At 46.6% G+C, this 65,302-nt stretch overlaps 2 protein-coding genes across 2 annotated transcripts in view; both read left to right on the top strand.

The window, feature by feature from the left end:
• LOC139372849 (rhodopsin kinase GRK1-like) overlaps positions 1 to 12,457 on the top strand; it is a 14,036-nt gene extending 1,579 nt beyond the window's left edge. Inside the window, exons 2-7 of the mRNA XM_071112684.1 lie at positions 2,415 to 2,542; positions 3,112 to 3,269; positions 3,489 to 3,572; positions 5,610 to 5,734; positions 6,853 to 7,054; positions 12,051 to 12,457. Coding sequence (XP_070968785.1) covers positions 2,415 to 2,542; positions 3,112 to 3,269; positions 3,489 to 3,572; positions 5,610 to 5,734; positions 6,853 to 7,054; positions 12,051 to 12,343 — 990 coding nt within the window. The 3' untranslated portion in view covers positions 12,344 to 12,457. The remainder of the gene's footprint in view (positions 1 to 2,414; positions 2,543 to 3,111; positions 3,270 to 3,488; positions 3,573 to 5,609; positions 5,735 to 6,852; positions 7,055 to 12,050) is intronic.
• Positions 12,458 to 19,752: 7,295 nt separating this feature from the next.
• LOC139372886 (transmembrane protein 255B-like) lies at positions 19,753 to 56,693 on the top strand. The gene is made up of 9 exons (XM_071112742.1): positions 19,753 to 20,238; positions 20,944 to 21,086; positions 22,466 to 22,528; positions 30,731 to 30,820; positions 36,104 to 36,184; positions 52,004 to 52,089; positions 52,289 to 52,448; positions 53,798 to 53,944; positions 56,445 to 56,693. The coding sequence occupies exons 1-9, from the start codon at positions 20,175 to 20,177 to the stop codon at positions 56,691 to 56,693; spliced, it is 1,083 nt and encodes a 360-aa protein (XP_070968843.1). The 5' UTR covers positions 19,753 to 20,174.
• Positions 56,694 to 65,302: the final 8,609 nt, after the last annotated feature.

The following is a 65,302-nucleotide window of genomic DNA, read 5'->3' as shown; positions in this document are numbered from 1 at the left end:
CTTACGTTAGTACGTAGGAGAACACACACACACACACACAGGCGTTAGTACGTAGGAGAACACACACACACAGGCGTTAGTACGTAGGAGAACACACACACATACAGGCGTTAGTACGTAGGAGAACACACACACACAGGCGTTAGTACGTAGGAGAACACACACACACACAGGCGTTAGTACGTAGGAGAACACACACACACACACAGGCGTTAGTACATAGGAGAACACACACACACACACAGGCGTTAGTACATAGGAGAACACACACACACACAGGCGTTAGTACGTAGGAGAACACACACACAGGCGTTAGTACATTGGAGAACACACACACACTGGCGTTAGTACATAGGAGAACACACACACACACAGGCGTTAGTACGTAGGAGAACACACACACAGGCGTTAGTACATAGGAGAACACACACACACACAGGCGTTAGTACGTAGGAGACACACACACACACACACAGGCGTTAGTACATAGCCTTCAGCCTTGACCTTCAGCAGAGTGTCACAGCCCTTCAGATTATCACAGGGATTTCACACTACATAAGAACCTCATTCAGGACTATTACCCAACAACACACCTTCCACATGTCTTCCTCACAAATAGCACCCTGTACATCCCTATGGGCCAAGGTCAAAAGGAGGGCCCTTCATAGGGAATAGGGTGCCATTATATAGGGAATAGGGTGCCATTATATAGGGAATAGGGTGTCATTATATAGGGAATAGGGTGCCATTATATAGGGAATAGGGTGCCATTATAGGGAATAGGGTGCCATTATATAGGGAATAGGGCGTCATTATAGGGAATAGGGTGCCATTATATAGGGAATAGGGTGCCATTATAGGGAATAGGGTGCCATTATATAGGGAATAGGGCGTCATCATAGGGAATAGGGTGCCATTATATAGGGAATAGGGTGCCATTATAGGGAATAGGGTGCCATTATAGGGAATAGGGTGCCATGTAGGATCATCCCTGTAGATTTGTTCTATGCCGCAAATAGACTAGACAGAGGAGTGGTCTGGGCTGTGGTGAAACTGTGTGTGTGTGTACGTACGTACGTGTGTGTCTGTGTGTATGTGTGTGTGTGAGAGTGTGTGTGTGTGTGTGTGTGTGTGCACGTGTGTGTGTGAGAGTGTGTGTGCACGTGTGTGTGTGTACGCGCGCGCGTGTACGCGCATGTGTGTGTGTATGCGTGTGTGTGCACGTGTGTGTGTGTGTTTGTGTGTACGTGTGTGTGTGAGAGTGTGTGAGTGTGTGTGAGAGAGTGTGTGTGAGAGTGTGTATGTGTGTGTGAGAGTGTGTGTACGTGTGTGAGTGTGTGTGTGTGTGTGAGTGTGTGTGTGTGTGAGTGTGTGAGTGTGTAGTATAGTGCAGTACTCTCCAGTAAGATGAATGTAAGTGTTGGACTGTAGTCCGTTCTGGGCAGTGAGGGGTAAGGGTCTGTCTGGAGTGGAACTGAACGAACAGGGGACATTGAGATATATTGGGCAGGGTCGTGGCAATGGTTAGAGTCGCCATGAAATACAAGTGGTATTTCATTAAAATACCCCAGGGGTCCAGCTATTCCTCTAGACCACAGTGGCAGCTGGTTTACACACTGATGTCTTCCAGGAAAACAAGGTGTGTGAACTCTGGACTGTCAAATCACTCGTGGATACGAAGTGACATTAATCCCTCCACGAAGTGCCAATGCAGGGAGCAGAGGAGCTGTGCAGTGTGTCTGTCCTCCATGATATAATCAGTGATAAGCCCCATAGCTGCAGCATTAGAATGATGATTGAGCTCCTTATTCAATAAGTGCCAACTCTGCCATGTTTATAAATGGAGCAGATCCCTCCCTGCTCGGGGTATTGGGCGTGTGTGGGCGTGTTATCACACGTGCTTACGTATAAGTGTGTGGTTGTCTTGTGTGATGTGAATGAACTGATGGACCTTGCAGCCTGTCCTGTGCTGACCTTAGACACATGTTTTGGCACAAATGGCACCCTATTCCCTATATAATGACACCCTATTCCCTATATAATGGCACCCTATTCCCTATAATGGCACCCTATTCCCTATATAATGACACCCTATTCCCTATATAATGACACCCTATTCCCTATATAATGGCACCCTATTCCCTATAATGGCACCCTATTCCCTATAATGGCACCCTATTCCCTATAATGGCACCCTATTCCCTATAATGGCACCCTATTCCCTATAATGGCACCCTATTCCCTATATAATGGCACCCTATTCCCTATAATGACACCATCTTCCCTATATAATGGCACCCTATTCCCTATATAGTGCAATACATTTGACCAGAGCATTATGAGCTCTTATGAGCCCTGGTCAAATGTAGTGCACTATATAAGGAATAGGGTGCTTTTCCCCTCCGGTCCACTAGGGTGCGATGGTGGAGAAGAGAATTCTGGCACGTGTCCACAGCAGGTTCATCGTGTCACTGGCCTACGCCTTCCAGACCAAGACTGAGCTCTGTCTGGTCATGACCATCATGAATGGAGGAGACTTGAGGTAAGATAGCTTGCACCTATTGGGTGGGTGTGGGGAGGGAGGGAGGATACCTGAGGTAAGATAGCTTGCTCCTATTGGGTGGGTGTAGGGAGGGAGGAGACCTGAGGAAAGATAGCTTGCACCTATTGGGTGGGTGTGGGGAGGGAGGAGACCTGAGGTAAGATAGCTTGCTCCTATTGGGTGGGTGTGGGGATGGAGGATACCTGAGGTAAGATAGTTTGCTCCTATTGGGTGGGTGTGAGGAGGGAGGAGACCTGAGGTAAGATAGTTTGCTCCTATTGGGTGGGTGTGGGGAGGGAGGAGACCTGAGGTAAGATAGTTTGCTCCTATTGGGTGGGTGTGGGGATGGAGGAGACCTGAGGCAAGATAGTTTGCTCCTATTGGGTGGGTGTGGGGAGGGAGGAGACCTGAGGTAAGATAGTTTGCTCCTATTGGGTGGGTGTGGGGAGGGAGGAGACCTGAGGTAAGATAGCTTGCTCCTATTGGGTGGGTGTAGGGATGGAGGGTTCTATTTCTGTCTGACTATCTACAATTGTTTATTGTAAAGCATCACTCTAATCTACGGTCAGGTATCATATCTACAATGTGGATGAGAACAACCCAGGGTTTGATGAGCAGAGGGCCTGTTTCTACACAGCTCAGATCATCCAGGGTATGGAGCACCTGCACCAGAAGAGAATCATCTACAGAGACCTCAAACCTGAGAACGTGTTGTTGGATAATGAAGGTAAACACACACGCACGCACGCACGCACGCACGCACACGCACACACACACAGTACATAGTTTCCTACAATACACTTTCACAACTTAAGTCAATTTACTCTAAACACTAACACAGGACATGGGTCGACACTGACGTACTCTGGGCTGCTAACAATATCTCTGACGTTTGTTGGAGGTGTGTGTGACATTGTCGTCCTGATGTTTGCTCTCTCTGTCTCAGGTAACGTGCGTATCTCTGACCTTGGTCTGGCCGTGGAGCTGGCGGACAACCAGACCAATATCAAAGGCTACGCTGGGACTCCAGGTACACTACCACTTCCCTTAACCCACCTGTACAGTACAACTCACTGTACTGTCCCTGACAACTCACTGTAGTGTCCCTGACAACTCACTGTGGTGTCCCTGACAACTCACTGTAGTGTCCCTGACAACTCACTGTAGTGTCCCTGACAACTCACTGTAGTGTCCCTGACAACTCACTGTACTGTCCCTGACAACTCACTGTAGTGTCCCTGACAACTCACTGTTCTGTCCCTGACAACTCACTGTACTTTCCCTGACAACTCACTGTACTGTCCCTGACAACTCACTGTAGTGTCCCTGACAACTCACTGTGGTGTCCCTGACAACTCACTGTAGTGTCCCTGACAACTCACTGTTCTGTCCCTGACAACTCACTGTGGTGTCCCTGACAACTCACTGTAGTGTCCCTGACAACTCACTGTACTGTCCCTGACAACTCACTGTCGTGTCCCTGACAACTCACTGTTCTGTCCCTGACAACTCACTGTACTTTCCCTGACAACTCACTGTACTGTCCCTGACAACTCACTGTAGTGTCCCTGACAACTCACTGTACTGTCCCTGACAACTCACTGTAGTGTCCCTGACAACTCACTGTACTGTCCCTGACAACTCACTGTAGTGTCCCTGACAACTCACTGTAGTGTCCCTGACAACTCACTGTAGTGTCCCTGACAACTCACTGTAGTGTCCCTGACAACTCACTGTAGTGTCCCTGACAACTCACTGTTCTGTCCCTGACAACTCACTGTAGTGTCCCTGACAACTCACTGTGGTGTCCCTGACAACTCACTGCACTGTCCCTGACAACTCAATGTACTGTCCCTGACAACTCACTGTAGTGTCCCTGATAACTCACTGTACTGTCCCCGACAACTCACTGTACTGTCCCCGACAACTCACTCTACTATTCCCGACAACTCACTGTAGTGTCCCTGATAACTCAGTCTACTGTCCCTGACAACTCACTGTAGTGTCCCTGACAACTCACTGTACTGTCCCTGACAACTCACTGTAGTGTCCCTGACAACTCACTGTACTGTCCCTGACAACTCACTGTAGTGTCCCTGACAACTCACTGTAGTGTCCCTGACAACTCACTGTAGTGTCCCTGACAACTCACTGTAGTGTCCCTGACAACTCACTGTAGTGTCCCTGACAACTCACTGTTCTGTCCCTGACAACTCACTGTAGTGTCCCTGACAACTCACTGTGGTGTCCCTGACAACTCACTGCACTGTCCCTGACAACTCAATGTACTGTCCCTGACAACTCACTGTAGTGTCCCTGATAACTCACTGTACTGTCCCCGACAACTCACTGTACTGTCCCCGACAACTCACTCTACTATTCCCGACAACTCACTGTAGTGTCCCTGATAACTCAGTCTACTGTCCCTGACAACTCACTGTACTGTCCCTAACAACTCACTGTACTGTCCCTGACAACTCACTGTACTGTCCCTGACAACTCACTGTAGTGTCCCTGACAACTCACTGTAGTGTCCCTGACAACTCACTGTACTGTCCCTGACAACTTACTGTAGTGTCCCTGACAACTCACTGTACTGTCCCTGACAACTCACTGTACTGTCCCTGACAACTCACTGTTCTGTCCCTGACAACTCACTGTTCTGTCCCTGACATGACACACTGCTGTAACCACTTACTGTACCTGTCCCCTCCTCTCTCTCTAACCCCTGTCTTTACCTGTCCCCTCCCCTCTCTCTGACCCCTGTCCTTACCTGTCCTCTCCCCTCTCTATCACACCTGTCTTTACCTGTCCTCTCCCCTCTCTATTCCACCTGTCCTTACCTGTCCCCTCTCTATCACACCTGCACTTACATGTCCCCTCCCTTCTCTAGACACCTGTACTTAACTGTCCCCTCTCCTCTCTATCTCACCGGTCCTTACTTCCCTGGCATGTAGCATAAAGTGGGGGTCAATAGTAGATGCCTATATACTGTATATGGGGTATAGGGTGCCGTTTGAGACGTAGACAGAGGACACTACTGTTCCCTTTGACCTCTTCCCGGCAGGGTTCATGGCCCCAGAGCTGCTGAAAGGGGAGGAGTATGACTGGTCAGTGGACTACTTCACCCTTGGGGTCACGCTGTATGAGTTCATCGCTGCCAAGGGACCTTTCAGAACCCGAGGAGAGAAGGTGACTTCTACCTTCCTCTCTTCCATCTCTTCTTCTCCCTCCTGTCCTCTTCTACCTTCTTCTCTTCCATCTCTTCTTCTCCCTCCTGTCCTCTTCTACCTTCCTCTCTTCCATCTCTTCTTCTCCCTCCTGTCCTCTTCTACCTTCCTCTCTTCCATCTCTTCTTCTCCCTCCTGTCCTCTTCTCCCTTCCTCTCTTCCATCTCTTCTTCTCCCTCCTGTCCTCTTCTACCTTCCTCTCTTCCATCTCTTCTTCTCCCTCCTGTCCTCTTCTACCTTCCTCTCTTCCATCTCTTCTTCTCCCTCCTGTCCTCTTCTACCTTCCTCTCTTCCATCTCTTCTTCTCCCTCCTGTCCTCTTCTACCTTCCTCTCTTCCATCTCTTCTTCTCCCTCCTGTCCTCTTCTACCTTCCTCTCTTCCATCTCTTCTTCTCCCTCCTGTCCTCTTCTACCTTCCTCTCTTCCATCTCTTCTTCTCCCTCCTGTCCTCTTCTCCCTTCCTTCTCCTTCTTATCCCTCTCTCTCTCTCTCTATTCCGTACTATCCTCTCTCTACTGTACATTCTCTCTCCTTTTGTCCCTCTCTCTCTTCTTCTCTCTCTCTCTCTCTCTCTCTCTCTCTCTTCCGTACTATCCTCTCTCTACTGTACATTCTCTCTCTCTCTCTCCTTCTCTGTCCCTCTCTCTTCTCTCTCTGTCACTCTCCTTCTCTTTCTCTCTCTCTCTCTCTCTCTCTCTCCTTCTCTGTCTCTCTCTCCTTCTCTCTCTCTCCTCTGTGTCTCTCTCTCTCTGTCTCTCTCTTGCTTTCTTCAGTCACAGCTCACCTCTGTCTACCTCCGTTCCAAATTGTCTCCTATTCCATATGGAGTGCACTACTTTAGACCAGAGCCCTATGGTCCCTGGTCAACAGTAGTGCACTAAACAGGGAATATTGTGCCATGTGTGACGCACACAGAGGCTTGACAGAGGTAACGCTAATGAATTATGTACTGGGTGGGGCTGGTCAGGTGTAACCTAACCTAGGGCTAACACATAGAGTTAGTTAGAGGGCACAAAGAGGTACATAGAGGTTTGGATATATGTGCCTTCTGTCCAACTCTATGGGCTGTCATCCATTCAGGTGGAGAACAAAGTAGTGAAGAAGAGGATTCTGAACGACCCCGTGGCCTATCCGGAGAAGTTCAGTGAGAAAGCCAAGTCCATCTGCGAGGCGCTGCTGTGCAAGACGGTGGACCAGAGGCTGGGCTTCAAGAACGGGTCCTGCGACGAGCTCCGAGCGCACCCCTTCTTCAGCGAACTCAACTGGATGAAACTGAACGAAGGTGCGGCCTGCATCACTGGGGCTACGTCCAAAATGGCACCCTATAATCTGTTGGTCCTGGTCTAAAGTAGTGCACTATATAGGGCCCTGGTCTAAAGTAGTGCACTATATAGGGCCCTGGTCTAAAGTAGTGCACTATATAGGGCCCTGGTCTAAAGTAGTGCACTATATAGGGCCCTGGTCTAAAGTACAGTGCCTTGCGAAAGTATTCGGCCCCCTTGAACTTTGCGACCTTTTGCCACATTTCAGGCTTCAAACATAAAGATATAAAACTGTATTTTTTTGTGAAGAATCAACAACAAGTGGGACACAATCATGAAGTGGAACGACATTTATTGGATATTTCAAACTTTTTTAACAAATCAAAAACTGAAAAATTGGGCGTGCAAAATTATTCAGCCCCTTTACTTTCAGTGCAGCAAACTCTCTCCAGAAGTTCAGTGAGGATCTCTGAATGATCCAATGTTGACCTAAATGACTAATGATGATAAATACAATCCACCTGTGTGTAATCAAGTCTCCGTATAAATGCACCTGCACTGTGATAGTCTCAGAGGTCCGTTAAAAGCGCAGAGAGCATCATGAAGAACAAGGAACACACCAGGCAGGTCCGAGATACTGTTGTGAAGAAGTTTAAAGCCGGATTTGGATACAAAAAGATTTCCCAAGCTTTAAACATCCCAAGGAGCACTGTGCAAGCGATAATATTGAAATGGAAGGAGTATCAGACCACTGCAAATCTACCAAGACCTGGCCGTCCCTCTAAACTTTCAGCTCATACAAGGAGAAGACTGATCAGAGATGCAGCCAAGAGGCCCATGATCACTCTGGATGAACTGCAGAGATCTACAGCTGAGGTGGGAGACTCTGTCCATAGGACAACAATCAGTCGTATATTGCACAAATCTGGCCTTTATGGAAGAGTGGCAAGAAGAAAGCCATTTCTTAAAGATATCCATAAAAAGTGTTGTTTAAAGTTTGCCACAAGCCACCTGGGAGACACACCAAACATGTGGAAGAAGGTGTTCTGGTCAGATGAAACCAAAATTGAACTTTTTGGCAACAATGCAAAACGTTATGTTTGGCGTAAAAGCAACACAGCTGAACACACCATCCCCACTGTCAAACATGGTGGTGGCAGCATCATGGTTTGGGCCTGCTTTTCTTCAGCAGGGACAGGGAAGATGGTTAAAATTGATGGGAAGATGGATGGAGCCAAATACAGGACCATTCTGGAAGAAAACCTGATGGAGTCTGCAAAAGACCTGAGACTCGGACGGAGATTTGTCTTCCAACAAGACAATGATCCAAAACATAAAGCAAAATCTACAATGGAATGGTTCAAAAATAAACATATCCAGGTGTTAGAATGGCCAAGTCAAAGTCCAGACCTGAATCCAATCGAGAATCTGTGGAAAGAACTGAAAACTGCTGTTCACAAATGCTCTCCATCCAACCTCACTGAGCTCGAGCTGTTTTGCAAGGAGGAATGGGAAAAAATTTCAGTCTCTCGATGTGCAAAACTGATAGAGACATACCCCAAGCGACTTACAGCTGTAGTCGCAGCAAAAGGTGGCGCTACAAAGTATTAACTTACGGGGGCTGAATAATTTTGCACGCCCAATTTTTCAGTTTTTGATTTGTTAAAAAAGTTTGAAATATCCAATAAATGTCGTTCCACTTCATGATTGTGTCCCACTTGTTGTTGATTCTTCACAAACAAATACAGTTTTATATCTTTATGTTTGAAGCCTGAAATGTGGCAAAAGGTCGCAAAGTTCAAGGGGGCCGAATACTTTCGCAAGGCACTGTACACACATTAACCAAGATACATACAGTACCCAATATATACACATTAACCAATATACACACATTAACCAATATACACACATTACCCAAAATACATACATTACCCAATATACACATTACCCAATATACACACATTACCCAATATACACACATTACCCAATATACACACATTACCCAATATACACACATTACCCAAAATACATACATTACCCAATATACACATTACCCAATATACACACATTACCCAATATACACACATTACCCAATATACCAACATTACCCAATATACACATTACTCAATATACACACATTACCCAATATATATACATTACCCAATTTACACACATTACCCAATATACCAACATTACCCAATATACACACATTACCCAATATATATACATTACCCAATTTACACACATTACCCAATATACCAACATTACCCAATATACACATTACTCAATATACACACATTACCCAATATACACACATTACCCAATATACACATTACCCAATATACACACATTACCCAATATACACACATTACCCAATATACCAACATTACCCAATATACACATTACTCAATATACACACATTACCCAATATATATACATTACCCAATTTACACACATTACCCAATATACCAACATTACCCAATATACACATTACTCAATATACACACATTACCCAATATACACACATTACCCAATATACACACATTACCCAATATATACACATTACCCAATTTACACACATTACCCAATATATACACATTACCCAATATACACACATTACCCAATATACACACATTACCCAATATACACACATTACCCAATATACACACATTACCCAATATACACACATTACCCAATATACACACATTAACCAATGTACACACATTACCCAATATATACACATTGCCCAATATACACACATTACCCAATATACACACATTACCCAATATACCAACATTACCCAATATACACATTACTCAATATACACACATTACTCAATATACACACATTACCCAATATACACACATTACCCAATATACACACATTACCCAATATACACATTACTCAATATACACACATTACCCAATATACACACATTACCCAATATACACACATTATCCAATATATACACATTACCCAAGATACACACATTACCCAATATACACACATTACCCAATATACACACATTACCCAATATACACACATTAACCAATGTACACACATTACCCAATATACACACATTACCCAATATACACACATTACCCAATATACACACATTAACCAATGTACACACAGTACCCAATATATACACATTACCCAATATACACACATTACCCAATATACACACATTACCCAATATACACACATTACCCAATATACACACATTACCCAATATACACACATTAACCAATGTACACACATTACCCAATATATACACATTACCCAATATACCAACATTACCCAATATACACATTACTCAATATACACACATTACCCAAAATACACACATTACCCAATATACACACATTACCCAATATACACATTACTCAATATACACACATTACCCAATATACACACATTACCCAATATACACACATTATCCAATATATACACATTACCCAAGATACACACATTACCCAATATACACACATTACCCAATATACACACATTACCCAATATACACACATTAACCAATGTACACACATTACACAATATACACACATTACCCAATATACACACATTACCCAATATACACACATAAAACAATGTACACACATTACCCAATATACACACATTACCCAATACACACATTACCCAATATACACACATTACCCAATATACACATTACCCAATATACACACATTACCCAATACACACATTACCCAATATACACACATTACCCAATATACACATTACCCAATATACACATTACCCAATATATACACATTACCCAATATATACACATTACCAAATATACACACATTTGTCATCCTTTGATTAAATCTTATTCAAACCCATAATAACCAAAGCAGCTAAACTTCATTTCAAACTGTAAATCAACACAACTGACATGTGGCCAGTTTCCCATGAACAGTCCCATGACTGTCTGGATGAGGTGTTGTGTTCCTCAGTCCCATGACTGTCTGGATGTGGTGTTGTGTTCCTCAGTCCCATGACTGTCCGGATGTGGTGTTGTGTTCCTCAGTCCCCATGACTGTCTGGATGTGGTGTTGTGTTCCTCAGTCCCCATGACTGTCTGGATGTGGTGTTGTGTTCCTCAGTCCCCATGATCAGTCCCATGACTCTCTAGATGTGGTGTTGTGTTCCTCAGTCCCATGACTGTCTGGATGTGGTGTTGTGTTCCTCAGTCCCCATGACTGTCTAGATGTGGTGTTGTGTTCCTCAGTCCCCATGACTGTCTGGGTGTGGTGTTGTGTTCCTCAGTCCCCATGACTGTCTGGATGTGGTGTTGTGTTCCTCAGTCCCATGACTGTCTAGATGTGGTGTTGTGTTCCTCAGTCCCCATGACTGTCTGGATGTGGTGTTGTGTTCCTCAGTCCCATGACTGTCTAGATGTGGTGTTGTGTTCCTCAGTCCCATGATCAGTCCCATGACTGTCTGGATGTGGTGTTGTGTTCCTCAGTCCCATGACTGTCTAGATGTGGTGTTGTGTTCCTCAGTCCCATGATCAGTCCCCATGACTGTCTGGATGTGGTGTTGTGTTCCTCAGTCCCCATGACTGTCTAGATGTGGTGTTGTGTTCCTCAGTCCCCATGATCAGTCCCCATGACTGTCTGGATGTGGTGTTGTGTTCCTCAGTCCCATGACTGTCTGGATGTGGTGTTGTGTTCCTCAGTCCCATGACTGTCTGGATGTGGTGTTGTGTTCCTCAGTCCCCATGACTGTCTGGATGTGGTGTTGTGTTCCTCAGTCCCATGACTGTCTAGATGTGGTGTTGTGTTCCTCAGTCCCATGACTGTCTAGATGTGGTGTTGTGTTCCTCAGTTCCCCATGACTGTATGGATGTGGTGTTGTGTTCCTCAGTTCCCGTGATCAGTCCCATGACTGTCTAGATGTGGTGTTGTGTTCCTCAGTTCCCCATGACTGTCTAGATGTGGTGTTGTGTTCCTCAGTTCCCCATGACTGTCTGGATCTGGTGTTGTGTTTCTCCGACAGGGATCCTGGTGCCTCCGTTTGTTCCCGACTCCAAGACGGTCTACGCCAAGGATCTGGACGCCGTCGGAGCTTTCTCAACAGTGAAGGGAGTCACCCTGGACGACCCCGACAAGGAGTTCTTTGACGAGTTCGCCTCGGGGAACATCCCCATTCCCTGGCAGGAGGAGATGATCGAGACGGGGATCTACGGGGAGCTGAACCTCTGGGGGGTCGGGGGGGCGCTGCCCAACGACTTGCGCAGGGAGAGCATCCTGGAACAGCCCCCGAAGTCCTCCACCTGCTGCCTGTCATAGATCAGAGGTCAAGGGGTAGGGAACATGGATCTCTTTGGTTGCGTTCCCCTGCTCAGACGTTGCATGCATCAGCCAATGGCTGCGTGCCACATCATCGACCGTGGCATCGACTGACAGATAACATATAATGTGGGTAGCTGATACTGTAAGTAAAATACCAATCCAGGCGTTGTCAGATCTGGCAGTTATCAGCAACGCCTGGGCACGGGAACGCCCCCTTTATGAATATCATTACTAGGAAGGATATCATTGGCCGGCCGAGTGGAGGAAGTAGTCTCGGGCCAATGGCAGAGATGTGGTCACGAAGGAGGCGGGTGGATTTAATGGAATGGGATGGGTTGTAAAATGATGCAATGTTTATTTAGTTTATTATATATTATGTATTATTATGTTATGTATTATTATGTTTATCAAAATTAACAAGTTAAAAGACGTTTTAGAGGGCCTCCCGGGTGGCGCAGTGGTTAAGGGCGCTGTACTGCAACGCCAGCTGCGCCATCAGAGTCCCTGGGTTCGCGCCCAGGCTCTGTCGTAACCGGCCGCGACCGGGAGGTCCGTGGGGCGACGCAAAATTGGCCTAGCGTCGCCCGGGTTAGGGAGGGCTTGGTCGGTAGGGGTGTCTCATCGCGCACCAGCGACTCCTGTGGCGGGCCTGGCACAGTGCACGCTAACCAAGGTGGCCAGGTGCACGGTGTTTCCTCCGACACATTGGTTCGGCTGGCTTCCGGGTTGGATGCGCGCTGTGTTAAGAAGCAGTGCGGCTTGGTTGGGTTGTGTATCGGAGGACGCATGACTTTCAACCTTCGTCTCTCCCGAGCCCGTATGGGAGTTGTAGTTGTACAGCCAGCCACTAAATACAGTCACTGTAATGTTTTATTTATTATTACAGAACTATAATTGCTCTGTTTCTGTTTACTTGTTTGTCTTTTGCTGTTTTTGGAATGTGATGTCATCAATGCAGTCAAATCAAATCATAAATCAAATTTATCAAATTTATTTTATTTGTCACATACACATGGTTAGCAGATGTTAATGCGAGTGTAGCGAAATGCTTGTGCTTCTAGTTCCGACAATGCAGTAATAACAAGTAATCTAACTAACAATTCCAAAACTACTGTCTTGTACACAGTGTAAGGGGATAAAGAATATGTACATAAGGATATATGAATGAGTGATGGTACAGAGCAGCATAGGCAAGATACAGTAGATGGTATCGAGTACAGTATGTACAAATGAGATGAGTATGTAAACAAAGTGGCATAGTTTAAAGTGGCTAGTGATACATGTATTACATAAGGATACAGTCGATGATATAGAGTACAGTATATACGTAGGCATATGAGATGAATAATGTAGGGTAAGTAACATTATATAAGGTAGCATTGTTTAAAGTGGCTAGTGATATATTTACATCATTTCCCATCAATTCCCATTATTAAAGTGGCTGGAGTTGAGTCAGTGTCAGTGTGTTGGCAGCAGCCACTCAGTGTTAGTGGTGGCTGTTTAACAGTCTGATGGCCTTGAGATAGAAGCTGTTTTTCAGTCTCTCGGTCCCAGCTTTGATGCACCTGTACTGACCTCGCCTTCTGGATGATAGCGGGGTGAACAGGCAGTGGCTCGGGTGGTTGATGTCCTTGATGATCTTTATGGCCTTCCTGTGACATCGGGTGGTGTAGGTGTCCTGGAGGGCAGGTAGTTTGCCCCCGGTGATGCGTTGTGCAGACCTCACTACCCTCTGGAGAGCCTTACGGTTGAGGGCGGTGCAGTTGCCATACCAGGCGGTGATACAGCCCGCCAGGATGCTCTCGATTGTGCATCTGTAGAAGTTTGTGAGTGCTTTTGGTGACAAGCCGAATTTCTTCAGCCTCCTGAGGTTGAAGAGGCGCTGCTGCGCCTTCTTCACGATGCTGTCTGTGTGAGTGGACCAATTCAGTTTGTCTGTGATGTGTATGCCAAGGAACTTAAAACTTGCTACCCTCTCCACTACTGTTCCATTGATGTGGATAGGGGGGTGTTCCCTCTGCTGTTTCCTGAAGTCCACAATCATCTCCTTAGTTTTGTTGACGTTGAGTGTGAGGTTATTTTCCTGACACCACACTCCGAGGGCCCTCACCTCCTCCCTGTAGGCCGTCTCGTCGTTGTTGGTAATCAAGCCTACCACTGTTGTGTCGCCGGCAAACTTGAAGATTGAGTTGGAGGCGTGCGTGGCCACGCAGTCGTGGGTGAACAGGGAGTACAGGAGAGGGCTCAGAACGCACCCTTGTGGGGCCCCAGTGTTGAGGATCAGCGGGGAGGAGATGTTGTTGCCTACCCTCACCACCTGGGGGCGGCCCGTCAGGAAGTCCAGTACCCAGTTGCACAAGGCGGGGTCGAGACCCAGGGTCTCGAGCTTGATGACGAGCTTGGAGGGTACTATGGTGTTGAATGCCGAGCTGTAGTCGATGAACAGCATTCTCACATAGGTATTCCTCTTGTCCAGATGGGTTAGGGCAGTGTGCAGTGTGGTTGAGATTGCATCGTCTGTGGACCTCTTGGGGCGGTAAGCAAATTGGAGTGGGTCTAGGGTGTCAGGTAGGGTGGAGGTGATATGGTCCTTGACTAGTCTCTCAAAGCACTTCATGATGACGGATGTGAGTGCTACGGGGCAGTAGTCGTTTAGCTCAGTTACCTTAGCTTTCTTGGGAACAGGAACAATGGTGGCCCTCTTGAAGCATGTGGGAACAGCAGACTGGTATAGGGATTGATTGAATATGTCCGTAAACACACCGGCCAGCTGGTCTGCGCATGCTCTGAGGGCGCGGCTGGGGATGCCGTCTGGGCCTGCAGCCTTGCGAGGGTTAACACGTTTAAATGTCTTACTCACCTCGGCTGCAGTGAAGGAGAGACCGCATGTTTTCGTTGCAGGCCGTGTCAGTGGCACTGTATTGTCCTCAAAGCGGGCAAAAAAGTTATTTAGTCTGCCTGGGAGCAAGACATCCTGGTCCGTGACTGGGCTGGATTTCTTCCTGTAGTCCGTGATTGACTTTAGACCCTGCCACATGCCTCTTGTGTCTGAGCCGTTGAATTGAGATTCTACTTTGTCTCTGTACTGGCGCTTAGCTTGTTTGATAGCCTTGCGGAGGGAATAGCTGCACTGTTTGTATTCGGTCATGTTACCAGACACCTTGCCCTGATTAAAAGCAGTGGTTCGCGCTTTCAGTTTCACACGAATGCTGCCATCAATCCACGGTTTCTGGTTAGGGAATGTTTTAATCGTTGCTATGGGAACGACATCTTCAACGCACGTTCTAATGAACTCGCACACCGAATCAGCGTATTCGTCAATGTTGTTATCTGACGCAATACGAAACATCTCCCAGTCCACGTGATGGAAGCAGTCTTGGAGTGTGGAGTCAGCTTGGTCGGACCAGCGTTGGACAGACCTCAGCGTGGGAGCCTCTTGTTTTAGTTTCTGTCTGTAGGCAGGGATCAACAAAATGGAGTCGTGGTCAGCTTTTCCGAAAGGGGGGCGGGGCAGGGCCTTATATGCGTCGCGGAAGTTAGAGTAACAATGATCCAAGGTCTTTCCACCCCTGGTTGCGCAATCGATATGCTGATAAAATTTGGGGAGTCTTGTTTTCAGATTAGCCTTGTTAAAATCCCCAGCTACAATGAATGCAGCCTCCGGATAAATCGTTTCCAGTTTGCAGAGAGTTAAATAAAGTTCGTTCAGAGCCATCGATGTGTCTGCTTGGGGGGGGATATATACGGCTGTGATTATAATCGAAGAGAATTCTCTTGGTAGATAATGCGGTCTACATTTGATTGTGAGGAATTCTAAATCAGGTGAACAGAAGGATTTGAGTTCCTGTATGTTTCTTTCATCACACCATGTCACGTTGGCCATGAGGCATACGCCCCCGCCCCTCTTCTTACCAGAAAGATGTTTGTTTCTGTCAGCGCGATGCGTGGAGAAACCCGTTGGCTGCACCGCTTCGGATAGAGTCTCTCCAGTGAGCCATGTTTCAGTGAAGCAAAGGACGTTACAGTCTCTGATGTCCCTCTGGAATGCTACCCTTGCTCGGATTTCATCAACCTTGTTGTCAAGAGACTGGACATTGGCAAGAAGAATGCTAGGGAGTGGTGCGCGGTGTGCCCGTCTCCGGAGTCTGACCGGAAGACCGCCTCGTTTCCCTCTCTTTCGGAGTCGTTTTTTTTGGGTCGCTGCATAGGATCCACTCCGTTGTCCTGTTTGTAAGGCAGAACACAGTGTGTGTGTGTGTGTGTGTGTGTGTGTGTGTGTGTGTGTGTGTGTGTGTATATATATAAATGTAAATATATGTATTTAGATAGATAGGGGAGAACTCATCACTTGGTTTTATCTGATTGTCATGTGCAGTGACTGTAGCTCTCTCTGTCCCCTCTCTTCACACTTCACAAGTCTCTCAGATATACATCAGTTTAATGACAGATATAAATCCAGCTAGCATCAACTATTTTATGTCTCCGTTCTACTGTATATTCTTATGCTCCACAAGGTCTTTTCAAATTACGGTCAGAGGCCTATGGGTCCTGGTCAAAAGTAGTGCACTATATAGGGAATAGGGTGCCATGGGCCCTGGTCAAAAGTAGTGCACTATATAGGGAATAGGGTGCCACTTGGGATGCATATTCCAATATGGAGTTACAGCAATGTTGGTGTCTTGATAATAAATACTGATAGGACATCATAAACCCTGTAAGGAGTCACTCATAATCACTCAATACAAATACTAAGTTGTACATGTCACTTTTCATATCAGTAGATATGTGTAACATATCAGTATAGATATGGGTGGCATATCAGTATATATATATATATATGTGTGTGTGTGTGTGTGTGTGTGAATTATCAGTATTTATATGTGTGACATATCAGTATAGATATGCGTCACATATCAGTATAGATATGTGTGACATATCAGTATATATATGGGTGGCATATCAGTATAGATATGTGTGACATATCAGTATAGATATGCTTGACATATCAGTATAGATATGCGAGACATATCAGTATAGATATGCCTGACATATCAGTATAGATATGCCTGACATATCAGTATAGATATGCGTGACTTATAAGTATAGATATACGTGACATATCAGTATAGATATGCTTGACATATCAGTATAGATATGCGTGACATATCAGTATAGATATGCCTGACATATCAGTATAGATATGCCTGACATATCAGTATAGATATGCGTGACATATAAGTATAGATATACCTGACATATCAGTATAGATATGCGTGACATATCAGTATAGATATGCGTGACATATCAGTATAGATATGCGTGACATATCAGTATAGATATGCGTGACATATCAGTATAGATATGCCTGACAAAAACTGTGAGTAGGACATATTTTCAAATGTTCTTGTTGCACCACGGGGAATGAGTTGGTTAGGTGGGGTCTGCAGGGGGTGATTTTTTTTTCTTGCTTTTTCTATATTGTACAATATATTATATTTATTATTTATTATTATCTTTATTGTATAATATACTATATCGTTTAGGTTGCTTTCCCGAGTGCTAGCACTCTGATTCCCACACAGGAACCTCTTGTTGAGCAGGGTTTTATGAATTCCTGTGCATTTGTTTAAATACAAAATGATCTGTCTATATAGAACTTGAGAAACTGTAAATGGCTGTGTAATTGTACCATAGAAATCATCATGTTTATTCATTAAAATAAACATTTCGACAGAAAATAAATATGTAATGTAGGCCTATTGTGTTACTGCAATGAGTTGATGTCTGATTACCTACAGTATACTGGCATTTTCTGTCTATGTGAAACTGATGGATGGATGGATGGGCTTATGGGTGGTAGATGGGTTTATGGGTAGTGGTTGGGTTTATGGGTGGTAGATGGGCTTATGGGTGGTGGTCGGGTTTATGGGTGGTTGACGGGTTTATGGGTGGTGGATGGGCTTATGGGTGGTGGTTGGGTTTATGGGTGGTAGATGGGCTTATGGGTGGTAAATGCGTTTATGGGTTTATGGGTGGTGGATGAATGAATGGTGGTGGTGGATGGTGGTTGGGTTTATGGGTGGTGGTTGGGTTTATGGTTGGTGGATGGATGGATGGGTTTATGGGTGGTGGATGGGTTTATGGGTGGTGGATGGGTTTATGGGTGGTTTAGTTGTTTATGGCTGGTGGATGGATGGATGGGTTTATGGGTGGTGGATGGGGTTTATGGGTGGTGGGTGGATGGATGGGTGGTGGATGGGTTTATGGGTGGTGGATGGGCTTATGGGTGGATGGATGGGGGTGGATGGGTTTATGGGTGGTGGGCGGTTTTATAGGTGGTGGGTGGGTTTATGGGTGGTTTGTGGGTTTATGGGTGGTGGGTGGAGGGGTTTATGGGTGGTGGATGGGTTTATGGGTGGTGGATGGGTTTATAGGTGGTGGGTGTGATTATGGGTGAAGGATGGGTTTATGGGTGGTGGATGGATGGATGGATGGGTTTATGGGTGGTGTTTGGGTTTATGGGTGGTAGATGGGGTTCTATGGGTATTACACAACCCATATCGGTAGCCTTCACCAGGGGTTCTCAAACTTTTTGGGTCCGGGACCCCTTTTGTGAATGCAAATTAATTACTTAAAAATCATACAATGTGATTTTCTGGATTTTTGTTTTATATTCTGTCTCTCACAGTTGAAGTGTACCTTGATAAAAATGACAGACCTCTACATGCTTTGTAAGTAGGAAAACCTGCAAAATCGGCAGTCTCAAATACTTGTTCTCCCCACTGTATATATATGTAAAAAAAAAATATATATATATATATATTCTACATTTACATTTTAGTAATTTAGCAGACGCTGTTATCCAGGGCGACTTAAATGAGCAATTAGGGTTAAGTGCCTTGCTCAACGGCACATCGACAGGTGGTTTACAGTTGGTCGGCTGATGAGACTTCACCAGCCTATTAGAGATCATACATTTGTCCCGGCTGGTATTTCCAGGCCTCCTTTGGTTAAAACAGTGGACCTACTTATTTCACTGTCTCAGTGTCAGGGACAGGAACGGACCGTCCCCGACTAGACGAAGACTATCAACAAGATGTGTGACCTGTATAATACATTGTGTTTCTAGATCTTTCTCATATGTGGATGGGACCTAATGATAGCCTAACGTCATCTTCGTGATTAAACACCAGACACTTTCAGTGTCACTGCCAAATAAATAATTAACCGGAATCTACCATATTCCACGAACGATTCAGCACTGATTAAATACATAAATTATGTACGGTACCTCTAAGCCATCGTCATCAACGGCTCTGGCGATTGTGAGAAAGAGGCAGGAATATTTCTTTGTCCTGTGGCTGCAGCGCATCTTTCGTAACAGGCCGTCGGTTGAAGAGGGTGTCCGGTTATCGAAGTTGGCAGAGAGAGGATCTTCTAACTAACCCAACCGTCAGACGGTGTTGGGTGACAAAAACATTACTGAGAAAACTTGGGAGACTTATTTTATTACACGTGATTCGACACTTCTTCATTGGAGTTATTATTGATCTCCATCTGTCCGTCCCGCGCGACAGGTGATGTGACGGATTCCTAGTTTGGCGCGTAGAGGAGACCGTCACCTGGCAGGGCGCGCTGGGGAGGAAGGGCGCTGTAAAACAGAGGCGGAGAGGATTGCCTCTTGCAGGATACTATAGAGACGAAGAGGAGTGTTTCGTCCATTCGCCTGTGGATTTATGCTGTTTTTAGGCTACCCAATAACCAACTTTGGGATAGGCTACTAGGCCGTTTGTTATTCTAGTACCCTGAAGACTTTAATTACGGCAGAATGCAGCAGCCAACGGCACAACAACCACCACCACAAACAACAACAGATGTCCTGGACCCCACAGGTAAAGTCATGATTCAATTACCCAATGTTTCTGACCACCGCATCTGCCTTATCTCATGTAAATAATGAATTGATCCAGTAATGCTGACACCCACAGCTTATAGCCTCCAATAGATGATCAAGTATTTAACTTGCTCTGCATCATCAGCAGAAGGTTTACAGCAGGGAGAATTGCACACAGTGTGAAATGGAAAGTGCAGATAGAGATACTGTCTGTCTGGATGTCTGTCTGTCTGGATGGCTATGTGTTGGTGTTGCTGTCCTGAGTCAAACCTAGTTAGGTTTGTTTGAGCCTTTCTGTCTCTAATGTATGACTCTATGTGGACAAGAAGGATGAGGGTCTATTGACAAATTCAGTGTGTGTTTGTCTACATCATAAGCATGGAGTTGATTATGGTATTTCTCATCATCTCTTTTTCTCCTCTCTCTGTCTCTGTCTCTGTCTCTCTGTCTGTCTCTCTCTCTCTCTCTCTCTTTCTCTCTCTCTCTCTCTCTCTCTCTTTCTCTCTCTCTCTGTCTCGCTGTCTCTCTGTCTCTCTCTCTCTCTCTCTCTCTCTCTCTCTCTGTCTCTGTCTCTGTCTCGCTGTCTCTCTGTCTCTCTCCCTCGCTCTCTGTCTCTCTCGCGGTCCATCTCCCTATCTCTCACTCTGTGTCTCTGTCTCTGTCTCTCTATCTCTCTGTCTCTCTGTCTCTCCCCTCCCTCCAGCTCAGTATAGGAAGCGTCGGAGGACAGCGTTATGGGTGACCATCTCCCTGTTGTCTCTGTCTGTGGTGGTTCTGGTGGTGGGACTGGTCTCTGCCACCCGTACCGGGAACGTGGCTGTCGCTGGATACTACCCTGGCATCACCGTGAGTCACTGGCAGCATCCAAAACGGCACCCTATTTCCTATGCAGGGCCCACTCTGGTCAAAAGATGTGCACAGTTATCACCATAACAACAGACTGAACTCTCTCCTCTAGCACAACAGTTATCACCATAACAGCAGACTGAACTCTCTCCTCTAGCACCACAGTTATCACCATAACAACTGACTGAACTCTCTCCTCTGGCACCACAGTTATCACCATAACAACTGACTGAACTCTTTCCTCTAGCACAACAGTTATCACCATAACAGCAGACTGAACTCTCTCCTCTAGCACCACAGTTATCACCATAACAGCAGACTGAACTCTCTCCTCTAGCACCACAGTTATCACCATAACAACTGACTGAACTCTCTCCTCTAGCACCACAGTTATCACCATAACAACTGACTGAACGCTCTCCTCTAGCACCACAGTTATCACCATAACAACTGACTGAACTCTTTCCTCTAGCACCACAGTTATCACCATAGCAACAGACTGAACTCTCTCCTTTAGCACCACAGTTATCACCATAACAACTGACTGAACACTCTCCTCTATCACCACAGTTATCACCATAACAACTGACTGAACTCTCTCCTCTAGCACAACAGTTATCACCATAACAACAGACTGAACTCTCTCCTCTAGCACAACAGCTATCACCATAACAGCAGACTGAACTCTCTCCTCTAGCACCACAGTTATCACCATAACAACTGACTGAACTCTCTCCTCTGGCACCACAGTTATCACCATAACAGCAGACTGAACTCTCTCCTCTAGCACCACAGTTATCACCATAACAACTGACTGAACTCTCTTATCTAGCACAACAGTTATCACCATAACAACTGACTGAACGCTCTCCTCTAGCACAACAGTTATCACCATAACAACTGACTGAACGCTCTCCTCTAGCACAACCGTTATCACCATAACAACAGACTGAACTCTCTCCTTTAGCACCACAGTTATCACCATAACAACAGACTGAACTCTCTCCTCTAGCACCACAGTTATCACCATAACACAGACTGAACTCTCTCCTCTAGCACCACAGTTATCACCAGAACAACAGACTGAACTCTCTCCTCTAGCACAACAGTTATCACCATAACAGCAGACTGAACTCTCTCCTCTAGCACCACAGTTATCACCATAACAACTGACTGAACTCTCTCCTCTAGCACCACATTTATCACCATAACAACAGACTGAACTCTCTCCTCTAGCACAACAGTTATCACCATAACAACAGACTGAACTCTCTCCTCTAGCACAACAGTTATCACCATAACAACTGACTGAACTCTCTCCTCGAGTGGAAAGTCAACAATCTCTGTAAATAAAGTGCCCTCTTTCTCTCTTTCTCCAGCTGAGTTTCGGAGCGTTCTTAGGGATTGTTGGAATTAATTTGCTAGAGAATCGAAGACCCATGGTGAGTCTTTAACCCTTACCCCTAACCCTTACACCTAACCCTTACCCCTAACCTGACGTTAACCCTTACCCCTGACCCTTACCACTAACCCTTACCCCCAACCCTTACCCCTAACCTTTACACCTAACCCTTACCCCTAACCTTTACACCTAACCCTTACCCCTAACCTGACGTTAACCCTTACCCCTAATCCTTACCCCTAACCTTTACCCCTAACCCTAACCTGACGTTAACCATTACCCCTGACCCTTACCACTAACCCTTACCCCTAACCCTTACCCCTAACCCTTACCCCTAACCTGACGTTAACCCTTACCCCTAATCCTTACCCCTAACCTTTACCCCTAACCCTAACCTGACGTTAACCATTACCCCTGACCCTTACCACTAACCTTTACACCTAACCCTTACCCCTAACCCTAACCTGACGTTAACCCTAACCCCTGACCCTTACCACTAACCCTTACCCCTAACCCTTACCCCTAACCCTAACCTGACGTTAACCATTACCCCTGACCCTGACCCTTACCACTAACCTTTACACCTAACCCTTACCCCTAACCCTAACCTGACGTTAACCCTAACCCCTGACCCTTACCCCTAACCTTTACCCCTAATCCTTACCCCTAACCCTAACCTGAAGTTAACCCTTACCCCTGACCCTTAACCCTAAGATGACGATAACCCTGAACCTTTACCACTAACCTGACATAAACCTAATCCCTAACCCTTACCCCTAACCCTTACCCCTAACCTGACATTAACCCTAACCCCTAATCCCTTACCCCTAATCCCTTACCCCTAACCCTTACCCCTAACCTGACATTAACCCTAACCCCTAATCCCTTACCCCTAATCCCTTACCCCTAACCCTTACCCCTAACCTGACATTAACCATAACCCCTAATCCCTTACCCCTAACTCCTAACCTCTAACCCTTACCTCTAACCCTTACCCCTAACCTGACATTAACCATAACCTCTAATCCCTTACCCCTAACTCCTAACCTCTAACCCTTACCCCTTACCCTTACCCCTAACCTGATATTAACCCTAACCCCTAATCCCTTACCCCTAACTCCTAACCCTTACCCCTAACCCTTACCCCTAACCTGACGTTACCCCTAACCCTTACCCCTAACCTGATATTAACCCTAACCCCTAACCTGACGTTAACCCTAACCCCTAACCCTTACCCCTAACCTGACATTAACCATAACCCCTAATCCCTTACCCCTAACTCCTAACCTCTAACCCTTACCTCTAACCCTTACCCCTAACCTGACATTAACCATAACCCCTAATCCCTTACCCCTAACTCCTAAACTCTAACCCTTACCCCTTACCCTTACCCCTAACCTGATATTAACCCTAACCCCTAACCTGACGTTAACCCTAACCCCTAACCCTTACCCCTAACCTGATATTAACCCTAACCCTTACCCCTAACCTGACATTAACCCTAACCCCTAACCCTTATCCCTAACCTGACATTAACCCTAACCCCTAACCCTTACCCCTAACCTGACATTAACCCTAATCCCTAATCCCTTACCCCTAACTCCTAACCCTTACCCCTAACCCTTACCCCTAACCTGACGTTACCCCTAACCCTTACCCCTAACCTGATATTAACCCTAACCCCTAACCTGACGTTAACCCTAACCCCTAACCCTTACCCCTAACCTGATATTAACCCTAACCCTTACCCCTAACCTGACATTAACCCTAACCCCTAACCCTTACCCCTAACCTGACATTAACCCTAATCCCTAACCCCAACCCCTAATCCCTTACCCCTAACTCCTAACCTCTAACCCTTACCTCTAACCCTTACCCCTAACCTGACATTAACCATAACCCCTAATCCCTTACCCCTAACTCCTAACCTCTAACCCTTACCCCTTACCCTTACCCCTAACCTGATATTAACCCTAACCCCTAACCTGACGTTAACCCTAACCCCTAACCCTTACCCCTAACCTGATATTAACCCTAACCCTTACCCCTAACCTGACATTAACCCTAACCCCTAACCCTTATCCCTAACCTGACATTAACCCTAACCCCTAACCCTTACCCCTAACCTGACATTAACCCTAATCCCTAATCCCTTACCCCTAACTCCTAACCCTTACCCCTAACCCTTACCCCTAACCTGACGTTACCCCTAACCCTTACCCCTAACCTGATATTAACCCTAACCCCTAACCTGACGTTAACCCTAACCCCTAACCCTTACCCCTAACCTGATATTAACCCTAACCCTTACCCCTAACCTGACATTAACCCTAACCCCTAACCCTTACCCCTAACCTGACATTAACCCTAATCCCTAACCCCTACCCCTTACCCCTAACCTGATATTAACCCTAACCCTTACCCCTAACCTGACATTAACCCTAACCCCTAACCCTTACCCCTAACCCTTACCCCTAACCTGATATTAACCCTAACCCCTAACCTACATTAACCCTAACCCCTAACCCTTACTCCTAACCCTTACCCCTAACCTGACATTAACCCTAACCCCTAACCCTTACTCCTAACCCTTACCCCTAACCTGATATTAACCCTAACCCTTACCCCTAACCTGACATTAACCCTAACCCCTAACCCTTACCCCTAACCCTTACCCCTAACCCTAACCCCTAACCTGACATTAACCCTAACCCCTAACCCTTACCCCTAACCTGACATTAACCCTAACCCCTAACCCTTACCCCTACCCCTAACCTGATATTAACCCTAACCCTTACCCCTAACCTGACATTAACCCTAACCCCTAACCCTTACCCCTACCCCTAACCTGATATTAACCCTAACCCTTACCCCTAACCTGACATTAACCCTAACCCCTAACCCTTACCCCTAACCCTTACCCCTAACCCTTACCCCTAACCCTAACCCCTAACCTGACATTAACCCTAACCCCTAACCCTTACCCCTAACCTGACATTAACCCTAACCCCTAACCCTTACCCCTACCCCTAACCTGATATTAACCCTAACCCTTACCCCTAACCTGACATTAACCCTAACCCCTAACCCTTACCCCTACCCCTAACCTGATATTAACCCTAACCCTTACCCCTAACCTGACATTAACCCTAACCCCTAACCCCTAACCCTTACCCCTTACTCTAACTCTAACCTGATTCCCATGTCTACCCCTTTGGCATTTGTAAACATGAAGGCACAGAACAGTAGGTAACAATATGGGGATGTCATGACCTTGCCTTTCTATTGATGGGGCATCAAATCAACAATACACAGGTTATGTTACCGACGTTATGAGTTTAGAAAAGAGTTTATAGCAGAGGGCCATTTCTGAGCCTTCGGCAAATTAGATTACTGTTCTACTGTAATGTTCTTGGTCAATGCACCTGATTGGATGTGTGGTCAGGGAAGGGAATGTGATTGGCTTAGAGCTCGGGTGAGAACACGGGTAATTGTGTTAGTATTGGATGAAGCATTAGGACGACAGGAACCTCTCCGAAAGGGACACAGTGTGCCATGGAGGCACCGCTCGGCCCCCTGGGTATCAGTGACTGTACCTGGATCTTTCTAGGTTAGTCATTTATTTAACAGGTCTGGTGTCATGTATCTGGTTGGATCACATGTCTTCCTCTACAACTCACTGTATACTGGATCCATTGTAGGTTACAGAGGAACTGTATACTGGATCCATTGTAGGTTACACAGGAACTGTATACTGGATCCATTGTAGGTTACACAGGAACTGTATACTGGATCCATTGTAGGTTACACAGGAACTGTATACTGGATCCATTGTAGGTTACAGAGGAACTGTAATACTGGATCCATTGTAGGTTACACGGGAACTGTAATACTGGATCCATTGTAGGTTACACGGGAACTGTAATACTGGATCCATTGTAGGTTACAGAGGAACTGTATACTGGATCCATTGTAGGTTACAGAGGAACTGTAATACTGGATCCATTGTAGGTTACACGGGAACTGTAATACTGGATCCATTGTAGGTTACAGAGGAACTGTATACTGGATCCATTGTAGGTTACAGAGGAACTGTAATGCTGGATCCATTGTAGGTTACACAGGAACTGTATACTGGATCCATTGTAGGTTACAAAGGAACTGTAATACTGGATCTATTGTAGGTTACACAGGAACTGTATACTGGATCCAAAGCTACCTTTTCTTTTCACTGGTGACTGTCAGCAGGTGTAGAGGCCAGCTTGACGTTACCTCAGAATGCATACTACTGGGCTTATAGTTGCTCTGCACAAGAGGTGCCACTGTGCCAACCCCTCACACACCCTCAACTGTCACTCCTCCCCCCTGCCTCCCCTCCTCCCCCCTGCCCAGCATGGCTCCCTGTCCCCAGCTTCCAGCCTTAAAATGTAATGACAACATAGCTGCTGGCTGGCACACTCACTGAGCTGCAGTGTCCATAACTAAGAACCTCTCCCTCTCTCACTCTCTCTCTCTCTCTCTCTCTCTCTCTCTCTCTCTCTCTCTCTCTCTCTTTCTCCTTCTCCCCCTCTCTCTCTCTCTCTCTTTCTCTCACTCTCTCTCTCTCTCTCTCTCTCTCTCTCTCTCTCTCTCTCTCTCTCTCAATCTCTCCCTCTCTCTCTCTCTCTCTCTCTCTCTCTCTCTCTCTCTCTCTCTCTCTATCTCTCTCACATACACATCTATGTTAGTATCAGTAGTAAAGTGATAGCAGATTGGGATGATCAGGTTGGCTCATTAAAGAGCAACAAGCCGTATCACCCTGCAGTTTCAACACCACAGACCAGAGTCAGGTGACACTGTGTCACTTCCTGGAACTCAGAGACCTGTGACATCTAACCTCTAACTGAAAGGAAGTGCCTGTTTGGAGGGTTGTGATTGAAGGAACTCTACTCTGTTACCTGAACAAGAACAACAGTTAGTTTCAATAGAACTGGTCGTTGGTGTTGTCAGGCCTGGATCCTCTGACACTAGGGGAAGTTAAGAGGTCTGTTTCAGAGACTGTTGTCCTCCCGGTAGTTTGAGGGTGTATTTCATACTGTGTGTGTCGTCCTCCCGGTAACCTTGTGGCCCGGGCGGTGGCCAGTTAAGGGTCGTATTTTACCCAGAGGGCCGTGGTGTGTCCAGCAGCTGATAATCATGGTGGCCGCCTCTGGCCGTTGATTACTGTCCGCTCCGCAGTGGTCCTCTCCACCTTCAGATGGTCATTAGGAGCTGTTACCTAACATTGTAGATCCTCTCTCTCTCTATCTGTCGTTGTATCTCTCTCTCTCTATCTGTCGTTGTATCTCTCTCTCTCTATCTGTCGTTGTATCTCATTCTCTCTTTATGTCTATCTTTGTCTCCTTCGTTCATCTGCCCCCCTTTCTCTGTCTGTCTTTATCTCTCTCTGTTTCTCTCTCTCTATCTCCCTCTCCCTCTCCCTCTGTCCCTCTCCCTCTCCCTATCTCTCTCTCTCTCTCTCTCGACAGTGTGTGAGGGAGTGGGTTTTTACGAGCTGGCAGCTGGTGCTTTAGGTAAAGTGAACTAATGCTGTTGTCAGGGCCCATTGTCATCTCCTGCTACACACTGTTCTGTGCCGGGCAGGGACCTCTCCTTCTGCAGCCCATAAAACAGCAGTCATTTAAACTGCTAATGAACTACACTGGACCGAGGAGAGGAGGGGAGAGCAGCGAGAGGAGAGGAGAAGGGAGGAGAGGAGAGAGGAGAGGAGGAGAAGATGAATGGAGAATAGAGGCAGAGACCAGGGAGGAGAGGAAAGAAGGGGAGAAGAGAGGAGGAGAGATGGGAGAGGAGAGGAGGAGAGATGTGTTAAGAGGAGAGGAGATGTGTTAAGAGAGGAGAGGAGAGGAGGAGAGATGTGTTAAGAGAGGGGGAGAGATGGGTTAAGAGAGGAGTGGAGAGGAGGAGAGATGGGATAAGAGAGGAGGGGAGAGGAGGAGAGATGGGTTAAGAGAGGAGGGGAGAGGAGGAGAGATGTGATAAGAGGAGAGGAGATGTGTTAAGAGAGGGGGAGAGATGGGATAAGAGAGGAGGGGAGAGGAGGAGAGATGGGTTAAGAGAGGAGGGGAGAGGAGGAGAGATGTGATAAGAGGAGAGGAGATGTGTTAAGAGAGGGGGAGAGATGGGATAAGAGAGGAGGGGAGAGGAGGAGAGATGGGTTAAGAGAGGAGGGGAGAGGAGGAGAGATGTGATAAGAGGAGAGGAGGGAGGAGAGATGGGTTAAGAGAGAAGGGGAGAGGAGGAGAGATGTGATAAGAGGAGAGGAGATGTGTTAAGAGAGGAGGAGATGTGTTAAGAGGAGAGGAGATGTGTTAAGAGGAGAGGAGATGTGTTAAGAGAGGAGGAGATGTGTTAAGAGGAGAGGAGATGTGTTAAGAGGAGAGGAGATGTGTTAAGAGGGGAGGAGTTAAAAGAGGGGGAGAGATGGGTTAAGAGAGGAGGGGAGAGGAGGAGAGATGGGATATGAGAGGAGATGTGTTAAGAGAGGGGGAGAGATGGGTTAAGAGAGGAGGGGAGAGGAGGAGAGATGGGATATGAGAGGAGATGAGATGTGTTAAGAGAGGAGGAGATGTGTTAAAAGAGGGGGAGAGATGGGTTAAGAGAGGAGGGGAGAGGAGGAGAAATGGGATATGAGAGGAGATGTGTTAAGAGAGGGGGAGAGATGGGTTAAGAGAGGAGAGGAGAGGAGGAGAGATGGGATATGAGAGGAGATGTGTTAAGAGAGGGGGAGAGATGGGTTAAGAGAGGAGAGGAGAGGAGGAGAGATGGGATATGAGAGGAGATGAGATGTGTTAAGAGAGGGGGAGAGATGGGTTAAGAGAGGAGGGGAGAGGAGGAGAAATGGGATATGAGAGGAGATGAGATGTGTTAAGAGAGGGGGAGAGATGGGTTAAGAGAGGAGGGGAGAGGAGGAGAGATGGGTTAAGATAGGGGGAGAGATGGGTTAAGAGAGGAGGGGAGAGGAGGAGAGATGGGATAAGAGAGGAGTAGAGATGGGTTAAGAGAGGAGGGGAGAGGAGTAAAGGACTTTGTGTGTATTGAGGCTTCTGTTGGATTCAGATGTTCACCTTGTGTAAAAAGAGAGTCTTGAGGAACATGTGTATCTCCATTGATAGAGAGTGTCACGACAGGGAGGGATGAAAGCTGGGCCAGGGCAGTAAGGAGGTACAGGACAGTAAGGAGGCAGGGCAGTAAGGAGGTACAGGACAGTAAGGAGGCAGGGCAGTAAAGAGGGCAGTAAGGACCCATCTGTGATCGGGTCTGCTGGGGTTGGATGGGCAGTGTGTGTGTGTGTGTGTGTGTGTGTGTGTGTGTGTGTGTGTGTGTGTGTGTGTGTGTGTGTGTGTGTGTGTGTGTGTGTGTGTGTGTGTGTGTGTGTGTGTGTGTGTGTGTGTGTGTGTGTGTGTGTGTGTGTAAAACGTGCTCTCACACACACTCCATCATGGTGACTCAGTGAGCTGAAGAATTAAAATGACCACCAGTCATGTTCACATGAACAGGCCTTGATTAGAAAACCCTCATTTCCAACTGACTGGGTTTATAACATGAATGGTTTTCTCCCTGTCAATGGAATGAGGCTGTATTGATTTAACTGAGTTTAGGATGTGTCTTCATAGGATGTGTGTGTTTGTCAGAGTATGTGAGTTTGTGAACATGTTTGTGTGTGTGTGTGTGTGCATGTGTGTGTGTGAGAAAAGATTGTGAAAAGGTGTGTGTGCTTGTGTGTGTGTGGGTGCGTGTGTGCGTGCGTGCGTGGATGAGTATGTGACGTGTGTGTGTGTGAGAGAGAGACAGTCTGTGTTAAGGTGTGTGTGTTGGTGAATCAGATTGGGGGAATGAGATTGACCTTCCCTGTGTAGAAGGGTCGTCCCTTTGGCCCTCTCTGATTGGAGGACACTAAACAACCCATAAAGTACCTCTGCCTGACGAGGCAGGAAGCAGAGAGCTGTACATTTCCTTTAGTACCCCAGTCCTCATCCAGGCAACACAATCATCTGAGGCAAGGACACTTACTGGGACACTGGCTGTGTTTGTGTATCGGGGTGTGTTATGTGCATTACACTTACTAATTCTACTTCTCTCCTTCTCTCCCTCTCCTCCTCTCCTTAACCTCCTCGCTTCTCCTCCTTACCTCCTCTTCTTCCTCTCTTCCTCTCCTTCTCCCCCTCCTCCTTCTTCTCCTCTCCCTCTCTTCCTCCTGCAGCTCATGGCAGCCATCATCTTCATCAGTATGGGAGTCATCGCTTCCTTCTTCTGTGCCATCGTGGACGGAATCATTGCAGCTGAGTTCATAGTCAGTACACACACACACACACACACACACACACCACACACACACACACGCACACGCACACTCACACTCACACTCACACTCACACACATGCACACTCACACTCACACTCACGCACACGCACACGCACACACACACACACACACACACACCCCCCTTCTGCTCAGGCTGACTCCGGCAATGAAACGTTGTAGAAACAATCAGATGGAACTCTGGTCTCTGGTCTCCGTGGCGAACTGTCCTCGTCACCGCTCTGTCGTTATTCACATGGCAACAGTCAAATCAGACCAATCTATCTGAGCACTCGCTCTGCCCGGCATTGTGGGTGCTCTGGTCTGACAGCCTGTGACGACAGCCCAGTTAAGACCGATTGAACATCCCATAATAACACTAACATCCCTTCACTCTGAGACAAGACAAGCTACAGAATTCTAGGTTGCCTCCCAAACAGCCCCCTTTACCCTAGATAGTGCACTACTTTTAACACAGCCTTAAAGTGGAACTGACAGTGTTTAACTAATTTGCAGATGTGATACAAACAGACACTCAATCAATCAATCAAATGTATTTATAAAGCCCTTCTTACATCAGCTAATGTCCCAAAGGGCTGTACAGAAGCCCAGCCTAAAACCCCAAACAGCAAGCAATGTAGATGCACAAAGACATTGTTCCTCTGAATATCGCCACATGAAACCGAATCTCATCGGGATGCAGTTGTTTACATTTCACGTCTGTATTACTGTGGATTATTGACGCTGGTGAAGAAACCTCTCGTTTCCTTTTAAGGTAGGAATGGCACAAGTAACTCTGCTGTAGCTACAGGATACTATGTATATATACTGTATACTACTAGGATACTATGTATATATACTGTATACTACTAGGATACAATGTATACTGTATACTACTAGGATACTATGTATACTGTATACTACTAGGATATAATGTATACTGTATACTACTAGGATACTATGTATACTGTATACTACTAGTATACTATGTATATATACTGTGTCATCAGACCGTCCGAAAGACAGGACCAGACTGAGAAAAGTGCTGTGAGATGAAGGAACAGATAACAGACAGCTCTAGGAAGAGTCTTGGCGGTTCCAAACTGCTTCCATTTAAGAATGATGGAGGCCACTGTGTTCTTCGGGACCTTCATTGCTGCAGACACTTTTTGGTACCCTTCCCGAGATCTGTGCCTCAATACAATCCTGTCTCGGAGCTCTACGAACAATTCCTTCGACCTCATGGCTTGGTTTTTGGTTTTTGCTCTGACATGCACTGTCAACTGTGGGACTTATAGACAGGTGTGTGCCTTTCCAAATCATGTCCAATCAATTGAATTTACCACAGGTGGACTCCAATCAAGTTGTAGAAACATCTCAAGGATGATCAATGGAAACAGGATGCACCTGAGCTCAATTTCGAGTCTCATAGCAAAGGGTCTGAATACTTATGTAAAAAGGGCTTTATAAATACATTTGATTGATTGATTTATGTAAACAAGCCATTTGCCACAAGGGCCTGCCAGGGCCTCCCGAGTGGTGCAGTGGTCTAAGGCACTGCATCACAGTGCTAGCTGTGCCACTAGAGATCCTGGTTCGATTCCAGGCAACCGGCCGCGACCGGGAGACTCATTTTTTATTTTATTTTTTATTTTTATTTTTTTTATTTCAGCTTTATTTAACCAGGTAGGCAGGCTAGTTGAGAACACCTTTATTTAACCAGGTAGGCTAGTTGAGAACACCTTTATTTAACCAGGTAGGCTAGTTGAGAACACCTTTATTTAACCAGGTAGGCTAGTTGAGAACACCTTTATTAAACCAGGTAGGCTAGTTGAGAACACCTTTATTTAACCAGGTAGGCTAGTTGGGAACACCTTTATTTAACCAGGTAGGCTAGTTGAGAACACCTTTATTAAACCAGGTAGGCTAGTTGAGAACACCTTTATTTAACCAGGTAGGCTAGTTGGGAACACCTTTATTTAACCAGGTAGGCTAGTTGAGAACACCTTTATTTAACCAGGTAGGCTAGTTGAGAACAAGTTCTCATTTGCAACTGCGACCTGGCCAAGATAAGGCATAGCAGTGTGAACAGACAACACAGAGTTACACATGGAGTAAACAATTAACAAGTCAATAACACAGTAGAAAAAAGGGGAGTCTATATACATTGTGTGCAAAAGGCATGAGAAGGTAGGCAAATAATTACAATTATGCAGATTAACACTGGAGTGATAAATGATCAGATGGTTATGTACAGGTAGAGATATTGGTGTGCAAAAGAGCAGAAAAATAAATAAATAAAAACAGTATGGGGATGAGGTAGGTGAAAATGGGTGGGCTATTTACCAATAGACTATGTACAGCTGCAGCGATCGGTTAGCTGCTCAGATAGCAGATGTTTGAAGTTGGTGAGGGAGATAAAATTCTCCAACTTCAGCGATTTTTGCAATTCGTTCCAGTCACAGGCAGCAGAGAACTGGAACGAAAGGCGGCCAAATGAGGTGTTGGCTTTAGGGATGATCAGTGAGATACACCTGCTGGAGCGCGTGCTACGGATGGGTGTTGCCATCGTAACCAGTGAACTGAGATAAGGCGGAGCTTTACCTAGCATGGACTTGTAGATGACCTGGAGCCAGTGGGTCTGGCGACGAATATGTAGCGAGGGCCAGCCGACTAGAGCATACAAGTCGCAGTGGTGGGTGGTATAAGGTGCTTTAGTGACAAAACGGATGGCACTGTGATAAACTGCATCCAGTTTGCTGAGTAGAGTGTTGGAAGCAATTTTGTAGACATCGCCGAAGTCGAGGATCGGTAGGATAGTCAGTTTTACTAGGGTAAGTTTGGCGGCGTGAGTGAAGGAGGCTTTGTTGCGGAATAGAAAGCCGACTCTTGATTTGATTTTCGATTGGAGATGTTTGATATGGGTCTGGAAGGAGAGTTTAGAGTCTAGCCAGACACCTAGGTACTTATAGATGTCCACATATTCAAGGTCGGAACCATCCAGGGTGGTGATGCTGGTCAGGCGTGCGGGTGCAGGCAGCGAACGGTTGAAAAGCATGCATTTGGTTTTACTAGCGTTTAAGAGCAGTTTAAGAGCATGGGGCGGCGCACAATTGGCCCAGCGTCGTCCGGGTTAGGGGAGGGTTTAGCCCAGTGTCGTCCGGGTTAGGAGAGGGTTTGGCCCAGCGTCGTCCGGGTTAGGCGAGGGTTTGGCCCAGCGTCGTCCGGGTTAGGGGAGGGTTTGGCCCAGCGTCGTCCGGGTTAGGGGAGGGTTTGGCCCAGCGTCGTCCGGGTTAGGGGAGGGTTTGGCCCAGCATCGTCCGGGTTAGGGGAGGGTTTGGCCGGCAGGGATGTCCTTGACCCATCACTTGCGGGTTAAGTTGTCATTGTGTCAAGAAGCAGTGCGGCTTGGTTGGGTTGTGTTTTGGAGGACGCACGGCTCTTGACCTTCGCCTCTCCCGAGTCCGTACGGGAGTTGCAGCGATGAGACCACGAAATTGGGGAGAATTGTTAAAAACAAAGGACCTGTCATCATTCACTATGAACTGGACTGTGTGTTTACAGGCAGTAGGACCTGTCATCATTCACTATGAACTGGACTGTGTGTTTACAGGCAGTAGGACCTGTCATCATTCACTTTGAACTGGACTGTGTGTTTACAGGCAGTAGGACCTGTCATCATTCACTATGAACTGGACTGTGTGTTTACAGGCAGTAGGACCTGTCATCATTCACTATGAACTGGACTGTGTGTTTACAGGCAGTAGGACCTGTCATCATTCACTTTGAACTGGACTGTGTGTTTACAGGCAGTAGGACCTGCCATCATTCACTATGAACTGGACTGTGTGTTTACAGGCAGTAGGACCTGTCATCATTCACTTTGAACTGGATTGTGTGTTTACAGGCAGTAAGACCAGCTCCGCTTCAGATCATTAGAACGCATTCGCAAAAAGCCACAAAATACACCTTAAATACCTTCAGGAAGTATTCAGACCCCTTGACTTTTTCCACATTTTGTTACGTTACAGCCTTATTCTAAAATGGATTAAATAAAAACAATTCCTCGTCAATTTACACACAATACCCCATAATGACATCACAATACCCCATAATGACATCACAATACCCCATAATGACATCACAATACCCCATAATGACATCACAATACCCCATAATGACATCACAATACCCCATAATGACAAAGCGAAACATGTTTTTTAGATTTTTTGGGGGGAAAATGTATTGAAAATAAAAAACAGATGCCTGATTTACATCAGCCAATGACACAAATTGCTATCAAGAAACCCAGCCTAAATCCCCAAACAGCAAGCAATGCAGGTGTAGAAGCACGGTGGCTAGGAAAAAACTCCCTAGAAAGGCAGGAACCTTGGAAGCAACCTAGAGTGGAACCAGGCTCTGAGGGGTGGTCAGTCCTCTTCTGGCTGTGCCAGGTGGAGATTATAACAGTACATGGCCAAGATGTTCAAATGTTCATAGATGACCAGCAGGGTCAAGGTCACAGTGGTTGTAGAGGGTGCAACAGGTCAGCACCTCAGGGGTAAATGTAATTTGGCTTTTCATATCTGATCATTCAGAGTTAGAGACAGCAGGTGCGGTAGAGAGAGAGAGTCGAAAACAGCAGGTCTGGGACAGGTAGCACGTCCGGCGAACAGGTCAGGGTTCCATAGCCGCAGGCAGAACAGTTGAAACTGGAGCAGCAGCACGACCAGGTGGACTGTGGACAGCAAGGAGTCATCAGGCCAGGTAGTCCTGAGGCATGGTCCTAGGGCTTAGGTCCTCAGAGAGAAAAGAAAGAGAATTAGAGAGAGCATACTTAAATTCACACAGGATACCGGATAAGACAGGAGAAATACTCCAGATATAACAGACAGATCCTAGCCCCCGACACAGAAACTATATGACTACTGTAGCTCTGATTGGCTATAGCACACCGACCAGTCTGCGTAGACTCCGGTCTGTTATTAGGTTTTATGTCCTGCAGTGTCTATTAATTGTCCAAACACACAGCCATGTTCCCACTATATATTGCTATAGAATGTTCACATATGCCTTACTCTACGTAATTCCTAAACATTCTAAGAATTTATGAAAATGTCAAAATGTCAAAACGTCAAAAATATCTAATGGCTCGCTTGTCAGATAATGATTCATATTCTTCCTGGGGGTGTATGTATGAACACATTTTAATAAGATTTCATGTTGTTAAAATGCTGTCAGTTTCAACTTGAATCTCCTCTCTGTTTCCTCTCAGGACAGGAGGCCGCTGCTGGAGGACAGGTGTGAGTTCTACGCCAGTGGATCAGGGTACGCCTACGACAACTATTATACTGAGGTGAATCAGAGCACACACACACACACACACACACACTACACACACACACACACACTACACACACACACACACACACACACACACACACACCACACACACACACACACACACACCACACACACACACACACACACACACACACACACACACACACACACACACACACACACCACACAATACACACACACCACACAATACACACACCCCACCACACACACACCTCCTCCACACACACACACACCTCCTCCACACACACACACACACACACACACACACACACACACACACACCACACACACACACACACACACCTCCCCACCACACACACACACTCCTCCATAGTTATGGGTTATGGGGGGGTAGATAATACATAGTTATGGGTTATGGGGAGGGGGGTAGATAATACATAGTTAGGGGTTATGGGGGGTAGATAATACATAGTTAGGGGTTATGGGGGGGGTAGATAATACATAGTTAGGGGTTATGGGGGGGGTAGATAATACATAGTTAGGGGTTATTGGGGGTAGATAATACACAGTTAGGGGTTATGGGGGGGTAGATAATACATAGTTAGGGGTTAAGGGGGGTAGATAATACATAGTTAGGGGTTATGGGGGTAGATAATACATAGTTAGGGGTTATGGGGGGTAGATAATACATAGTTAGGGGTTATGGGGGGGTAGATAATACATAGTTAGGGGTTATGGGGGGTAGATAATACATAGTTAGGGTTTATGCGGGGGGGGTAGATAATACATAGTTAGGGGTTATGGGGGGGGGGGATAGATAATACATAGTTAGGGTTTATGCGGGGGGGGTAGATAATACATAGTTAGGGGTTATGGGGGGGGGGGGTAGATAATACATAGTTAGGGGTTATGGGGGGGGTAGATAATACATAGTTAAGGTTTATGCGGGGGGGGGTAGATAATACATAGTTAGGGGTTATGGGGGGGTAGATAATACATAGTTAGGGGTTATGGGGGGTAGATAATACATAGTTAGGGGTTATGGGGGGGTAGATAATACATAGTTATGGGTTATGGGGGGTAGATAATACATAGTTAAGGGTTATGGGGGCTAGATAATACATAGCTAGGGGTTATGGGGGGTAGATAATACATAGTTAGGGGTTATGGGGGGGTAGATAATATATAGTTAGGGGTTATGGGGGGTAGATAATACATAGTTAGGGGTTATGGGGGGGTAGATAATACATAGTTAGGGGTTATGGGGGGGGTAGATAATACATAGTTAGGGGTTATTGGGGGGGTAGATAATACATAGTTAGGGGTTATGGGGGGTAGATAATACATAGTTAGGGGTTATGGGGGGGTTGATAATACATAGTTAGGGGTTATTGGGGGGGGTAGATAATACATAGTTAGGGGTTATGGGGGGTAGATAATACATAGTTAGGGGTTATGGGGGGGTAGATAATACATAGTTAGGGGTTATGGGGGGTAGATAATACATAGTTAGGGGTTATGGGGGGTAGATAATACATAGTTAGGGGTTATGGGGGGGTAGATAATACATAGTTATGGGTTATGGGGGGGTAGATAATACATAGTTAGGGGTTATGGGGGGTATATAATACTTAGTTATGGGTTATGGGGGGGTAGATAATACATAGTTAGGGGTTATGGGGGGGTAGATAATACATAGTTAGGGGTTATGGGGGGGTAGATAATACATAGTTAGGGGTTATGGGCGGGGGGGTAGATAATACATAGTTATGGGTTATGGGGGGGGGTAGATAATACATAGTTAGGGGTTATGGGGGGTAGATAATACATAGTTAGGGGTTATGGGGGGGGGGTAGATAATACATAGTTATGGGTTATGGGGGGGTAGATAATACATAGTTATGGGTTATGGGGAGGGGGGTAGATAATACATAGTTAGGGGTTATGCGGGGGGGGGTAGATAATACATAGTTAGGGGTTATGGGGGGGTAGATAATACATAGTTAGGGGTTATGGGGGGTAGATAATACATAGTTAGGGGTTATGGGGGGGTAGATAATACATAGTTATGGGTTATGGGGGGTAGATAATACATAGTTAAGGGTTATGGGGGCTAGATAATACATAGCTAGGGGTTATGGGGGGTAGATAATACATAGTTAGGGGTTATGGGGGGGTAGATAATATATAGTTAGGGGTTATGGGGGGTAGATAATACATAGTTAGGGGTTATGGGGGGGTAGATAATACATAGTTAGGGGTTATGGGGGGGGTAGATAATACATAGTTAGGGGTTATTGGGGGGGTAGATAATACATAGTTAGGGGTTATGGGGGGTAGATAATACATAGTTAGGGGTTATGGGGGGGTTGATAATACATAGTTAGGGGTTATTGGGGGGGGTAGATAATACATAGTTAGGGGTTATGGGGGGTAGATAATACATAGTTAGGGGTTATGGGGGGGTAGATAATACATAGTTAGGGGTTATGGGGGGTAGATAATACATAGTTAGGGGTTATGGGGGGTAGATAATACATAGTTAGGGGTTATGGGGGGGTAGATAATACATAGTTATGGGTTATGGGGGGGTAGATAATACATAGTTAGGGGTTATGGGGGGTATATAATACTTAGTTATGGGTTATGGGGGGGTAGATAATACATAGTTAGGGGTTATGGGGGGGTAGATAATACATAGTTAGGGGTTATGGGGGGGTAGATAATACATAGTTAGGGGTTATGGGCGGGGGGGTAGATAATACATAGTTATGGGTTATGGGGGGGGGTAGATAATACATAGTTAGGGGTTATGGGGGGTAGATAATACATAGTTAGGGGTTATGGGGGGGGGGTAGATAATACATAGTTATGGGTTATGGGGGGGTAGATAATACATAGTTATGGGTTATGGGGAGGGGGGTAGATAATACATAGTTAGGGGTTATGGGGGGTAGATAATACATAGTTAGGGGTTATGGGGGGGGTAGATAATACATAGTTAGGGGTTATGGGGGGGGTAGATAATACATAGTTAGGGGTTATTGGGGGTAGATAATACACAGTTAGGGGTTATGGGGGGGTAGATAATACATAGTTAGGGGTTAAGGGGGGTAGATAATACATAGTTAGGGGTTATGGGGGTAGATAATACATAGTTAGGGGTTATGGGGGGTAGATAATACATAGTTAGGGGTTATGGGGGGGTAGATAATACATAGTTAGGGGTTATGGGGGGTAGATAATACATAGTTAGGGGTTATGGGGGGGGGGTAGATAATACATAGTTAGGGGTTATGGGGGGGTAGATAATACATAGTTAGGGGTTATGGGGGGTAGATAATACATAGTTAGGGGTTATGGGGGGGGGGGTAGATAATACATAGTTAGGAGTTATGGGGGGGTAGATAATACATAGTTAGGGGTTATGTGGGGGTAGATAATACATAGTTAGGGGTTATGGGGGGGTAGATAATACATAGTTAGGGGTTATGGGGGGGGGGGAAGATAATACATAGTTAGGGGTTATGGGGGGGGGGGAAGATAATACATAGTTATGGGTTATGGGGGGGTAGATAATACATAGTTAGGGGTTATTGGGGGGGGGGTAGATCATATATTGTTAGGGGTTATGGGGGGGGGGTAGATAATACATAGTTAGGGGTTATGGGGGGTAGATAATACATAGTTAGGGGTTATGGGGGGGTAGATAATACATAGTTAGGGGTTATGGGGGGGGGGAAGATAATACATAGTTAGGGGTTATGGGGGGGGGGAAGATAATACATAGTTATGGGTTATGGGGGGGTAGATAATACATAGTTAGGGGTTATTGGGGGGGGGGTAGATCATATATTGTTAGGGGTTATGGGGGGGGGTAGATAATACATAGTTAGGGGTTATGGGGGGTAGATAATACATAGTTAGGGGTTATTGGGGGGGGGGGTAGATCATATATTGTTAGGGGTTATGGGGGGTAGATAATACATAGTTAGGGGTTATTGGGGGGGGGGGGGGGTAGATAATACATAGTTATGGGTTATGGGGGGTAGATAATACATAGTTAGGGGTTATTGGGGGGGGGGTAGATCATATATTGTTAGGGGTTATGGGGGGTAGGTAATACATAGTTAGAGGTTATGGGGGGGGTAGATAAAAAAATAGTTAGAGGTTATGGGGGGGTAGATAATACATAGTTAGGGGTTATTGGGGGGGGGGGGGGGGTAGATCATATATTGTTAGGGGTTATGGGGGGTAGATAATACATAGTTAGAGGTTATGGGGGGGTAGATAATACATATTTAGGGGTTATGGGGGGGGTAGATAATACATAGTTAGGGGTTATGGGGGGGTAGATAATACATAGTTATGGGTTATGGGGGGTAGATAATACATAGTTATGGGTTATGGGGGGTAGATAATACATAGTTATGGGGTTATGGGGGGGGGTAGATAATACATAGTTATGGGTTATGGGGGGTAGAAAATACATAGTTAGGGGTTATGGGGGGTAGATAATACATAGTTATGGGGTTATGAGGGGGGTAGATAATACATAGTTAGGGGTTATGGGGTGTAGATAATACATAGTTAGGGGTTATGGGGGGTAGATAATACATAGTTAGGGGTTATGGGGGGTAGATAATACATAGTTAGGGGTTATTGGGGGGGGGGGTAGATAATACATAGTTATGAGTTATGGGGGGGTAGATAATACATAGTTAGGGGTTATGGGGGGGTAGATAATACATAGTTAGGGGTTATGGGGGGTAGATAATACATAGTTAGGGGTTATGGGGGGTAGATAATACATAGTTAGGGGTTATGGGGGGGGGGGGGTAGATAATACATAGTTATGGGTTATGGGGGGTTAGATAATACATAGTTAGGGGTTATTGGGGGTAGATAATACATAGTTATGGGTTATGGGGGGTAGATAATACATAGTTATGGGGTTATGGGGGGGGGGGTAGATAATACATAGTTATGGGTTATGGGGGGGGTAGATAATACATAGTTATGGGGTTATGGGGGGGGTAGATAATACATAGTTATGGGTTATGGGGGGTAGATAATACATAGTTAGGGGTTATGGGGGGTAGATAATACATAGTTATGGGGTTATGAGGGGGGTAGATAATACATAGTTAGGGGTTATGGGGGGTAGATAATACATAGTTAGGGGTTATGGGGGGTAGATAATACATAGTTAGGGGTTTTGGGGGGTAGATAATACATAGTTAGGGGTTATGGGGGGGGGGGGGGTAGATAATACATAGTTAGGAGTTATGGGGGGGGTAGATAATACATAGTTAGGGGTTATGGGGGTAGATAATACATAGTTATGGGTTATGGGGGGGTAGATAATAAATGTTATGGGTTATGGGGGGCAGATAATACATACAGTGCCTTGCGAAAGTATTCGGCCCCCTTGAACTTTGCGACCTTTTGCCACATTTCAGGCTTCAAACATAAAGATATAAAACTGTATTTTATTGTAAAGAATCAACAACAAGTGGGACACAATCATGAAGTGGAACGACATTTATTGGATATTTTAAACTTTTTTAACAAATCAAAAACTGAAAAATTGGGCGTGCAAAATTATTCAGCCCCTTTACTTTCAGTGCAGCAAACTCTCTCCAGAAGTTCAGTGAGGATCTCTGAATGATCCAATGTTGACCTAAATGACTAATGATGATAAATACAATCCACCTGTGTGTAATCAAGTCTCCGTATAAATGCACCTGCACTGTGATAGTCTCAGAGGTCCGTTAAAAGCGCAGAGAGCATCATGAAGAACAAGGAACACACCAGGCAGGTCCGAGATACTGTTGTGAAGAAGTTTAAAGCCGGATTTGGATACAAAAAGATTTCCCAAGCTTTAAACATCCCAAGGAGCACTGTGCAAGCGATAATATTGAAATGGAAGGAGTATCAGACCACTGCAAATCTACCAAGACCTGGCCGTCCCTCTAAACTTTCAGCTCATACAAGGAGAAGACTGATCAGAGATGCAGCCAAGAGGCCCATGATCACTCTGGATGAACTGCAGAGATCTACAGCTGAGGTGGGAGACTCTGTCCATAGGACAACAATCAGTCGTATATTGCACAAATCTGGCCTTTATGGAAGAGTGGCAAGAAGAAAGCCATTTCTTAAAGATATCCATAAAAAGTGTTGTTTAAAGTTTGCCACAAGCCACCTGGGAGACACACCAAACATGTGGAAGAAGGTGCTCTGGTCAGATGAAACCAAAATTGAACTTTTTGGCAACAATGCAAAACGTTATGTTTGGCGTAAAAGCAACACACCTTCCCCACTGTCAAACATGGTGGTGGCAGCATCATGGTTTGGGCCTGCTTTTCTTCAGCAGGGACAGGGAAGATGGTTAAAATTGATGGGAAGATGGATGGAGCCAAATACAGGACCATTCTGGAAGAAAACCTGATGGAGTCTGCAAAAGACCTGAGACTGGGACGGAGATTTGTCTTCCAACAAGACAATGATCCAAAACACAAAGAAAAATCTACAATGGAATGGTTCAAAAATAAACATATCCAGGTGTTAGAATGGCCAAGTCAAAGTCCAGACCTGAATCCAATCGAGAATCTGTGGAAAGAACTGAAAACTGCTGTTCACAAATTCTCTCCATCCAACCTCACTGAGCTCGAGCTGTTTTGCAAGGAGGAATGGGAAAACATTTCAGTCTCTCGATGTGCAAAACTGATAGAGACATACCCCAAGCGACTTACAGCTGTAATCACAGCAAAAGGTGGCGCTACAAAGTATTAACTTAAGGGGCTGAATAATTTTGCACGCCCGATTTGTCAGTTTTTGATTTGTTAAAAAAGTTTGAAATATCCAATAAATGTCGTTCCACTTCATGATTGTATCCCACTTGTTGTTGATTCTTCACAAAAAAAATACAGTTTTATATCTTTATGTTTGAAGCCTGAAATGTGGCAAAAAGTCGCAAAGTTCAAGGGGGCCGAATACTTTCGCAAGGCACTGTAGTTAGAGGTTATGGGGGGGTAGATAATACATAGTTAGGGGTTATGGGGGGTAGATAATACATAGTTAGGGGTTATGGGGGGTAGATAATACATAGATAGGGGTTATGGGGGGGTAGATAATACATAGTTAGGGGTTATGGGGGGGTAGATAATACATAGTTATGGGTTATGGGGGGTAGATAATACATAGTTAGGGGTTATGGGGGGGTAGATAATATATTGTTAGGGGTTATGGGGGGTAGATAATACATAGTTAGAGGTTATGGGGGGGTAGATAATACATAGTTAGGGGTTATTGGGGGGGGGGGGTAGATCATATATTGTTAGGGGTTATGGGGGGTAGATAATACATAGTTAGAGGTTATGGGGGGTAGATAATACATAGTTAGGGGTTATGGGGGGGGGTAGATAATACATAGTTAGGGGTTATGGGGGGGGTAGATAATACATAGTTAGGGGTTATGGGGGGTAGATAATACATAGTTAGGGGTTATGGGGGGGTAGATAATACATAGTTATGGGTTATGGGGGGGTAGATAATACATAGTTAGGGGTTATGGGGGGGGGTAGATAATATATAGTTAGGGGTTATGGGGGGGGGGGGTAGATAATACATAGTTAGGGGTTATGGGGGTAGATAATACATAGTTATGGGTTATGGGGGGGGGTAGATAATACATGTTATGGGTTATGGGGGGTAGATAATACATAGTTAGGGGTTATGGGGGGGTAGATAATACATAGTTAGGGGTTATGGGGGGTAGATAATACATAGTTAGGGGTTATGGGGGGTAGATAATACATAGATAGGGGTTATGGGGGGGGGGAGATAATACATAGTTAGGGCTTATGGGGGGGGAAGATAATACATAGTTAGGGGTTATGGGGGGGGGGGAAGATAATACATAGTTATGGGTTATGGGGGGGTAGATAATACATAGTTAGGGGTTATTGGGGGGGGGTAGATCATATATTGTTAGGGGTTATGGGGGGGGTAGATAATACATAGTTAGGGGTTATTGGGGGGGGGGGGGTAGATCATATATTGTTAGGGGTTATGGGGGGTAGATAATACATAGTTAGGGGTTATTGGGGGGGGGGGGGGGGTAGATAATACATAGTTATGGGTTATGGGGGGTAGATAATACATAGTTAGGGGTTATTGGGGGGGGGGGGGGTAGATCATATGTTGTTAGGGGTTATGGGGGGTAGATAATACATAGTTAGAGGTTATGGGGGGGGGGTAGATAATACATAGTTAGAGGTTATGGGGGGGTAGATAATACATAGTTAGGGGTTATTGGGGGGGGGGGGGGTAGATCATTAATTGTTAGAGGTTATGGGGGGTAGATAATACATAGTTAGAGGTTATGGGGGGGTAGATAATACATAGTTAGGGGTTATGGGGGGGGTAGATAATACATAGTTAGGGGTTATCGGGGGGTAGATAATACATAGTTATGGGTTATGGGGGGGTAGATAATACATAGTTATGGGTTATGGGGGGTAGATAATACATAGTTATGGGGTTATGGGGGGGGTTAGATAATACATAGTTATGGGTTATGGGGGGTAGATAATACATAGTTAGGGGTTATGGGGGATAGATAATACATAGTTAGGGGTTATTTGGGGGGGGGTAGATAATACATAGTTATGAGTTATGGGGGGGGTAGATAATACATAGTTAGGGGTTATGGGGGGGTAGATAATACATAGTTAGGGGTTATGGGGGGTAGATAATACATAGTTAGGGGTTATGGGGGGTAGATAATACATAGTTAGGGGTTATGGGGGGGGTAGATAATACATAGTTATGGGTTATGGGGGGGTAGATAATACATTGTTAGGGGTTATTGGGGGTAGATAATACATAGTTATGGGTTATGGGGGGTGGATAATACATAGTTATGGGGTTATGGGGGGGGGGTAGATAATACATAGTTATGGGTTATGGGGGGTAGATAATACATAGTTATGGGGTTATGGGGGGGGTAGATAATACATAGTTAGGGGTTATGGGGGGTAGATAATACATAGTTAGGGGTTATGGGGGGGGGGTAGATAATACATAGTTAGGGGTTATGGGGGGGTAGATAATACATAGTTAGGGGTTATGGGGGGTAGATAATACATAGTTAGGGGTTATGGGGGGGGGGGTAGATAATACATAGTTAGGAGTTATGGGGGGGTAGATAATACATAGTTAGGGGTTATGTGGGGGTAGATAATACATAGTTAGGGGTTATGGGGGGGTAGATAATACATAGTTAGGGGTTATGGGGGGGGGGGAAGATAATACATAGTTAGGGGTTATGGGGGGGGGGGAAGATAATACATAGTTATGGGTTATGGGGGGGTAGATAATACATAGTTAGGGGTTATTGGGGGGGGGGTAGATCATATATTGTTAGGGGTTATGGGGGGGGGGTAGATAATACATAGTTAGGGGTTATGGGGGGTAGATAATACATAGTTAGGGGTTATGGGGGGGTAGATAATACATAGTTAGGGGTTATGGGGGGGGGGAAGATAATACATAGTTAGGGGTTATGGGGGGGGGGAAGATAATACATAGTTATGGGTTATGGGGGGGTAGATAATACATAGTTAGGGGTTATTGGGGGGGGGGTAGATCATATATTGTTAGGGGTTATGGGGGGGGGTAGATAATACATAGTTAGGGGTTATGGGGGGTAGATAATACATAGTTAGGGGTTATTGGGGGGGGGGGGTAGATCATATATTGTTAGGGGTTATGGGGGGTAGATAATACATAGTTAGGGGTTATTGGGGGGGGGGGGGGTAGATAATACATAGTTATGGGTTATGGGGGGTAGATAATACATAGTTAGGGGTTATTGGGGGGGGGGTAGATCATATATTGTTAGGGGTTATGGGGGGTAGGTAATACATAGTTAGAGGTTATGGGGGGGGTAGATAAAAAAATAGTTAGAGGTTATGGGGGGGTAGATAATACATAGTTAGGGGTTATTGGGGGGGGGGGGGGTAGATCATATATTGTTAGGGGTTATGGGGGGTAGATAATACATAGTTAGAGGTTATGGGGGGGTAGATAATACATATTTAGGGGTTATGGGGGGGGTAGATAATACATAGTTAGGGGTTATGGGGGGGTAGATAATACATAGTTATGGGTTATGGGGGGTAGATAATACATAGTTATGGGTTATGGGGGGTAGATAATACATAGTTATGGGGTTATGGGGGGGGGTAGATAATACATAGTTATGGGTTATGGGGGGTAGAAAATACATAGTTAGGGGTTATGGGGGGTAGATAATACATAGTTATGGGGTTATGAGGGGGGTAGATAATACATAGTTAGGGGTTATGGGGGGTAGATAATACATAGTTAGGGGTTATGGGGGGTAGATAATACATAGTTAGGGGTTATGGGGGGTAGATAATACATAGTTAGGGGTTATTGGGGGGGGGGGTAGATAATACATAGTTATGAGTTATGGGGGGGTAGATAATACATAGTTAGGGGTTATGGGGGGGTAGATAATACATAGTTAGGGGTTATGGGGGGTAGATAATACATAGTTAGGGGTTATGGGGGGTAGATAATACATAGTTAGGGGTTATGGGGGGGGGGGGGTAGATAATACATAGTTATGGGTTATGGGGGGTTAGATAATACATAGTTAGGGGTTATTGGGGGTAGATAATACATAGTTATGGGTTATGGGGGGTAGATAATACATAGTTATGGGGTTATGGGGGGGGGGGTAGATAATACATAGTTATGGGTTATGGGGGGGGTAGATAATACATAGTTATGGGGTTATGGGGGGGGTAGATAATACATAGTTATGGGTTATGGGGGGTAGATAATACATAGTTAGGGGTTATGGGGGGTAGATAATACATAGTTATGGGGTTATGAGGGGGGTAGATAATACATAGTTAGGGGTTATGGGGGGTAGATAATACATAGTTAGGGGTTATGGGGGGTAGATAATACATAGTTAGGGGTTTTGGGGGGTAGATAATACATAGTTAGGGGTTATGGGGGGGGGGGGGGGTAGATAATACATAGTTAGGAGTTATGGGGGGGGTAGATAATACATAGTTAGGGGTTATGGGGGTAGATAATACATAGTTATGGGTTATGGGGGGGTAGATAATACATGTTATGGGTTATGGGGGGTAGATAATACATACAGTGCCTTGCGAAAGTATTCGGCCCCCTTGAACTTTGCGACCTTTTGCCACATTTCAGGCTTCAAACATAAAGATATAAAACTGTATTTTATTGTAAAGAATCAACAACAAGTGGGACACAATCATGAAGTGGAACGACATTTATTGGATATTTTAAACTTTTTTAACAAATCAAAAACTGAAAAATTGGGCGTGCAAAATTATTCAGCCCCTTTACTTTCAGTGCAGCAAACTCTCTCCAGAAGTTCAGTGAGGATCTCTGAATGATCCAATGTTGACCTAAATGACTAATGATGATAAATACAATCCACCTGTGTGTAATCAAGTCTCCGTATAAATGCACCTGCACTGTGATAGTCTCAGAGGTCCGTTAAAAGCGCAGAGAGCATCATGAAGAACAAGGAACACACCAGGCAGGTCCGAGATACTGTTGTGAAGAAGTTTAAAGCCGGATTTGGATACAAAAAGATTTCCCAAGCTTTAAACATCCCAAGGAGCACTGTGCAAGCGATAATATTGAAATGGAAGGAGTATCAGACCACTGCAAATCTACCAAGACCTGGCCGTCCCTCTAAACTTTCAGCTCATACAAGGAGAAGACTGATCAGAGATGCAGCCAAGAGGCCCATGATCACTCTGGATGAACTGCAGAGATCTACAGCTGAGGTGGGAGACTCTGTCCATAGGACAACAATCAGTCGTATATTGCACAAATCTGGCCTTTATGGAAGAGTGGCAAGAAGAAAGCCATTTCTTAAAGATATCCATAAAAAGTGTTGTTTAAAGTTTGCCACAAGCCACCTGGGAGACACACCAAACATGTGGAAGAAGGTGCTCTGGTCAGATGAAACCAAAATTGAACTTTTTGGCAACAATGCAAAACGTTATGTTTGGCGTAAAAGCAACACACCTTCCCCACTGTCAAACATGGTGGTGGCAGCATCATGGTTTGGGCCTGCTTTTCTTCAGCAGGGACAGGGAAGATGGTTAAAATTGATGGGAAGATGGATGGAGCCAAATACAGGACCATTCTGGAAGAAAACCTGATGGAGTCTGCAAAAGACCTGAGACTGGGACGGAGATTTGTCTTCCAACAAGACAATGATCCAAAACACAAAGAAAAATCTACAATGGAATGGTTCAAAAATAAACATATCCAGGTGTTAGAATGGCCAAGTCAAAGTCCAGACCTGAATCCAATCGAGAATCTGTGGAAAGAACTGAAAACTGCTGTTCACAAATTCTCTCCATCCAACCTCACTGAGCTCGAGCTGTTTTGCAAGGAGGAATGGGAAAACATTTCAGTCTCTCGATGTGCAAAACTGATAGAGACATACCCCAAGCGACTTACAGCTGTAATCACAGCAAAAGGTGGCGCTACAAAGTATTAACTTAAGGGGCTGAATAATTTTGCACGCCCGATTTGTCAGTTTTTGATTTGTTAAAAAAGTTTGAAATATCCAATAAATGTCGTTCCACTTCATGATTGTATCCCACTTGTTGTTGATTCTTCACAAAAAAAATACAGTTTTATATCTTTATGTTTGAAGCCTGAAATGTGGCAAAAAGTCGCAAAGTTCAAGGGGGCCGAATACTTTCGCAAGGCACTGTAGTTAGAGGTTATGGGGGGGTAGATAATACATAGTTAGGGGTTATGGGGGGTAGATAATACATAGTTAGGGGTTATGGGGGGTAGATAATACATAGATAGGGGTTATGGGGGGGTAGATAATACATAGTTAGGGGTTATGGGGGGGTAGATAATACATAGTTATGGGTTATGGGGGGTAGATAATACATAGTTAGGGGTTATGGGGGGGTAGATAATATATTGTTAGGGGTTATGGGGGGTAGATAATACATAGTTAGAGGTTATGGGGGGGTAGATAATACATAGTTAGGGGTTATTGGGGGGGGGGGTAGATCATATATTGTTAGGGGTTATGGGGGGTAGATAATACATAGTTAGAGGTTATGGGGGGTAGATAATACATAGTTAGGGGTTATGGGGGGGGGTAGATAATACATAGTTAGGGGTTATGGGGGGGGTAGATAATACATAGTTAGGGGTTATGGGGGGTAGATAATACATAGTTAGGGGTTATGGGGGGGTAGATAATACATAGTTATGGGTTATGGGGGGGTAGATAATACATAGTTAGGGGTTATGGGGGGGGGTAGATAATATATAGTTAGGGGTTATGGGGGGGGGGGGTAGATAATACATAGTTAGGGGTTATGGGGGTAGATAATACATAGTTATGGGTTATGGGGGGGGGTAGATAATACATGTTATGGGTTATGGGGGGTAGATAATACATAGTTAGGGGTTATGGGGGGGTAGATAATACATAGTTAGGGGTTATGGGGGGTAGATAATACATAGTTAGGGGTTATGGGGGGTAGATAATACATAGATAGGGGTTATGGGGGGGGGGAGATAATACATAGTTAGGGCTTATGGGGGGGGAAGATAATACATAGTTAGGGGTTATGGGGGGGGGGAAGATAATACATAGTTATGGGTTATGGGGGGGTAGATAATACATAGTTAGGGGTTATTGGGGGGGGGTAGATCATATATTGTTAGGGGTTATGGGGGGGGTAGATAATACATAGTTAGGGGTTATTGGGGGGGGGGGGGGTAGATCATATATTGTTAGGGGTTATGGGGGGTAGATAATACATAGTTAGGGGTTATTGGGGGGGGGGGGGGGGTAGATAATACATAGTTATGGGTTATGGGGGGTAGATAATACATAGTTAGGGGTTATTGGGGGGGGGGGGGGGGGTAGATCATATGTTGTTAGGGGTTATGGGGGGTAGATAATACATAGTTAGAGGTTATGGGGGGGGGGTAGATAATACATAGTTAGAGGTTATGGGGGGGTAGATAATACATAGTTAGGGGTTATTGGGGGGGGGGGGGGTAGATCATTAATTGTTAGAGGTTATGGGGGGTAGATAATACATAGTTAGAGGTTATGGGGGGGTAGATAATACATAGTTAGGGGTTATGGGGGGGGTAGATAATACATAGTTAGGGGTTATCGGGGGGTAGATAATACATAGTTATGGGTTATGGGGGGGTAGATAATACATAGTTATGGGTTATGGGGGGTAGATAATACATAGTTATGGGGTTATGGGGGGGGTTAGATAATACATAGTTATGGGTTATGGGGGGTAGATAATACATAGTTAGGGGTTATGGGGGATAGATAATACATAGTTAGGGGTTATTTGGGGGGGGGTAGATAATACATAGTTATGAGTTATGGGGGGGGTAGATAATACATAGTTAGGGGTTATGGGGGGGTAGATAATACATAGTTAGGGGTTATGGGGGGTAGATAATACATAGTTAGGGGTTATGGGGGGTAGATAATACATAGTTAGGGGTTATGGGGGGGGTAGATAATACATAGTTATGGGTTATGGGGGGGTAGATAATACATTGTTAGGGGTTATTGGGGGTAGATAATACATAGTTATGGGTTATGGGGGGTGGATAATACATAGTTATGGGGTTATGGGGGGGGGGTAGATAATACATAGTTATGGGTTATGGGGGGTAGATAATACATAGTTATGGGGTTATGGGGGGGGTAGATAATACATAGTTATGGGTTATGGGGGGTAGATAATACATAGTTAGGGGTTATGGGGGGTAGATAATACATAGTTATGGGGTTATGGGGGGTAGATAATACATAGTTATGGGGTTATGAGGGGGGTAGATAATACATAGTTAGGGGTTATGGGGGGTAGATAATACATAGTTAGGGGTTATGGGGGGTAGATAATACATAGTTAGGGGTTATGGGGGGTAGATAATACATAGTTAGGGGTTATGGGGGGGGGTAGATAATACATAGTTAGGGGTTATGGGGGGGGGGTAGATAATACATAGTTAGGGGTTATGGGGGGGTAGATAATACATAGTTAGGGGTTATGGGAGGTAGATAATACATAGTTAGGGGTTATGGGGGGTAGATAATACATAGTTAGGGGTTATGGGGGGGTAGATAATACATAGTTAGGGGTTATGGGGGGGGGTAGATAATATATAGTTAGGGGTTATGGGGGGTAGATAATACATAGTTAGGGGTTATGGGGGGTAGATAATACATAGTTAGGGGTTATGGGGGGTAGATAATACATAGTTAGGGGTTATGGGGGGGGGTAGATAATACATAGTTAGGGGTTATGGGGGGGGGTAGATAATACATAGTTAGGGGTTATGGGGGGTAGATAATACATAGTTATGGGTTATGGGGGGGTAGATAATACATAGTTATGGGGTTATGGCGGGGTAGATAATACATAGTTAGGGGTTATGGGGGGTAGATAATACATAGTTAGGGGTTATGGGGGGGGGGTAGATAATACATAGTTAGGGGTTATGGGGGGGGGGGTAGATAATACATAGTTAGGGGTTATGGGGGGTAGATAATACATAGTTATGGGTTATGGGGGGGGGTAGATAATACATAGTTATGGGGTTTCGGGCTCTCTGGCACCATCTACTGACAATGACATATTCTGTTATTTGCTGCCATAGCAATGTATCTTTGTCTCTGTTCTGTCTGTCTGTCTGTCTGTCTGTCTGTCTGTCTGTCTGTCTGTCTGTCTGTCTGTAGGTGATGTGCAGCTCATTCAACAGTGATTGTAAAGTGAGAATGAAGAGCAACACCTGCTACTGCTGTGACCTGTACAACTGTGAGAGGTAAGGAGAAACACCTGTGTGTGTGTGTTCGCGTTCAAGCACGGAGGTGTGTGTGTGACTGTCTGTTGTCTCCTCTCTCTCTTCCAGCCTAGACTACCATACCCAGTACTATGAGTTCACTCTGTCTCCTCTCTCTCCTCCAGTCCAGACTACCATACCCAGTACTATGAGTTCACTCTGTCTCCTCTCTCTCCTCCAGTCCAGACTACCATACCCATTACTATGAGTTCACGGGGGTGAGTAGCTGCTGGGATGTGGTCCATCTCCATCGTCTGCTGTGGGCCTGTGTGGTGCTCAACATAATGGGCCTGTTCCTGGGAATCATCACAGCTGCTATACTGGGGGCTTACAAGGACCTGGTGGGCACACACACCCACACACACACACAATACCTAGAACACACGTCTGTTTGTTAGGTACCTATTTCATTTGTTATTGTTTACACTAACTATATGTATTCCTCTCTCTTCCCCCCTTCTCTCCCTTCTCTCTTTCTCCCTTCCCCCCTCCCCTCCCCTCTCTCTTTCTCCCTTCCCCCCTCCCCTCCCCTCTCTCTTTCTCCCTTCCCCCCTCCCCTCCCCTCTCTCTTTCTCCCTTCCCCCCTCCCCTCCACTCTCTCTTTCTCCCTTTCTCCCTCCCCTCCACTCTCTCTTTCTCCCTTCCCCCCTCCCCTCCACTCTCTCTTTCTCCCTTCCCCCCTCCCCTCCCCTCTCTCTTTCTCCCTTCCCTCCTTCTCTCCCCTCCCCAAATATCTCGCCTCTCCCTTCCTCCCTTCTCTCCCCTCTCCCTTCCCTTCCCCCTCTCTCCCTTCCCCCCTTCCCACCCCTCTCCCCTTCTCTCCCCTCTCCCTTCCCCTCTCTCTTTCTCCCTCCCTCCCCTCTCCCCTCTCCCTTCACCCTCTCTCCCTCCCTTCACTCTCCCTCTTTCCCTCCCTTCGCCCCTTCTCTTCCCTCTCCCATCCCCCTCCCCTCCCCTCTCTCTTTCTCCCTCCCTCCCTCCCCTCTCCCCCTTCTCTTCCCTCTCCCTTCACCCTCTCTCCCTCCCTTCGCTCTCCCTCCCCTCTTCCTTCGCCCCTTCTCTCCCCTCTCCCTTCCCCCTTCCCTCCCCTCTCGCTTTCTCCCTCCCTCCCCTCTCCCCCTTCTCTCCCCTCTCCCTTCACCCTCTCTCCCTCCCTTCACTCTCCCTCTTTCCCTCCCTTCGCCCCTTCTCTCCCCTCTCCCATCCCCCTTCCCTCCCCTCTCTCTTTCTCCCTCCCTCCCTCCCTCCCCTCTCCCCCTTCTCCCCCTTCTCTTCCCTCTCCCTTCACCCTCTCTCCCTCCCTTCGCTCTCCCTCCCCTCTCCCTTCGCCCCTTCTCTCCCCTCTCTCTTTCTCCCTCCCTTCCCCCTTCCCTCTCTCTTTCTCCCTCCCCTCCCCTCCCCCTTCCCTCTCTCTTTCTCCCTCCCCTCCCCTCTCTCTTTCTCCCTCCCCTCCCCCTTCCCTCTCTCTTTCTCCCTCCCCTCCCCCTTCCCTCTCGCTTTCTCCCTCCCCTCGCCCTTCCCTCTCTCTTTCTCCCTCCCTGCCCTCTCCCTTCCCCTCTCTCTTTCTCCCTCCCTCCCATCTCCCTTCCTCCCCTCCTCTCCCCTTCCCTCCCCTCCCCCCTTCCCTCCCCTCTCTCTCCTCTCCCTCCCTCCCCCCTCCCTTCCCTCCTTCTGTCTCCCTTTATCTCAGGCTCCCGCCCCCCAGATGTCCCCCAGTCCCGCCCCACCCCCCCATATCATGTATAACCCCACCCAGCACGTGGTGACCTACGCTGGCTTCTGCCCCAACGGACAGGCCCTGCCCGCCTACCCCAACTACCCCGCTTTGCCCATGCAGGTAAAAAATACCCCAACTACCCCACTCTGCCTCTGTAGGTTAGACCCCAACTACCCAACTCTGCCCCTGTAGGTTAGACCCCAACTACCCCACTCTGCCCCTATAGGTTAGACCCCAACTACCCCACTCTGCCCCTACAGGTTAGACCCCAACTACCCCACTCTGCCCCTGCAGGTTAGACCCCAACTACCCCACTCTGCCCCTGTAGGTTAGACCCCAACTACCCCACTCTGCCCCTGTAGGTTAGACCCCAACTACCCCACTCTGCCCCTGTAGGTTAGACCCCAACTACCCCACTCTGCCCCTGCAGGTTAGACCCCAACTACCCCACTCTGCCCCTGTAGGTTAGACCCCAACTACCCCACTCTGCCCCTGTAGGTTAGACCCCAACTACCCCACTCTGCCCCTGTAGGTTAGACCCCAACTACCCCACTCTGCCCCTGTAGGTTAGACCCCAACTACCCCACTCTGCCCCTGTAGGTTAGACCCCAACTACCCCACTCTGCCCCTGTAGGTTAGACCCCAACTACCCCACTCTGCCCCTGTAGGTTAGACCCCAACTACCCAACTCTGCCCCTGTAGGTTAGACCCCAACTACCCCACTCTGCCCCTGCAGGTTAGACCCCAACTACCCCACTCTGCCCCTGTAGGTTAGACCCCAACTACCCCACTCTGCCCCTGTAGGTTAGACCCCAACTACCCCACTCTGCCCCTGTAGGTTAGACCCCAACTACCCCACTCTGCCCCTGTAGGTTAGACCCCAACTACCCCACTCTGCCCCTGTAGGTTAGACCCCAACTACCCCACTCTGCCCCTGTAGGTTAGACCCCATCTACCCCACTCTGCCCCTGTAGGTTAGACCCCATCTACCCCACTCTGCCCCTGTAGGTTAGACCCCAACTACCCCACTCTGCCCCTGTAGGTTAGACCCCATCTACCCCACTCTGCCCCTGTAGGTTAGACCCCATCTACCCCACTCTGCCCCTGTAGGTTAGACCCCAACTACCCCACTCTGCCCCTCTAGGTTAGACCCCATCTACCCCACTCTGCCCCTGTAGGTTAGACCCCAACTACCCCACTCTGCCCCTGTAGGTTAGACCCCAACTACCCAACTCTGCCCCTGTAGGTTAGACCCCAACTACCCCACTCTGCCCCTATAGGTTAGACCCCAACTACCCCACTCTGCCCCTACAGGTTAGACCCCAACTACCCCACTCTGCCCCTGCAGGTTAGACCCCAACTACCCCACTCTGCCCCTGTAGGTTAGACCCCAACTACCCCACTCTGCCCCTGTAGGTTAGACCCCAACTACCCCACTCTGCCCCTGTAGGTTAGACCCCAACTACCCCACTCTGCCCCTGCAGGTTAGACCCCAACTACCCCACTCTGCCCCTGTAGGTTAGACCCCAACTACCCCACTCTGCCCCTGTAGGTTAGACCCCAACTACCCCACTCTGCCCCTGTAGGTTAGACCCCAACTACCCCACTCTGCCCCTGTAGGTTAGACCCCAACTACCCCACTCTGCCCCTGTAGGTTAGACCCCAACTACCCCACTCTGCCCCTGTAGGTTAGACCCCAACTACCCCACTCTGCCCCTGTAGGTTAGACCCCAACTACCCCACTCTGCCCCTGCAGGTTAGACCCCAACTACCCCACTCTGCCCCTGTAGGTTAGACCCCAACTACCCCACTCTGCCCCTGTAGGTTAGACCCCAACTACCCCACTCTGCCCCTGTAGGTTAGACCCCAACTACCCCACTCTGCCCCTGTAGGTAGACCCCAATTACCCCACTCTGCCCCTGTAGGTTAGACCCCAACTACCCCACTCTGCCCCTGTAGGTTAGACCCCATCTACCCCACCCTGCCCCTGTAGGTTAGACCCCATCTACCCCACTCTGCCCCTGTAGGTTAGACCCTAACTACCCCACTCTGCCCCTGTAGGTTAGACCCCAACTACCCCACTCTGCCCCTGTAGGTTAGACCCCAACTACCCCACTCTGCCCCTGTAGGTTAGACCCCATCTACCCCACTCTGCCCCTGTAGGTTAGACCCCATCTACCCCACTCTGCCCCTGTAGGTTAGACCCCAACTACCCCACTCTGCCCCTCTAGGTTAGACCCCATCTACCCCACTCTGCCCCTGTAGGTTAGACCCCAACTACCCCACTCTGCCCCTGTAGGTTAGACCCCAACTACCCCACTCTGCCCCTGTAGGTTAGACCCCATCTACCCCACTCTGCCCCTGTAGGTTAGACCCCAACTACCCCACTCTGCCCCTGTAGGTTAGACCCCATCTACCCCACTCTGCCCCTGTAGGTTAGACCCCAACTACAATAGTATTTAGTAAAAGTAAAATCTCCTCGTCATCCAGTGATATGAATGTCTCCTCTCTCTCTTCTCTCTCTCCTCTGTTGTCTTTCTCTCTCGACTTCGGTCTCTCTCTCTCTCCTCTGTTGTCTCTCTCTCTCTCCTCTCCTCTTCCCTCTCTCTGTCTTTCTCAGCACCACAGCAGTTACCAGGCCCCCTCCACCCCCCAGCCCGGCCTGGAGATGACCCTAACCCCCTCCTCTCCGTCAGAGGAGAGCCAGAGCCAGCCTTCCGCCCAGGCCCCCAGCCAGCCCACCTTCCAGACTGGCTCCCAGGACCCTGGTCAGGGTTACATGCTATCACCCAACGCCCCTGCCCTCTACCCTGGCCCCGTCTACGGGCCCTCCTCCGGCTTCGAGAAGCCCCCTCCTTATGCATGCTGAATGCCAACCTGACCTTTAACCTTTGACCTTTAGGCCAGGGTAAGAGAGGCTAATGTCCAGAAACAACACCTAGCCTCTGTCACCTGGTCAGCACAGACATGAAGGAATCAGCTCAGTGTGACAGCTTCCATATACCCTTCCAACCAATCAGATATGGCCTCCATATACCCTTCCAACCAATCAGATATGGCTTCCATATAACAAATATATCCTTCCAATCATCGCTTCTTACTGCCAGCTATGTGATTCCTTTAGATCTGCACACAACAACGAGTTAGGGAATAAAAGGGACTAGGAGACATGGGGCTAGGAGACAAGGGACTAGGATAAGGGACTAGGAGACATGGGGCTAGGGGATAAGGGACTAGGAGACATGGGGCTAGGGGATAAGGGACTAGGAGACATGGGGCTAGGGGATAAGGGACTAGGAGACATGGGGCTAGGGGATAAGGGACTAGGATAAGGGACTAGGAGACATGGGGCTAGGAGACAAGGGACTAGGATAAGGGACTAGGAGACATGGGGCTAGGGGATAAGGGACTAGGATAAGGGACTAGGAGATATGGGGCTAGGAGACAAGGGACTAGGATAAGGGACTAGGAGACATGGGGCTAGGGGATAAGGGACTAGGATAAGGGACTAGGAGACATGGGGCTAGGGGATAAGGGACTAGGGCTTCTTTCTGGACTAGGCCAGAGAATGTAGCACAAGCAGGGTTGGGGAGGTTACTTTTAAAATGTACCTGTCCAAAATAGTAATTATTGGATTACTCAAACTAAGTAATGTAATCTGATTACTTTTACTGTTGCAATTAGATTAGAGGCATTTGAAGAAAACAAACTGGCATACTACCAATTGCACAACATTTATTGCAGGATAAATCAATGGGAAGAGGTCCAGAAACAGCCCCTAGCCTCTCACCTGGTTAGCAGTTAGCACAGACCTGAAGGAACCAGATGGTGTGATGGCCTCCATATACCCTTCCAACCAATCAGATATGGCTTCCATTTGCCCTTCCAACCAATCAGATATGGCCTCCATATACCCTTCCAATCAGATATGGCCTCCATATACCCTTCCAATCAATCAGATATGGCTTCCATTTGCCCTTCCAACCAATCAGATATGGCCTCCATATACCCTTCCAATCAGATATGGCCTCCATTTACCCTTCCAATCAGATATGGCCTCCATTTACCCTTCCAATCAGATATGGCCTCCATTTACCCTTCCAATCAGATATGGCCTCCATATACCCATCCAATCAATCAGATATGGAATCCATATACCCTTCCAATCAGATATGGCCTCCATACCCTTCCAATCAATCAGATATGGCCTCCATATACCCTTCCAATCATTGCTTCTTACCCAGCTATCAGATTCATCCAGAACTCCACACAACAACGAGGTAAGAACTAGAAAGGACTAGAAGTCTAGGGACTAAGAGATTATAGGCAAGGAGACAAGGGGCTAGGAGACAAGGGGCTAGGGTGTGTTTTTGGACTAGGCCAGAGAATGTAGCAGAAGACACCTCACAGACAAATAAGCCATGACAGAGAGAAGACCTCTGGACTTTAATAATCATCTATTAATGTAGTGTAGGTTAGACCCCAACTACCCCAAACTACCCCACTCTGCCCCTGTAGGTTAGACCCCAACTACCCCAAACTACCCCACTCTGCCCCTGTAGGTTAGACCCCAACTACCCCAAACTACCCCACTCTGCCCCTGTAGGTTAGACCCCAACTACCCCAAACTACCCCACTCTGCCCCTGTAGGTTAGACCCCAACTATCCCAAACTACCCCACTCTGCCCCTGTAGGTTAGACCCCAACTACCCCAAATTACCCCACTCTGCCCCTGTAAGTTAGACCCCAACTACCCCGCTCTGCCCCTGTAGGTTAGACCCCAACTACCCCACTCTGCCCCTGTAGGTTAGACCCCAACTACCCCACTCTGCCCCTGTAGGTTAGACCCCAATTACCCCAACTACCCCACTCTGCCCCTGTAGGTTAGACCCCAACTACCCCACTCTGCCCCTGCAGGTTAGACCCCAACTACCCCACTCTGCCCCTGTAGGTTAGACCCCAACTACCCCACTCTGCCCCTCTAGGTTAGACCCCAACTACCCCACTCTGCCCCTCTAGGTTAGACCCCAACTACCCCACTCTGCCCCTGTAGGTTAGACCCCAACTACCCCACTCTGCCCCTCTAGGTTAGACCCCAACGACCCCACTCTGCCCCTCGAGGTTAGACCCCAACTACCCCACTCTGCCCCTGTAGGTTAGACCCCAACTACCCCACTCTGCCCCTGTAGGTTAGACCCCAACTACCCCGCTCTGCCCCTCTAGGTTAGACCCCAACTACCCCGCTCTGCCCCTCTAGGTTAGACCCCAACTACCCCACTCTGCCCCTCTAGGTTAGACCCCAACTACCCCACTCTGCCCCTGTAGGTTAGACCCCAACTACCCCACTCTGCCCCTCTAGGTTAGACCCCAACTACCCCGCTCTGCCCCTCTAGGTTAGACCCCAACTACCCCACTCTGCCCCTCTAGGTTAGACCCCAACTACCCCACTCTGCCCCTGTAGGTTAGACCCCAACTACCCCACTCTGCCCCTCTAGGTTAGACCCCAACTACCCCACTCTGCCCCTGTAGGTTAGACCCCAACTACCCCACTCTGCCCCTGTAGGTTAGACCCCAACTACCCCACTCTGCCCCTCTAGGTTAGACCCCAACTACCCCACTCTGCCCCTCTAGGTTAGACCCCAACTACCCCACTCTGCCCCTGTAGGTTAGACCCCAACTACCCCACTCTGCCCCTCTAGGTTAGACCCCAACTACCCCACTCTGCCCCTGTAGGTTAGACCCCAACTACCCCACTCTGCCCCTGTAGGTTAGACCCCAACTACCCCACTCTGCCCCTGTAGGTTAGACCCCAACTACCCCACTCTGCCCCTCTAGGTTAGACCCCAACTACCCCACTCTGCCCCTGTAGGTTAGACCCCAACTACCCCACTCTGCCCCTGTAGGTTAGACCCCAACTACCCCACTCTGCCCCTGTAGGTTAGACCCCAACTACCCCACTCTGCCCCTGTAGGTTAGACCCCAACTACCCCACTCTGCCCCTGTAGGTTAGACCCCAACTACCCCACTCTGTCCCTGCAGGTTTGAACACGCTTTAAATGCCCTACTGTGTGGCTACGATGTTGACTTTGGCATGTTCTTTATCAATCTGTTAATAGCAATATTGAAATGCTTATAACGTTGTTATAATAATCATGTATTGACCTATTTATTGCCTTTATCGTGGATGTCATACATATGTTTACCTTTCAACAGTTTATGTCTCTAGACTTCCAGGCTGACTGTCCACAGTATTTATCAAACCATCATGTGCAATTATTAAACTGAACCGGTAGCTTTTAGAGTCTTCTAACTATATAGTGTATATAAAATGATATATATACCACCAGACTGGTGATCCCAGTAACTTATAGACCTACTGTATCTCCTATGTTATAATATACCACCAGACTGGTGATCCCAGTAACTTAAAGACCTACTGTATCTCCTATGTTATAATATACCACCAGACTGGTGATCCCAGTAACTTATAGACCTACTGTATCTCCTATGTTATAATATACCACCAGACTGGTGATCCCAGTAACTTAAAGACCTACTGTATCTCCTATGTTATAATATACCACCAGACTGGTGATCCCAGTAACTGAGACATACTGTATCTCCTATAATGGTTATTAAAAGTCTTATTTAATCTTCATATATAGTTTATAAAGTGCATATAGAGTACCAGTCAAAGGTTTGGACACACCTACTCATTCCAGGGTTTTTCTTTATTTAAAAAAAAACTATTTTCTACAATGTAGAATAATAGTGAAGACATCAAAACTATGAAATAACGCATATGTAATCATGTAGTAACCAAAAAAGTGTTAAACAAATCTAAATATATTTTAGATTCTTCAAAGTAGCCACCCCTTTGCCTTGATGACAGCTTTGCACACGCTTGGTATTCTCTCAACCAGCTTCACCTGGAATACTTTTCCAACAGTCTTGAAAGAGTTCCCACATATGCTGAGCACTTGTTGGCTGCTTTTCCCTCACTCTGTGGTCCCAACTTATCCAAACCATCTCAATTGGGTTGAGGTCGGGTGATTGTGGAGGCCAGGTCATCTGATGCAGCACTCCATCACGTTCCTTCTTGGTAAAATAGCCCTGACACAGCCTGGAGGTGTGTTGGGTCATTGTCCTGTTGAAAAACAAATGATAGTCCCATTAAGCGCAAACCAGCTGGGGTGGCATATCACTGCAGAATGCTGTGGTAGCCATGCTGGTTAAGTGTGCCTTGAATTCTAAATAAATCACAGACAGTTCACCGGCAAAGCAACCCCACACCATCACACCTCCTCCTCCATGCTTTACGGTGGGAACCACACATGTGGAGATCATCCGTTCACCTACTCTGCGTCTCACAAAGACACAGCGGTTGGAACCAAAAATCGAACATTTTCACTCATCAGACCAAAGGACAAATTTCCACCGGTCTAATGTCCATTGCTCGTGTGTCTTGGCCCAAGCAAGTCTCTTCTTCTTATTGGTGCCCTGTAGAAATTTGACCATGAGGCCACAAGGCTCCCTAAAGTCTATCAGCATATCGAATGCGCGACACGGGCTGGTAGCATTCTGGACCATTGCTACTCTAACTTCCGCGATGCATACAAAGCCCTCCCCCACCCTCCCTTCAGCAAATCTGACCATGACTCCATTTTGTTGCTCCCAGCCTATAGACAGAAACTAAAACAGGAAACACCCATGCTCAGGTCTATCCAATGCTGGTCTGACCAATCAGATTCCACGCTTCAAGATTGCTTTGATCATGTTCCGGGTAGCCTCAGACAATAATATTGATGTATACGCTGACTCGGTGAGGGAGTTTGTTAGCAAGTGCATCGGTGATGTTGTACCCACTGACTATTAAAACCTTCCCTAACCAGAAACCGTGGTTTGATGGCAGCATTCGTGCAAAACTGAAAGCTCGAACCACAGCTTTTAATCATGGCAAGGCAACTGTAAACATAACCGAATACAAACAGTGTAGCTATTCCCTCCGCAAGGCAATCAAACAAGCTAAGCGTCAGTATAGAGACAAAGTAGAGTTGCAATTCAACGGCTGAAACACGAGACGTATGTGGCAGGGTCTACAGTCAATCACGGATTACAAAAAGAAAACCAGCCCTGTTGCGGACACCGATGTCTTGCTCCCAGACAAACTAAACAACTTTTTTGCTCGCTTTGAGGACAATACAGTGCCACTGACACGGCCCGCTACCAAAGCCTGTGGGCTCTCCTTCACCATGGCCAACGTGAGTAAAACATTTAAACGTGTTAACCCTTGCAAGGCTGCCAGCCCAGACGGCATCCCTAGCCGCGTCCTCAGAGCATGCGCAGACCAGCTGGCTGGTGTGTTTACGGACATATTCAATCAATCCCTATCCCAGTCAGCTGTGACCACATGGTTCAAGATGGCCACCATTGTTCCTGTTCCCAAGAAAGCTAAGGTAACTGAACTAAATGACTATCGCCCCATAGCACTCACTTCTGTCATCACAAAGTGCTTTGAGAGACTAGTCAAGGATCATATCACCTCCACCCTACCTGATACCCTAGACCCACTCCAATTTTCTTACCGCCCCAAGAGGTCCACAGACTGCCTATCCCATCCGGACAAGAGGAATACCTACGTAAGAATGCTGTTCATTGACTACAGCTCAGCATTTAACACCATAGTACCCTCCAAACTCGTCATTAAGCTTGAGACCCTGGGTCTCGACCCCACCCTGTGCAACTGGGTCCTGGACTTTCTGACGGGCCGCCCCCAGGTGGTGAGGGTAGGTAACATCTTCACCCCGCTGATCCTCAACACTGGGGCCCCACAAGGGTGCATTCTCAGCCCTCTCCTGTACTCCCTGTTCACCCTTGACTGCGTGGCCATGCACGCCTCCAACTCAATCATCAAGTTTGCGGACGACACTGCAGTGGTAGGCTTGATTACCAACAACGACGAGACGGCCTACAGGGAGGAGGTGAGGGCACCCGGAGTGTGGTGTCAGGAAAACAACCTCTCACTCAATGTCAACAAAACAAAGGAAATTATTGGGGACTTCAGGAAACAGCAGAGGGAACAGCCCCCCATCCCCATCGACGGGACAGTAGTGTAGAAAGTGGAACATTAAGATTCTCGGCGTACACATCACAGACAAACTGAAATGGTCCACCCACACAGACAGCGTGGTGAAGAAGGTGCAACAGCGCCTCTTCAACCTCAGGAGGCTGAAGAAATTTGGCTTGTCACCTAAAACACTCAAACTTTTACAGATGCACAATCGAGAGCATCCTGCCGGGCTGTATCACCGTCTGGTACGGGCAACTGCTCCGCACACAACCGTAATGCTCTCAAGATTGGTAGTGTGGTCTGCACAACGCATCACCGGGGGCAAACTACCTGCTCTCCAGGACACCTACAGCACCCGATGTCACAGGAAGGCCAAAATGATCATCAAGGACAACAACCACCCGAGCCACTGCCTGTTCACCCCGCTATCATCCAGAAGGCGAGGTCAGTTCAGGTGCGTCAAAGCTGGGACCGAGAGACTGAAAAACAGCTTCTATCTCAAGGCCATCAGACTGTTAAACAGCATCACTAACATTGAGTGGCTGCTGCCAACATACTGACTCAAATCTCTGGCCACTTTAATACATTTCATAAATGGATGTAATAAAGGAATCACTAATCACTTTAATAATGTCTACATATCCTACACATCTCATGTATACTGTATACTGTATCATCTACTGCATCTTGCCTATGCCGCACGGCCATCTCTCATCCATATATTTATACATATTCTCATTCATCCCTTTACATTTGGGTGTGTAAGGCAGTCGTTGTGAATTTGTTAGATATTACTGCACTGTCGGAACTAGAAGCACAAGTATTTCGCTACACTTGCATTAACATTTGCTGAACATGTGAATGTGACCAATAACATTTGATTTAAAGGCCTGTCTCTGAATAGTTGATGTTGAGATGTGTCTGTTACTTGTACTCTTTCTGAGGCTGGTAACTCTAATGAACTTATCCTCTGCAGCAGAGGTAACTCAGAGCCAGTTTCATCATAGTGCTTGACAGTTTTTACGACTGCACTTGAAGAAACTTCCAAAGTTCTTGACATGTTCCGTATTGACTGACCTTCATGTCTTAAAGTAATGATTGACTGACCTTCATGTCTTAAAGTAATGATGGACTGACCTTCATGTCTTACAGTAATGATGGACTGACCTTCATGTCTTAAAGTAATGATGGACTGACCTTCATGTCTTAAAGTAATGATGGACTGACCTTCATGTCTTAAAGTAATGATGGACTGACCTTCATGTCTTAAAGTAATGATGGACTGACCTTCATGTCTTATAGTAATGATGGACTGACCTTCAGGTCTTAAAGTAATGATGGACTGACCTTCATGTCTTATAGTAATGATGGACTGACCTTCATGTCTTATAGTAATGATGGACTGACCTTCATGTCTTATAGTAATGATGGACTGACCTTCATGTCTTATAGTAATGATGGACTGACCTTCAGGTCTTAAAGTAATGATGGACTGACCTTCATGTCTTAAAGTAATGATGGACTGACCTTCATGTCTTAAAGTAATGATGGACTGTCGTTTCTCTTTGCTTATTTGAGCTGTTCTTGCCATAACATGGACTTGGTCTTTTACCAAATAGGCCTATATTCTGTATACCACCCCTACCTGGTCACAGCACAACTGATTGGCTCAAACGCATTAAGAGGGAAATAAATGACACACAATAACTTAAGGCACACCTGTTAATTAAAATGCATTCCAGGTGACTACCTCATGAAGCTGGTTGAGAGAATGCCAAAAGTGTGCAAAGCTGTCAAGGCAAAGGTTGGATACTTTGAAGAATCTCATATTTGGATACTAGATGTTTCCATATGTGTTATTTCATAGTTTTGATGTCTTCACTATTATTCTACAATGTAGAAAATAGTTACACAGAAAAAAACTAGAATGAGTAGGTGTGTCCAAACTGAAATAGAAATTAGAGAGAGAGTTATATACACACTGCTGTAGAGAGAAGGAAGGGCTTGGGTCAGAGAGTAGGAAGGGCTTGGGTCAGAGAGTAGGAAGGGCTTGGTTCAGAGTAGGAAGGGCTTGGTTCAGAGAGCAGGAAGGGCTTGGTTCAGAGAGCAGGAAGGGCTTGGGTCAGAGAGTAGGAAGGGCCTGGGTCAGAGAGAAGGAAGGGCTTGGTTCAGAGAGCAGGAAGGGCTTGGTTCAGAGAGAAGGAAGGGCTTGGTTCAGAGAGAAGGAAGGGCTTGGTTCAGAGAGAAGGAAGGGCTTGGGTCAGAGTAGGAAGGGCCTGGGTCAGAGAGTAGGAAGGGCCTGGGTCAGAGAGTAGGAAGGGCTTGGGTCAGAGAGTAGGAAGGGCTTGGGTCAGAGAGTAGGAAGGGCTTGGGTCAGAGAGTAGGAAGGGCTTGGGTCAGTGAGAAGG

This window comes from Oncorhynchus clarkii, chromosome 18 (genome assembly GCF_045791955.1).
Source record: "Oncorhynchus clarkii lewisi isolate Uvic-CL-2024 chromosome 18, UVic_Ocla_1.0, whole genome shotgun sequence".
In the NCBI taxonomy this organism is placed as follows: Eukaryota; Metazoa; Chordata; class Actinopteri; order Salmoniformes; family Salmonidae; genus Oncorhynchus; species Oncorhynchus clarkii.
Note: the sequence above shows the minus strand (reverse complement) of the source record. Positions and strands in the feature narration are given on the sequence as shown.

Bases quoted from the DNA above. Each gene is read 5' to 3' on its own strand.
- LOC139372886 (XM_071112742.1), top strand. From the start codon at position 20,175: ATGCAGCAGCCAACGGCACAACAACCACCACCACAAACAACAACAGAT. The intron at 20,239-20,943 runs GTAAAGTCATGA...CCCTCCCTCCAG, and splicing joins AGATGTCCTGGACCCCACAG to CTCAGTATAGGAAGCGTCGG. The intron at 52,449-53,797 runs GTGGGCACACAC...CCTTTATCTCAG, and splicing joins TGGGGGCTTACAAGGACCTG to GCTCCCGCCCCCCAGATGTC.